This window comes from Glycine soja, chromosome 12 (genome assembly GCF_004193775.1).
Source record: "Glycine soja cultivar W05 chromosome 12, ASM419377v2, whole genome shotgun sequence".
Lineage (NCBI taxonomy): Eukaryota > Viridiplantae > Streptophyta > Magnoliopsida > Fabales > Fabaceae > Glycine > Glycine soja.
The window spans coordinates 5577235-5645035 of NC_041013.1; the positions used below are offsets into that span (position 1 = coordinate 5577235).

Consider the following 67801-nt stretch of genomic DNA (forward strand, 5'->3'; position numbering starts at 1 on the left):
TAAAAATTTATAATGTACCAGAAACTAAAAAAACTAATAAAAATTTAATTTGAAGTGATCGAATTAGTTTCAATGTATCATAGAGTTGTTACTGTCATTGAGATTTAGGACTTTATTCAAATCTCTTCTCATCCAACCATCATAGATAAAAGCAGAAGGGACAGTTGACTTAATTAACCTCAATAATATATATTCCTGTTTTTGCCTTGTTCAAGAATTTTGTTCTTGCGATATTCGGAGTAATTTGTGAATGGTTGGTATTTGAGTGATAGCAGATCACTTATCCTAGGTATCCTTGATGCTTCACATCACGAAGTTGATCAAAGAACTACTTCGCTTTCAATCATTTTATCACTCAGCAGGGAACTACATAAAAAAGGTAAACATCAATCACCAGTTGCAGCCCACTTTTAAGGGGAAAAAATATACACTTGACTGAAAATCTAGAGGGTTATTTGTGGTCACGAATCATCCAGCGTCTACCAACATGCTCTCATCTGTCCATTTCTCAAGCTTATCCTTGTGAGTTGTGACCATGCCCTTTCAACAAGCTACTGTTTTTCTTAGATATGCAAAAGAATTACCCTTGCGCAAGATAGTGGATATATATTATTATTCTATATGTTTTTCGAAACCCAAAAGTGAGTAGATATTTGCCATTATGGTTGTCTGATTTTGCATTTGTCCTCGGCTATAATTCCACAGCCTCAGACATAGAAAACCAAACAGTGTTGTCTTTGAAACAAAAGGAGGGTACACAGCCTGCAGAGATCAACGTGCTTGAGGAGACTAAGATGGTGTCCACGTTCTCTGTTCTTGCTGCTTTTCTTGCTTGACAACCCCCAGACTGTCAATATTACGTTCTGACACCAGAAATTATTGAAGGTAAGACCTAGGTTAAGAAGAGGCATCAAAAGATATATGTCATTGTTTGGCTCCTCAACACTGTAAAATTTTGTTTGTCTCAAATGTTTTAGGAGGACTCCACCAAAGTGAAGAAAAAGGTTGCAGTATAGTGTAGACACTTATAGGAATACGTGCAAAGTGGCATCATGTCCCATGTGAAATTCCCATACACAGGGATGGGAACCCAAACCTTTCCAACAATGATTCAAATTATACCCTTCATCTTTTTATTCCACCTGTCCTCCTCCTGCATTATAAGCCATTTCTAGAAATCAAATTCTCTGTGTTTATATTGTGTGCTAGTTCTTTGAAGAATAAGCAGTGCCACAAGTTCACACACCCCATAGCACCTGCCAATTTCAGAAGAATTCCTGACCCAACCACAGCACAACTAGAGGTACTAATTTCCTAGTCTGGTCGTGTATTATACTGTGGCATATTTCCAATCATACACACACACACACACACATATCTAACATGATTTTTCATGCTGGAATTAAATTCTGAACCTTCCTCACAATTCTCCAACTGTCCTTGTACCATGTCAATTTATATCCTGACAGCTTATAAGTTATTAATCAAATCATGCAATTTAGGAAGTTATATATTCTGATTAGTTTGCTAAATTGATGATGACATGAAATTCTCCAACACTTTTCGCTCACACAGCTTCCATCAATTACTTTCAATCCCAATTAATTTCTTTTCCATCATTACGTGTCCTCTTATCTGGGGATTTCTCTGGCCATTGGGGACACTTGTGTTCTGGCATAATTAGCATATAAAACCCAGACACTGTCTTAGTCTCAGTTTCGAAGCATTATTTGGTGTCCCCCCTATAAGTACCTCTTAAGCAAAAACACTGCATCAACCTCCACCACTCGTTTCAATATCCCACCCTCAAGCAAACAAAAACTAGCCTGAAAATAAATGTGACAGTGCTCACAATTATCCGAAGGAACGAACTTGAAATGACCAAAAAGCCCCACACAACTCATCATTCGCTGTACTAGTCCCACTCTTATCACATGCCCTTGCCATTCAAATTACTAACACTGCACCACCATGATATGATACTCGGACAACATCATATGTTAGTTCTGAAGTACACATCAAACAGTGCAAACTGAATCTCATTTATCATCCCACAACAACATGCAAGAAGATTTTATTATTAATTAGTACTTTAGTGAGCCAAACAGGTTGATACATCTGGTTGAGTTTTCTTCCTCACAATTTCAGCTCTCAAGTCTTTCATTTGTTGGAAGACAATATGTAAATTTTATTTTAAATCCTCACCAAGGTTGGTAGTTTCTTTGTCCTTGTAACTGAATCTCAATTCTCATCCAACAACAAAGTGCAGGGTTTTATTATTATGAGTAAAACTAGTGATTTAGTATTATGAAGTAATTTGCATCATTAATTCCATTTTTTGAGAAATTAATTAATTATCATGTATGTATGAATGGTACAGAGAGTGAGAGGGATGGAGGCGTTTCCAAGAGACCAACGAGGTTCGCTCGAAGTGTTCAACCCTTCTTCTTCTTACTCCACCGAGAAGTCGGTGAACTCGCCTGTGCGTGTTCAATCCACGTGGAAGACGTGGATTGACGAGTTACCGGAACAACAACAACAACAACAATGTGGTGGTACTAACGAGGTGACCGCCACGTCATGGATGGCGCTTAAGGACTCCGCTCCTCCACCGCCGACGCTCGCCGCAGTGCTGGGCGAGTCTCTGTCAGCGGCGGTGGGGGAGGTTGGCAACGCCGCGAAGCGCGCGGCGGAGTGGGGCCTGGTGCTGAAGACGGACACGGAGACCGGGAAGCCGCAGGGAGTGAAGGTTCGGACCTCCGGCGGGGAGGAGCCGAGCGCGAAGGTGACCGGCGGGTCGAGGAGGGACTCGAGCAACTCGGTTCGGAGCTCCGGCGAGTCTTCCGACGACGGGAGGGAGTACCGGGGAGGAATACCGAGGGTTTCGGAGGACCTGAGGGACGCTTTGTCGGCGTTTCAACAGACGTTCGTGGTTTCGGACGCTACCAAACCCGATTACCCGATCATGTATGCCAGTGCCGGGTTTTTCAAGATGACGGGCTATACATCAAAGGAGGTCATAGGGAGAAACTGGTACGTTACCGTTAACTTTTTCATGGTTAAACATATTTTTAGTTTGTGTAAAAATATAAAATAAATTAATTATATTATTGAATAAGGAACCTTAGAAATATATTCTCTAACGAAAAATTATGTGATTAAGACTATTATAATCTTAACTAATCAATACATAATATATGATTGAGTGTTATTAATTTTTTTCATTACATATCACTTTGGTCATAATTATTCACACTAGTAATTTGAAATGGTCTATTAAAGTTTTCTTTTCTACTACATTCCGATCCTCTTAATCCACCTTTTTTCTTGTACGTTAGAATTTATTGTAAAATAGTGAGTGAGTCTAATTAAATGAAATGTGTGATAAATAGAATTTGTAATTATTAATAAAAAAAATGTTAAAAAATAATAATATATTAACAAATGTGTTAATAACATTTGTCTTATTCAGTTATATAGTGTAATATGAGATAAATTTATTGATTGTTACTTTAAAAGTCATTAATAATGATTTTGGTATATTCTAAAAATCTTTATTCTAATAGTGCATAAATAATAAAGTCATACAAAAATGTTTATGTTTAGTCTTCCTTTTAATTATGCCAGTTGTAGTCTCAATTTTTTTTTAAAGAAAAAAATATCTTATTTTAAAATTTTCTTCCATGAAATAGGAGTCACTCACAGCAAATTTCTATAAGCAAGTATTGAGTTTATGTAAATATATAAAAACCATATTTAACTTATGGTATGTCAATTGAGTTATTATTATTATTTCGGTTGTTTATTGGAAATATTTAAGTGATAGAGATTAATGGACCATTAATAAGAATTTTGTTTGGACATAAGTATTTATGGTAGCTAGAATAAAAAGGGAAGAAACATAAAATAAGTTTCTTTATTTCAGAATGTGAAATTAGCAAAATAAGCCTTTTGTAAAATATATTTATCTAAAGATAATTAAGATTTTAATGATTGAACCCACACGAAAAGCAATACGCAAGGGTCTCTTTAACTGTAATAACTGTAAGGAAAACGACAGTGAGTAACAAAATAAAAAACGGGGCGGGTGGGTGGCAGTCGGTTTATGCAGGGGGCAGACACGGATCCGGATGATGTGGCAAAGATAAGGGAAGCTTTACAAAGTGGGTCTACTTACTGTGGAAGGTTACTCAATTACAAGAAGGATGGCACCCCCTTTTGGAACCTTCTCACTATTGCCCCTATCAAGGACGACGATGGAAGAGTCCTCAAATTCATCGGGTATGTTACCTTACTACACACTTTCTTTATGCTCCTCATTCACTTGTTTATGATTTCTTATAATTTTATGATAAAATATTTTTTCTTTTGAGTTTTTTAACGAATAATATTAGTAACATCTTATTCATTATTCAATCCTGTATTCTTCATTTCTCTCTTTTTCCTTTTGTATTGTATTATTGTTGTCTTTAATTATTGTGGCTTATGGCCTGGTTGGGACCTTATAGTGACAACAAATTGACTTTTCATTGGTTTGGTCATTGTTCACAATGTGTCCTTTGCAATTTTTAAGATAAGAAGGGGAGGGGCGAGCTGGATCAATTTCAGTTCACTCTCTACACTGATAATGACCACTCCATATATAATATCGTTTTCATTTAGAAAATGCCAAACAGCGCCCACTGTTATGTCTATTGTTTCCATTCATTATATGAGGATCCGTCTTCTTGATAACTTTAATTAGTACAAAATTTGGGCTATACATGCTATTATATTATTTTTATTTATCTTTATAATTGAATGATCCTGACATATCCGCTAACAGAAAAACTTCCAAATCCCACTAGCTATATAATGTAATGTTTTTTTGGGTCACTATTGTTGGTTGGTCATGGTCTAAATATCTACATTCTAATGGAAAAAATATTCTGTTTATATAATATCTATCATTTTTTTCTTAATTAAATGGAAAAAAAGTATTCTGTTTATCTATTAAGGGTAAACACTATATAGCTTGGATTTATTTTATTATATTTGAGTTTGATCCACTTAAAATATATTTTTGTGTGGAACGATAAACTTTAAATATAACTAAATTGTGGAATAAGAATTAATTCTAGTCAGCTGAAAGATCAAAATATGTAGGAATACCTTATATTCTACTAAAGAACCAAAAATGCATGGTTTAAAAAAATGACAAATGTGTGTTATCTCAAATCTGATGCGTCAGGCCATTCACCTATCTGGGTTCTTTATCAATTTCGTTTACCGTATAAAAATTACTTGGATACAGATAGAATGTAGGAGAGGCCAATTACACCCAGAAAATGTATTCCTTCTTTTTATGAATTTTGTCACCTAATGTTACAATTGTTTGAATCCAAATTTGCCAGAAAACTTATGTGAATGCAGAATGTTGATTAAAATATCGACGAAACATATCTCAATATGACTACATCTATTAACTTTTTTTTTTATTGAAAAATATATGAACTAAGTTGATGTAACATAAAAACGGACAGTCCAATCATAGTAGTTTCTGTTTTTGGTACCTCAACTGAAATAGTTAAAATCAAGAGAAAAGTTCTTCTTGTTTTTTTAGGGTATATAAATGATCCATTTGAATTTAGTTGGGCATGGCATAAATATATACTTATCCCTAGTATTTATGAATCTATCCTTAATGGGTAGACACTAGGCGCTTGCCATAAATGTTTAATTCTAAATCCTTTTTTCTAACAGATAATTTTAAATCTTTTAACACTTACAAATTACTGATGTTAGAGATTGTTTAGCACTTAAAAAGAGGTAAATAGTTGCTTACGCTCACGCCAACCTGATATGTGACTAGAAAAGGAAATATTGCTGGACTTGGTATGAATAAGAATCTCCTTATCGAGATAAGATAATATTTGTTTCCCCAAATATTTTATATTTTAAGCCAGATGGATCTCTTTAAATCCATATCTTTGTTACTGTTTTTCAAACTGAATTATTCATTATTTGGCATTGATTGCATGTGATTGACAAACAGGAGACAGAAAGAGGGCATATTGATTGCACGTGGGTCTCCTTTTTTTAAAAAAAAAAATTCTTTTACAACTTATAATTGCACGTGGGTCTTGATGTAATGGAACGGTAGCATGCATCATTGTCTGATACATGATTTGAGTCTCTCACTTTTAGTAGGAAAAAGAAACAGAATTTCAGAGCTATAACTACTAATTAAAATAAATAATTATTGAAATTTATATAATTTTATTATGTCTTATATATGTGTGTCTATTTGATCATAATTCTAATTATCTATTTTTTTATTAACAATTATATTTTCTTATTTATTTTTAATACTGGTTCCCTTATTTTAGAACAGTTATATTCCAACAAAAAAAAAAATGCTCACACGTATTCTGTTGAACATTTATTGTTGCGTAAATTTTATAAAATTCATGTTAAAATGAAAAGAAATCCATTATTTTAAAAAAATTAATAATAGAAAACGTTATTACTATTTCTTTATGTAGTATTTTTTTTAATTCTTTCTATTATGTATTATTTTGAGCTTATGGGAAGTATTTTCTCTGTATGGAAATGGGATATGGTGGCAGAATGCAAGTGGAGGTTAGCAAGCATACAGAGGGGGCTAAGGAGAAGATGCTACGTCCCAATGGATTGCCCGAATCCTTGATTCGATACGATGGTATGTATTGGAGACATTCTAACCTATTTTTAAGAATTGTACAACCTCAAATTATGTAACATATTTAATGAACAAATACATTATTGAGTTTGCCCAGTTTTTATTTAAATTTTTAATAAAAATAATTAGATTACTTTTAAATAATTAAATTAGGTATATAATTAACAAATTAATCTATAGTTGATCATATTGCATCAAGTGGGCCTATAACATGGTAGTGAAAAAAGAAATTACATCTAGTGTGCCTCCGAGAATTTGTCTGATCAATAAAAGCAGTCATACGAGACATACCTTTGTAGGTGTATTTATGCAAGAAGTTAATTAAGGTGCTCTTTGTATAAATTTCTTAATAAATATTTATAGGAGAAAATAAGAAGATAAAATAAAATTAATTTTTATAAGTTAAAATTAATTTATACATAAATTAATTTGTAAAAGTTTTATCATAGTTTTTCCATAAAATTGATATTAACTTATGCATTATCTAATTTTAATTTATGAAAGAAGTTTAATTTATTTTATCTTCTTATTTTCTTCTATTATTATAATTTATTGAGAAATTTATCTAATTAAAACATAGTGTCTATTTAGATACGCGTTTATATAATTGATTTTGAATGGTCGTATATTTATATATTTAAAGTAAATGTGGGTCCGTTGTAATGCAATTTTTGTCATACAAATTTGTTTGAAAACTTGCCATCAAAATTGATTTTAGGTGTATAATTACCAAAATGAGTTTTAATATCCATATATACATTTTATATTCTATTGCCATTCAAGGGTATGTGTGAAATAAATTTATGGACTCAAGTTAGAGTGGATGCATGCAAAATCTATTAGAAATAGCTTCCAACATAACTTGAGTCTAGACCACCCAAATTACCAAACATGATGGTCAATGAAAATGAAGTTTGATTAACGCAAGACTGAAGGTTCAGCCATGTATACGTGAAACCAAACATATTCCTCATAGAACTATAACAATGTTAATGAAACGAAAAATGAAGTATTGAATTAATATAAATGCTATTTGAGGCTAATAATTTATGTAAGGAGAAAAGTAAGTAGAAGTGTACATAAATATCAAACACCCTTAACACCTTTAATTACTTTTTATATCTCTCTTTCTATCCTATCATATCACAACTATCATAGTTGTATTTGTCTCTGATCTCTCTCTATCTCTCTTTTAGCATTGGGTGTCCATTTATTTTTATCCAAGTAGAAATAGATGAGAGAGAAATGCAGACATGATGGGTGATAGTTTTGATAAAAAGAGAATGATAAAGAAAAATTATGAGTGTTAACGAGGTGTTGAACTCTTGGGGTCTTTCAACAACTAAACTAACAGCTGGTTGCGCATTGGTGATGCAGCTCGTCAGAAAGAGAAGGCAAATAGTACAGTATCTGAGTTGTTGCTGGCTGTGAGGAGGCCTCGTGCACTGAGTGAATCAGCAGGGCGTCCCATGATCAGAAAGTCAGCATCCGGTGATGATGCACAAGACAAACCGCCAGAAAAGTCATCTAGGAGAAAATCTGAGAGTGTCGCTTCTTTTAGACGAAAATCACATGCTGGAGACAGAAGTTCAATGGAGAGAATCACTGAGCTACCTGAAAAGAAACACAAGAGCTCTCGTCGCCGTTCTTTCATGGGGTATATATATATACATATGCATGCTTATTTACTTAAGTTATACATCAAAATCACTAGTTTTTGAACTATTTTTAAATATAGTTTAATTTTGATACATTGTGAGATTTTACATCTGTGAGCCAATCAGAAATCTCTCCCTATGTATTCCTTTTAAAGTAACTATTACAAAAGTCATTAATTTTTATTAGAAATGACAATTCATGGTCAGACAAGTGTAAAAAAAACTTTTACTCTATCAGTATATTCTAATTAAATTCTTTTAAAAATACTAGTTTTCTTTCATGGGGCATGATCATCTCATAAACTAGTTTTTGAGTGATTTCTACAAGTTTTATATATAATATGATATGCAATGTACATTTGGTCCTATATTTCAACTTTGTCTAATTTCTATATATCTATGTTTCAGGTTCATCAGGAAAAGCCAGTCTAACTTTGAAAGCTTCAATGATGAAGCAGTTGTAGAGAACAGCTCTGAGAGTAGTGATGAGGATGATGAGAGGCCTGAAAGTTTTGATGGCAAAGTACAGAAGAAGGAAAAGAGAAAGGGTCTTGATCTTGCTACCACACTTGAACGTATTGAGAAGAACTTTGTCATCACTGATCCAAGGCTGCCGGACAACCCCATTGTAAGATGATCCTTTTTTATACCATTTAATACTACAATGCAACAAAAATGGTGAATTTCTCTATGGGATTAATTCGTGTACTAGAGATGAGCTTAAGACGATTACGTTTTTATTTGGTTTTCCAGATTTTTGCATCTGATAGCTTCCTGGAGCTTACAGAGTATAGTCGTGAAGAAATCTTGGGAAGAAATTGCAGGTGTGATTTAAATATTAATATACAATAACCATGAAAATGAATATCAAAACACAGAAATTGAGTATTGTAAATAGGTGCTTCCAGCTTTACCTCAGGCTTCATTTACCGGATTATGAATGCTTCCATGAAGGATCAACCGAAAAATTCTATAAAAAGGAGTGCAACTGTTGCATACAGAATACATATAAAGCAAATACCGAAAACTTGAGGAAACTAAACTCTAAAATTATTACAAGACAAGTTTACTAATGCCAGATGGACGCTAGAAATACAAATTTAATTTTGTTTGTAAAAGCTTCCGAAGACTGATATACCAGGATATGATCTGGAAGGTGTTGTCGAAAATCAGTGGTATTTATTTATATTCTACTTGGTGATATAGGTTTTTGCAAGGCCCTGAAACTGATCCAGCAACAGTGAGAAAAATTAGAGAGGCCATTGACAATCAAACTGACGTTACCGTGCAGCTTATTAATTATACGAAGAGTGGTAAGCTTATTTAATGCTCTATATATACGTGGACCCAGTTCAATAGGCTAATTTATTTTAGATTGGATTTTGTAGGTGTTACATGAATAATTCGTATAGCAGTATATGATGAAAAAGTTCTCAGAAGAAACAAAAATGTTATTGTCACCGTATCTTTCCATGAATAACCTGTATGAGTAGTAGGACTGTAGGAGATGAAAAACAGTTCAATAATTTCACAAATATCCTTGTTTTTATATCATGAATCCTTTTCATAGTTTTCAAAGGAAAATGACTATTTAACAACTTGAAGCTAAATATGGTTGCTAATATTATTCTGCCCAATTCAGGTAAAAAGTTCTGGAACTTGTTTCATTTGCAGCCTATGCGTGATCAGAAGGTACAGTTTATGATAACAACTTTTGTTTTTTGTAGTTAATCATATCCCATTTACCAAACCTTCTAACAGAAACCATGGTTAACTTGTTTCTCTTTTTCTTTGTTTAACAGGGAGAGGTACAATATTTTATTGGAGTTCAACTTGATGGTAGTCAACATGTGGAGCCACTTCACAACCGCATTGCTGACGATACTGCAAAAGAGGGAGAACAATTGGTTTGTTTTCTATCCAAGTGCTTCATTAGTTGAACATATATTGAAATCTCCAATTTTCTGTTGGTTTTCAACATCACTACATATCCAAATAGAGGCTTTTAATTTGAAGTCTATAATAATAAAAGCCTACAGTTCCTCTATTATGACCAAAGAGAAAATTTTGGATATAATTTGTTGGTATTATCTGTAATAGAAGGAAACTTTGTTCAATTTATTATGCTTTGTATTCCAAGTTATAACAAGTTTATTTGACATTCATCCTCAGGTAAAAGATACTGCGGAAAATGTTGATGATGCACTGAGAGAACTTCCAGATGCTAATATGGTAATGTCTCCTGACTATCAGTTTCCTCTGAAAAGCTTTTGCATTCAATTTTTCTCACAATCTTTTGGCTACCTTCAGAAACCAGAAGATTTATGGATGAATCATTCAAAAGTGGTTCACCCCAAGCCTCATAGGAGGGATGAAGCTGCTTGGAAAGCCATTCAGCAGGTATTACTCAATACTTATGTAGTTGAAATTATGTCATACTTTCCAGTATTTCTCGGTAATGCTATTAACTTATTAAAGATTCAGAAAGTACTAGTACAAAGTATGACCATAAACAACTAACTCGACATATATGGTGAGCATTTCAACATGTCCCATTTGACATTTTTGCTGGCTTCCATTCTTGTCTTGCCTTTACTAGACTATTTTACTTTTTTTTCAACCCCACAATAGATTCGAATATTGTGATTATGTGACTTTCTTTTTCAGATTTCATTTTTTGAAGAATAGAAATATTTTTATCTTTCTATTTTTTTAGATTTTTTTTAATTATGTATTCTATTGAAGATTACTTGAATTGGTAAACATGACATCAAAGATACTTCTCTGTCTATATGGTTGTTATATTTTAAATTTTCATCCCAGTCACTTTTTGAATATCTCCTGTAAGTTACATTTTGCAAACTGATTATGTGACCATGGTTTTGCAGATCCTAAATAGTGGAGAGCAGATAGGCCTGAATCATTTTAGGCCAGTTAAACCCTTGGGATCAGGAGATACTGGCAGGTTTTTTTCCTGATTCTCTTTTCAACTTCCCAACATTTGAAATGTGCATGAACATGTAGCATGAGGCTTAAATTAATTGGTCGCTGAAATAAATTGTAACTAAATGACTGTGATGCGCTGGAAACATATGACGTGGGACCTAAGAATCAAAACCTGAAACTATACTTTCATAATATGTTCAATCCCTTTCAGTATTGTAATTTTCAGCTGCAACAACCACTTATGAACTTAAATTTTTTAAATGATTTCATTGCTCCAAGCATTTGCCCACTTACCAGATAAGTACAACCATCTATGTTTCTTGGTGTAATGAGCGCTTTTAAACTAGTAAGTATAATATTTCTTCAACGAAATTTTGGCATATATTAGAGACTCATAGATGAACTAGTCTGTTGATTAGCTGGATTTTCTTTTTTGAATTTCTAAAACCTTGACAAGAATTTCTTCATTGTGAAGTTTTTCTCTGTTCATTATTTTTTCCAATCAAGCATCTGGGGCAATGTTATTATATCACGTGTACTGTCTTTCAGTGTCTATCTGGTGGAGCTAGGCGAAACTGGTCATTATTTTGCCATGAAGGCAATGGAGAAGGGTGTTATGATCAATCGTAACAAGGTACAGAATATATTTATTTGACATTTTTTTGTTTTTACTTGTCACCTCCTACCATCAATAGTTTTAGAAATGTTTACTTAGAAATTGTTCAAAACTGTATTGGCTTTATTTTCTTTGCCTTTTGGTATTTCCTTTTAATTTTTCAGTTAATTAAAACAATTTTGTCCTAGTGGGTCACTTTTAACAGTAACTGTAACTACAGGTGCATAGAGCTTGCACAGAGAGAGAGATACTCGACATGTTGGACCACCCTTTTCTTCCTGCATTATATGCTTCCTTTCAGGTTTGTAACTCTAGTGCACTTCAAAGTAAGATAGTTATAGAGAATAATGAAATTGGAACTAAAACTATCATTGGTCGCAGATACAAGTACAATATGAGTTCTTGAACTCTAAAAACTGAACTTAACTATCAACTGTCCTTAGGGCTAAAATATAACTACCAACTGAATATAAGAGTAAATAACTTGAATTAGTTAGATTTTACATCTTCTGTCAGTAGTTGTTAATTTCTAGAGACTGGAGAAACATCAGGATCTTTATGATTTCTTGAAGAATGATCACTCACCCTGCCACCACTCTCTTCTAGCCTGTGATTAAAAAGTGCAAATTGTCACAACACACAAGCTCTTTAATATACACCCTTGGTTTCATGGAGGATGGTTTCACACATCATATTCCCTTTCCATTATGCCTTTATTTCCTATTTCATTTAATTCAAAACTTTCTAATTACTAGATAACAAAAGATGCATACATTACTACTTACAATAAAATGAAATTGAAAATTCTTTGAAACTTGATTAATTTGCAGACGAAGACACATGTTTGCTTGATAACTGATTATTGTTCTGGTGGAGAACTATTCCTTCTTCTTGACCGACAGCCAGCTAAGGTTCTCAGGGAAGATGCAGTGAGGTATATTATGCTACTATGCAAAGTATTTATGGATGTTTATTACAACTTTAGTTTGAAGGCAATCAAAATTGATAATAGGGAAGGGGAGGTTAGAAAACAATCCCAACTTTTTCTTTATTTTCATAACTGCTAAATTATCTTCTTGTATACTTATCGGGAAAACGGCAAGCCTCAAGTGTTTCTATGTCAATCACAATAAATTGAGTCCCTCGATATGTATTCCTTTTTTCATAAATCTGTTTTTCTATTCAACCTAAAACTTTCGTCAATCGTTTTACCATCAAACCTTTCCTTAATAAAAATTGATTTAACCTTTATATACATACACATATATGTTTTACTACAACTTTATTAAATAGTTGTATATACCCACTATTAAAGCAGATGATCCTTCTTCAACAGTGTTAGTTACTAGTGTTTCTCTCCTTTCCTTTAGCTGACATAATGTGCTTGATAATAATAGATTTTATGCCGCTGAAGTAGTTGTTGCGTTGGAGTATCTTCATTGTCAAGGTAGGTTCAAATTCATCACCCATACACATGGTAACAATATTTTTTGGACAATGAGTGTGTTACCTTTTAATTTGTGAACTTCTTTTCAACTTTGGAAGTGTTTGATTGACAAAATCTTTCCTCACATCAATACATCAAACGGCAATCATCAGATGTTCACAAATATTTTTCTCCAATTATCAGATGTTATAAATTGACCTAGTAGCAATATATGATCCTTTCTTATTGTGAAATTCTGTCCTAGCAAGAAATCTTGCTACTTAAAATTTATGTTTACATATATTAATTTAAGACATTCAGACAACATCTAATATAATAATATTGTTTGGTGAGAATTCACAGGGATAATATATCGGGATTTGAAGCCAGAAAATGTGTTACTACAAAGCAGTGGACATGTGTCTCTAACAGATTTTGATTTGTCATGTTTAACATCTTGCAAACCACAGGTATCTTAGAGACAAGAACTACAGATGATAAAGTTTTTATTTAGAAGTAATACTTTTTAACTCTACTGAAACAAATTTATGTTATGTCTGCACTCTTTACAGCTTCTAGTTCCAGCTATAAATGAAAAGAAGAAAGCTCAGAAAGGCCCACACGCTCCAATATTTATGGCTGAACCTATGAGAGCATCCAATTCTTTTGTGGGGACTGAAGAGTACATAGCTCCGGTTCGTTGTTTCTGGACATTATTTCTTGAGCAGAAAATCATTTCTAGATTCAAATTCTTATGGAAGCATGCATGATATAGTTAACATGTTTCACTTTATAATTTGAAAGATCAAGTTGAATCTGTTAGAAGTATACGAAGTTCTGTGGTATAGTCTTTATTCTTGATACACTAGAGGAGAAGGTGAGGACTTGCAGTTTGTTTGTACAATCATTCTCGATAAGCTTGCCAATTAGACACGCATCTTCTTATCACAATTAAAGATCCCGTTTTTCAAGGGCTGGTGGTGGGATCCTGGTGGACTTACAAATTATTGCATTCATGTCCTTGAACTTTTTGTTTCTCTCAAATTGTAAATTGTAATTGACAGATCAAATGTTTAATGCTTGTGCAGGAAATTATAACGGGTTCAGGCCATACAAGTGCTGTGGATTGGTGGGCTCTTGGTAATTCTTTAATTCTTACAATAAATAAAGGCTATTAGGCAACATTTTGAAAAACTAAAAAAAAAAATAGAATGCATTGTATATTTATTGTGTAGTGGATATACTAGTATTTATATTAGAAAAAGTTCGGTGTTCTATCAGTGAAAACTATTTTGCCTTAATTGAATCCAACAATATCATTCTACCTGTCTTTTCTACATATGGTATTCTATTATGAGTTGAGGTTAATTCTTTTTCGTTTTCTTAATTCCTTGTTTTTTTCACCCTTTTTTTTATTTGGCATATGCCCATTTTTCCTCAATCGATTAGATTTTATGATATTGAGAGAATGAATTGAAAAAAAAAGTTAATCACAAAGATTTTTGAAATGCTAAAGACAAACATTCATCCTGATTGCATCTTTCTCAATTCTCATGATAAGGATTGTCATTAATTGAATTTAATGGCCGAAACTTAACCTATTGGTCTCTTTCACATAAAAGACACACGGATACACTAAAAAACATACTTTGACTGCATGCCTTACTTTTTTCAGGAATTCTTTTATATGAAATGTTTTATGGGTATACACCATTCAGGGGAAAGACTAGGCAAAGAACATTTACAAATATTCTCCACAAGGACCTTAAATTTCCCAAAAGTAAACAGGTGAGGTTGTTCTCTTGCACAGCCTAATGTGCACACTGGTTGTTTAGTACATATTGTTTCTGTGTGACAATAGTTCTTCAAACTAGATGAAGCAGTAATTAATGCAACTTAATAGTCACGTTTGATGCTTAGAATATATACCCTGGTGTGGCATAGATTCCTTCTGTCACTAGTGTCTGAATATATCTACTCACAGTAGAACTTTTATATTTCTTGGTGGAACTTGTTTTTTTCTAATAACAACAAATATAAAGTGTTAAAGAATGAAAGAGAACGCAGAGGAAACTGAGACCGCAAAGGCTTATATTTATTCAGATATGAAGTAACGTATTTATAAATATAACAATAAAAAAAAACTGCTAACAGAGAGATAAAATCACTAATAGATCATGCCTAAAGAATAGGACTAAACTAAAACAGTTTTATCCTATTCGTCAACATTTTTCCTAAAAAATAGCATAAAAATATGATCTACTATAGTTTGTTAGATAGTTACAACAATTACATCTTCAACACTCCTCCTTGACTTTGGAACTGCAAACTCCAAGCTATTGTCTCAAGTATTCAAATCTGGCTTTTGGAAGTGCCTTGGTCAGAATGTCAACACTTTGATTCTCTATTTTGCGGTGCAGTAACTTCACTTCTCCTTCCCTTTGAACCTCTCTTAGAAGAAAAAACTTTATCTTGAATGCTTAGTTTTGCCATGAAACACCGGATCATTAGTAATTGAGATTGCAGTCTAGTTGTCCACAAAAATCTGTGTGCTTTCTTCTTGTTCCATATGCAAATCTGTCATGATTTTCCTAATCCAAAGAGCCTGATTCACTGCAGCAACAACAACTACATACTTTGCTTCTACAATCGATTGAGCTACAACTTCTTGCTTTTTAGAACACCAAGAAAAACTCCAAAACCAAAAGAAAAACAGTAACCAGAGGTGTTTCTCGTGTGATCAATACAACCTGCCCAGTCACTATCAGAGTATCCATGAAATTTAAAATTATGAGAATGAGAGTACATCACACCATAGTCTAAAGTGCCTTTAATATATCTAACAACTCGTTTGGTAGCTTGAAAATGTACTTCACTAGCACAATGCATGAACCTTGAAAGTATACTTACTGCAAACAAAATGTCAGGTCTAGTAGCAGTAAGATACATTAATCAACCAATCAAGTTTCTGTAATGCATTTCGTCAACTTTATCAGTTCCATCATCCTTGCTAAATTTCTCCTTTTGGTTCATTAGAGATGTAGTGCTTTTGCAGTCCTCCATATGAAACTTTTTGAGTATTTCCCTTGCATATTTCTTTTGGCGAATGAAGATTCCATCATGATCTTGTTTCACCTCCATTCCCAAAAAGAAACTCACTAAGCCAAGGTCTATCTTTTCAAATGCTTTAAGCATTTCAGCTTTAAACTCCTTTATGAGTTTCTCATCACTTCCTGTCACAAACAAATCATAAACATAGACAACAATAATGATTAAATTTGCATCTACCAACTTCACATACAATGCAGCCTTACTTGGACTTTTGACAAATCCAAGATCTTGAAGACGATCATCTATCCTATTGTATCAGGCTTAATACCATATAAGGACTTTTTCAACTTGTAAACTTTCTCCTCCTCTTCTTTGATTTGAAATCCCTCAGGTTGCTCTACATAAATCTTCTCCTACAAGTAACCATTTAGAAAAGCAGATTTTACATTTAAATGATAAACTTTCCACCCTTTATGTGCAATTAAGGCAAGTAGCATTCTAATTGTATTAAGGCGTGCAACTGGAGCAAAGGTTTCTGAAAAATCCACTCCAAACATCTGAGTATAGCCTTTCACCACCAACCTGGCCTTGTATTTATTTATAGAACCGTTTGAATTGAATTTGGTTCTATAAACCCATTTGACCCCTATAGGTTGTTTGTGTTGAGGTCTGTCCACTAGCTCCCACGTGTCATTTTTTCGATCATCTTTAGTCTTCCTTCATAGCATTTATCCACTTGTCATCCTTTTTGTCTTCTTCAAATTCTGCAGGTTCTAAGACAGCTACATTACTCTTTTGATACATCTCAAATAAAGATCTTGTACCTCTGACAGGAATTTCATCTACAACACCATCAAGGAACTGTGGGATTTATGGTAGTTGCTTCCTTATTGGCTCACCCCAATTCCATTGTTGATCTTCCATAAATTTGACATCTTTACTCATAAGAATTTTTCCATTTTGAGGTTGGAAAATTCTGTAAGCTTTGGAAGTGTTGTTGTATCCAATGAAAACTTCAGGTTCTATCTTCTTATCAAGTTTGTCCCTTTTAATCTGTGGAACATAAGAGAAACAAACACAACCAAAGATTTTTAGATTTTATAAATCTGGTTTGTAACCAAACCAACCTTCAAATGAAGTTTTTCTATGCATAACTCTTGTAGGTAGTCTATTAAGCAAAAATATTGTAGTGTTTGCAGTCTCCACCCATAACTTCTTTGGCAACTCCTTTTCATGCATCATACACCTTGTCATCTCCATGATACTTCTATTTTTTCTCTCACTCACACCATTCTATTGTGGGGTGTAAGATACGATGATTTGGTGCTTAATGTCAACTTCTTCATAAAATTTATCAAAAACATCATTTATGTATTCCTTCATGTTGTTAGACCTTATTGTTTGCAACCTGCAACCACTTTGATTCTCCACCAATGCTTTAAATTTCCAAAAAATGTTACCAACCTCAGTCTTGGATTTAAGGAAATAAATCCAACAAAATCTGGTATAATCATCAATAAATGTAATATAGTATTTATTATCATTTAAAGATGATACTCTATGAGGTCCCCCAACATCTGTGTGAACCAATTGCATCTTTTGAGTTGCTCTCCAAGCTTATTGAGGAAATGATTTTCTGACTAGCTTACCAAATTGGCAAGCCACGCAATCAGCCAACTTGTCTTCAAGCATTAACACATCTTTCACCAAGGCATTTGTTTGCATGTATAAAAGTCCAACAAGATGGAAGTGTCTAAGCATTTTGTGCCATAGTTCAACATTGGTGGTCATGCTTGAAAAAACTATTTGCTCCTCCTCCATCAAATTTAGAGCATAGCTTTTAGCCCTCATTTTTACCCTAAATACGTATTTGCCCTTTGCATCTTTGATCAAGCACCAATTGTCTTCAAATATAACTTTGAATCCATTCTCTACAAGCTGGGCAACACTAAGCAAATTTTGATCAATGTCAGACACATATAAGACATCATAGATATATTTCAAACCTGTCAAGCTTTCAATAGCAATAGTCCTTTTTTCCCTTGACTGACATGAAATCACCATTTCCAATTTTTACTTCGAAAACAATGGTTTTGTCAAGCTCTTTAAAGAGCTTCAGGTCGTTGGTCATATGGTTTGTGCAACCGCTGTCTATCAACCATGAATCACTGGAACTATTGCTTGTAGCAAAGCGTGTTGCAACAAAGAGTTGCTCATCTTCTTGTTCCTCCGCAGCCACCTTTGCCTCCTCCGATTTAGACTTGCATATTCACTCTACATGTCCCATATTGCCATAATTTCTACACTTGACATCTGGCTTCCACCAACACTTTCTTTGAGGATGGTTTGTCTTTTTGCAATACGGACAAGGAGGAAAGGTCTCACCTTGCTGCTTGTTGGAGCCTTCTGGTTTTTTGTTCCTCCATTTGTTGTTCTTCTTATCTTTGCCACCTCTTGAATTTTGTGCTTTCGTATGAAAAGCACCTTGTACCACCTCCTCTTGTCTCATCATTCTTCTTTGCTCCTGTGCCTGTAGAGCATTTATCAGTTCTCCCAAGATGATGGTTAACAAGTCTTTTGACTCCTCCAATGCTGATATCTTCAGATCATACTTTTTAGGTACAATGACCAGGATTTTTTGCACTATTCTTTCATTAGAAAAGTCCTTCCCAAGAAGCTTCACTCTATTTGCTATGCCTAACAGCCGGTCAGTGTAGCCTTTGATTGTTCCAGTCTCTTTCATGCTCTACATCTCGATTTCTCTACCCAAGTTGAGTACTTGCATGCCTTTGGTTCTTTCACAGCCTTGATATTTTGATTTGAGATAATCCCAAATCTGTTTGACAGACTTGAAGTTCATAATTCTTGTAAAAATGATTTTTGACACAACAGAGAAAAAACAATTTTTAGCCTTAGCCTTTTTGTCTTCCTTTCTCTGTGATTCTTCATCTGAGCCACCATTGGATTTAAAGGTAGTTCAAGGACATCATAGTTTTCTTCTATTGCCTCCCAAAGATCCAATGCTTCAAGATGAGTGGTCATTCTTTCAGCCCATAATTCGTGTATAATGTTTCTCCCTCCATTACGGTTTCTCTCAATTCATAGATCCCTTAAAGATAAGAGCTCTGATACTAATTTGTTGTTTTTTGTTAATAACAACAGATATAAAGCGTTAAAGAATGAAAGAGAACGTAGGGGAAATTGAGACTACAAAGACTTATATTTATTTAGATATGAAACAACATATTTATAAACATAATAATAAATAAAAAAATAATTGCTAACATAGAGATAAAATCACTAACCGGTCATGTCTAGAGAATAGGACTAAAATAACTTTATCCTATCACTCAACGTGACTTTTATTTTTCCTAAAATATAACATAAAGATCTGATCTACTGAAGTTTGTTAGACCGTTCCTATAGTCACATCTTCAACAGAACTTGAGTCTCCCTATATTCTTGTAGAAAGAAGTCATTTTCTTGGAAGTTCAACGATCAAAATGTAAAAGAAATTGAAATATGAACCATTGATGTCGAATTGGATTTATAGTTAACATGTGGGACTTTGGATTAAAATAAAAACATTCAATTACCTTTTAATCATGCATAGAAAAACTAAGGCTCCTCGCTATATGACCTTTAATCATGCATAACTACAAAATATGCTTTTGACCTACACTGCAAAACAATATAACAATTTGCTTAATTTTAAGAACTCATATTTGGACTTTCACATGAATACTTATGGAAATCTCATCTGATTAGACACTATGCATTATGCTGAATGATTAAACCTCCAAAGTTTAAATCCATCTATATGTAAATGAACAAGATAAAATAATGATGCAGGTAAGTTTCAGTGCAAAGCAGTTAATGTACCGGTTGTTGAACAGAGATCCCAAAAGCAGATTGGGTTCAAGAGAAGGAGCAAATGAAATTAAGAACCATCCGTTCTTTCGGGGTGTCAATTGGGCCCTAGTTCGTTGCACGGTAACATGAGTTAACTATTGCTATACTATGTGTTCCTTCATCCTCTACTCCATATTGTCATTGCATGTTTGATTTGTAAAACATTCCTGTGTTACCAGAAACCTCCTGAGCTTGATGCTCCTCTCCTCGAGACAACTGAAGGAGGAGAAAAGGAAGCCAAATTTGAAAATCAAGTGCAAGAGGACATGAACGTCTTCTAAAAGGTCTCTATATACACATACAGGAGCAGATATATATATATATATATATATATATATTATCTAACTTCTTATTAATTCTATTTTTGTATGAAGTAAATATATAAATAAAAATATGTAACAAAATCAAATTTTTTAATTGAGCTGAAAAGAAAATTTCATATCAAATCCAAGTTTAACTTTGAGTTAAGTCAATTTTTATCATATCTCTCTGATGCTCTCACTACACTCAAAATTTTCGTGACTAGCTAAATTATTATCTACTGTACTGCAGGTTAAAGTATGAAGTTATTTGCGTTCTCGAGTCTGTGGTAGCCAAGTTATGCAATCGAAGTTCACAATATTTGTGCTTGAATCGATTGTAGCCAAGTTAAGGAATCCAAGTTTGATTGTGTTAATGTTCATTGTAAGTTATGAATGGTGTGGTGTTTCTAAGTTACCTAGTGATGATGTTGTAAATCTTTTTTGTCTTAATATATCCTGTGTTTTCCTTGTCGCTTTCGTTCTCTCTGTCTGGTTTATTGCGATGCCGATGGATAGCGGTGCCTTACTATTTCCACAATTCCACCACATGACATACCATACACCAAAAAATAACAAATCGTTTATTGACCTATCTAAACTGTTTTAACCACTTCTAACTAATTTGTGTACGATTAACTCATTTAATCATGACATGACATCTTACCTACCCTTGAAAAGTGATGAGAAGAAAGAGTATTGTTTCTCTGTTTTAAGAAGTAGAATCGTTTCTCCATGCATGAATACTTAACAGATTATGTATTGATGAATTATCTAGAAGCATAATGCATAACAACACTTTATTACTTATTAACAAAAGAATCAAGAGATAAGAAGACAATTTTTTTTTACAAAGGCAAAATAAGGGTTAGCTACAGCTAGCTCTATTCACATCCCAACTTTATTAATACCCTAGTAATTAGCTAACTGAACCAACCAGTCTTAAAATATATTAGAAGATGATAAAAGGTTCATACAAACATGGGAGACAAAGCTAAACCCATGAAAACTAGTAAGATAAGCTCTATCTGAACCTAAAGTTAGGAAGAACATTTCTATCATTTACAAAAGATCTCTATATAGAGCTAGGACAAGTGTCCCACCAAAAAAAATCACCTATGAGAGAAGCGTGAGAGGCTAAGGTGTCTGCACATGTATTTCCCTCACAAAAATTATGCACAATAAAAAATTCCATTGAGCTAGCAAGTCTCGTGCAATTTACCCATCTATTTTTAATTTTCCAAGTAACCAAGTCAGCATTTTTAATTGCATCCACTGCCAACTTTGAATCAGTTCACCGCAAAAGCTTTGCGGAACATTAGCTATGTATAATTTGAGTCCATTGGTTATGAACTATTTTGATATATATGCATTATATTTTATAATTAATTATTTATTTTTTTGTTTGAAATAAATAAATAAATAATACATAAAATAATGATATTTTTAAATCAAATCAAACTAACAACTTAAATCGAATTATTTATGAGTTTGAATTATGTCAAGTATGAGCTAAACAAAAAGATATGTATCAAATTTGTGTCGAGTTTCAATCAATTCTTATAAAGTTAAATGGAGCTGAAATGCTGAACAATACTCGGAATAGAGATTAAAAACATTATAGTATTTAAAAATAATTATGCGATTACGTTTTTGAGGAGGCATGTGCTTTCAACTTTTAAGTTTCAAGTTGCGTTGGCGTTCCCACCCAGTCTTGGAGACATCGTACAAATGCAAACACTTTACAAGTTGGCAGTGACCTCCAAAGTAGGAGTACTAACGATGCAGAGACCTTTTGTAGTACGAACCCACAATAGTCAACGCAACTTACTATTTGTTATTTATAACATAATAACGAGGACGCAATTATGTCGTCGCTTATTCCTATAAACTCGAAAAATAAAAACATAGTATTGAGGAGCAAACAATGGTTTTTTTTTTATAAATATTAATTTTTGTTCTTAAATTTGTTAGATATTGACTGTTAGATTTTAAAAGAAAAAAATTAAAATTTTATTCTTGAATTTGTAAAAGTATAATAAATTAATCATATCATTAATTTGTTATATGTTATTTACGTGACTATTACATGTTAAAAAATATTTTTTTTATTTAATCTATATTTGACACGTGACGATCACCTAGATGATACTTGATAATTATGTGGATGATACATGGTAATCATTGACTATCACATCATCACTGAAAGCGTCACGTAAGCATAATCATTTAAGTTAATGAAAAATTAACGGTAAGATTAATTTGTTACACTTTTTATAAATTTGGAGACAAAATTTTAATGTTTCTTCTTTTAATGATGTAACTGTGCCTAACAAATTCAAAGTCAAAAATGTGTAATTTTTTGTATTACTAGTGGGTCTGTGCCTATCATCATTTTTTTTAATAAAAGAATACGGAAATGAAGAGAAATACAGAACTTAAGAGGAAGGTTGAATAGAAAACACTCGGTAGATTTATGGGATGTTGTTGAACCTTTGTTAGACATTTCAGAAATTTTTTTCTAATTTGCTCTTTAAAGTATGTGTGTGTGGTTGATGAACCAAAGAAATATCTCTCGCCATGACTGGAATATTTGGAAGAGATGCAATAAGAAGTTATGGGAGGCTAAGGAGGAATTGGATAGGAAGGTTCTTGCTACAGCTACAATAGTACTAGGTGAGTTGTTGTCTCACCTTGGTATCAGTAACGAAGAGTAAGGTGTAGTCTATGTTGCTTGGTTTGGTATCCTCTACCAGTAAGATATAACAAGGGCAATATTGACGATGTATTCTTCATCTCACATCATAAGACAAAATTTGGTATGTGTCTACTTGAACAGTTCCAATTTTGCAGGTCCAGAAGGAGGAAGCAGTTGCTTTGCTTCAAGCTAGTTCACTGGATTTTTGGTTTTGGACTAGATAAAGTAATATTTGAGACAAACTATAAGATTGTGATTGACAGAATTCACCAACTAATTTTAAAAGTGTCTAAGTTTAAAGTAATTCCTAATGAATGCAAGAAATTGATATTTTTTAAATACAAACTTTAAATTTGAGTTTATCAAAAGTCAATACAATTACTCACTCTTAATCAAGGCATATGCATTTGTAACTAGCCACCTTGTTTATTTATGTAAAAGAAAAGGACTACTCAAATTAGACATTATATTAGATATTTGTTTAATTTAGATTAAGATTTTAACTTATATGCATTATCAAAGTAAAATTTAATATACAGAAAATTAAAAAAAATTCATTTTATCATTGCATCATATTAATAATTGATAAATAAGAATACGAGGATAAGATGAATTTTAATTAAATGTAAGTTCTATACGACATACAAATTAAATTCAACAAGATAATATTATGCCCGATTACATTATCAAGAAGAATTGAATAAAAACACATGTGAGTTGACACAATTAATTAAAAATCTGATATAACTTTTATTTTTTTTATGGACGTGAATATGAATATCTTTTCACTTTTCAAGTTTGGTGTTGTAATAGTTTAGACTTTTATAGTAATCCTTTAGACAGATTTGTTGCTTCGAAATTAAGTAACTACAATTGAGTAAAACTGTTTATGATTTACCGTAAGTCTTTATTGATAACCCTAACATGTCATTGACACTTTGCTCCATAGTATTAAAAATATCTCCTTGTTCTACCACTCTTTTTAATAAAAAAATTTATGAATAAAAGCAAAACACTAGTATTTTGTAGGTGAACTATGAATGATTTGTGTAATTTGTAACATGAGAATAGTATTAGGTTAGTAAAGTAGAAACTAGAAAGGTAGGGCAGGTAGGTGCACATGCCAGTAATAATGTCCCTCACACAAACAAACACTTGTATTTTTGTTTATTGTTGAGACCACTTCTTGGATTCTCTCTCTCTCCTTCTGTGTAAAGCTTGTAGTAACTCTGAGTGCCGTGTGAGAGAGTTTCTGGCAAAAACTCCATTCCCAATTTCCAATTCTGATTTGTTCAAGTAACTAACTTGGTGTTGGTGTAGTATCAGTGCATCACACAACACAATTCACTCACTAGTCACTACCTTTGGTGAAACAATTCAATGGGTGGAGATAGTCATAGTGCTCTGAAATCCAGAGAAGTATCAGCGATGATAAAGCAGGGTTTCATACCCGACCCAACCCACTCTTTCTCACCTTCCAGAACCTTCTCTCCTCCTCCTTCCTCAACTCGCCCGAGTCAGACTCAGACTCAGACTCAGTCCCATACTCACTCTCACCCTCACACTCAGACTCTCTTCGACATGATGTCGGAGGAGCACAAATTCTCCGACGAGAAGCGCCGCAAAACGCAAGATCGAGTCTCCAGGCTCCTCGACGAGCCCGCCCTGCGCGGCGGCGGCGACGTCAGGCTCACGGTGGTCGCCAGGGACGGTTTCAGGGCCTCGATGGAGGTTCGCAAGACCGTTCTCGCCGACAAGAGCCGCTTCTTCGCCGACAAGCTTCGCTGCGCCGGCGGCGATCTCTCCCACTCCGTCGAGATCAGCGACTGCGACGACATCGAAGTGTACGTTGAGGCCATCGTTTTGATGCACTGCGAGGATCTCAAGCCTAGGTTGCGCTCCATGGCCGAAGGAGTTCCCAAAATTTTGAGCTTGCTCAAGGTACGTTGCGAAACTCACTCATCTTGTTTAATCAACTGAGCTAGACCCTCGATACCACGCTTATTTAGTTGAATGAAGTTGAGTTAGTTGAGGTAAATAATAGTAATTAAGTTCAAGTTTGTATAAACTGTTCCATAAGGAAAAGTAAAATAAGAAGGTATAATGAATTAAGTAGTTCTCTGTTATGCATAATTAAAATTAGCTTGAGTGGATAAGTTTAATGAAATAATTGAAAACTTTGTACATTTGCATAATAGGATTATTTTTTACAAGTTTATCCCATTAGATCCTGATTAATTAGAATTTATCACTTGCAGAAGCTTAATTCAATAAGCTTGAGTAGACAAGTTCAATGAAATAAATAGAAAAGAAATCCATGGATTAGGTGCTGTTTTTATGAGATAAAGTCAACTAATTTCTGTTGCCATATAAGCTCTTCAGAATGCATCCACTTGTTTTGTACAGTGTGGGTTGTAGTTAATTATGTTAGGGAGGGAGTGATTAACTAACGGTATTATTATGTTGTGTTTGGTGTTTGGTTATTTATTCCACTTTCCATGTCATAATTAAGCCACATTAATGCTTAGTCCTTTTGGTGAAGTTATTCACACGCTGGTCCTTTAATGTTGATAATGCATACTTTATCCCTTTGTGCAGCGTGCTTATTGATGAAAATTATACTCAATTGAATCTTATTTTAACTATAACCACGTTAACGCTTGATGTTTATTGCTTTGTCCTTTCTTTTTATTTTTTGTTTTCTTGACTGAGATTGGTTACTTATGTTTATATTTTTTTTCACTTCTTTTGTAGGTTTCAGCAGCTATCATGTTTGACCTTGGAGTTGTGTCATGCCTGGAATATTTGGAATCTATTCCGTGGACTGAGGATGAACAGGAGGAAGTCATATCTCAGCTAGAACATCTTCAGATTGATGACTCTGCAACTGAAGTTCTTCTTAGAGTATCATCTGATCCATCTACTGCTGATAGAGCTGACGACATCTTCTTGAACCTGCTAAGTGGTGTTCTACAAGCAAAAGACGACAAAGCTCGTAGGGAAATGAAAGCTCTGTTATCAAGATTGCTTAAAGAGAATGTGTCTAATGATAGCAGCAGACTTGATGTTTCTAAAGACACACTTTATCATCTTTGCCATAAGTGTATTGGTTCTCTTCTCCTATGCCTGTCCGAAGCAGCCAGCAGCGATGAGAAGCTGGATCGGGGGGCTATAATGAGCGACATAACTCGTGAAGCTGACAATATTCAGTGGATTGTTGACATTCTGATTGGCAAAAAGATAGGTGATGAATTTGTGAAAATATGGGCAGAGCAGAAAGAACTTGTTACACTTCACTCCAAGGTTCCAACAGTTTACCGCCATGAGATCAGCAGAATCACAGCACAACTGTGCATCGGCATTGGAAGGGGACACATACTGGTGCCAAAAGAAATTCGATTTTCCTTGTTGTCAACATGGCTAGAAGCTCTATATGAAGATTTTGGATGGATGAGGAGAGCTTCTAGAGCTGTTGACAGGAAATTGGTTGAGGATGGACTAAGCCAAACTATATTGACACTTCCTTTACTCCAACAACAGTCTGTGTTGCTGAATTGGTTTGATAGATTTCTTAGTAAAGGAGATGACTGCCCTAATATTCAGAAGGCATTTGAGATTTGGTGGAGAAGGGCTTTCATCAGACAGTATTCAGCTGAGCCTGAAAATTCCCAATTGCAAATAACTCTCTCTGATTACCCCAGCTGAAAGGTATGCAAGGGACCTTAAGAGAAAGAGATTGATTGGCAATTGTAAATAAAAAGCGCCATTTTGCATTTTTCACTTCTGCTTTGGCCTGATACGAGCAATTTGGATTTTCATTTTTTCCCATTTCTGTATTCTGTCCCGTAAATAGATGAAAGCCATGTTACCTGGACTCAGGTAAAGCTTTGTGTTGCATATTTACACATTGAAGGATAGGAGAGTTGGGATGGGGGTGGGAGAAGTATTTATTGTTCTTACTAAAGGATTGAATTGAAATGGTGTAAACTTTGCCGTTGTATCCGAGGAATTAATAAAATGATTTGATAATGTGCTATTCAACACAAGAAATCTCAATGAGAAGAGTATGTAATATCTTCGGTGTTGAATAGTCTCATTAGAAAAGAGATACACACGAAGAAGAGCGTTATTTTTTTTTTAATAATTAACTCTTTTTGTGTATCTCTCTCATATTGTCTAGTACCGGAAAGGATACACAGTCCAATGTAAATGTTAACTCATTTATATACTAGAAAAAAAATCAGGTAAGTTAAAAGAAATAGATAAAACTAACCACTTGGCCCATGCAGCACGTCCATTAAAAGAAAAACCTAAACTTGGACAATTTTTGTAATTTTTAGAAAACCAGGGGAAATATAGGCATCAATTAGATTAAGTTTTATTATTTCAAATGGGTTACTTAGGACATTTTTTTAATAATTAAATGGGTTGGTTTGCAAACTTGTCGACCAAACCCATTTAATTCGCAGGCAAAACGAGCTAGGAAATTGTTTTGTGCAGCTACCGTTTATTCTTGTACATCCAACATTTTTCGTTATTTCCAATATTATTCATGGCAAATCTAAATGGGTGCGCAAAGCAATTCCCAACGAGCTATCGTCTATAAGCCTGTATTTAAATGGGCCGACATCAACTGGCTCAGGCCTGTACGAGCAGCAAGTTAAGAGCACTGCTAGGTGCACCCAGTAGTTTTGCTGGTGCACCCAGCAATTATTGGGAAAAGTCCTTTAAGCCCCTGAGTATTTTTTTTTAAAAAAAACAACTCTCTCGCCTCTCTCTCCCATGCCGCGATTCAGCTTCTTCTTCCTCGGAGTTCTGCTTCTTCTTCCTCGGATTCTGCTGCTTCTTCATTCGTCTGCTTCTTCAGTCTTCTTCTGCGCCGCGATTCCATCTTCTTCACTGTTCTTCGCGTTTCTGCTTCTTCATTGTTCTTCGTGTTTCTTCTTCGCATTGTTGTCGTGCCATGATTAGGACTGTGGGTCTGCTTCTTCTTCAAGGTACGTTTCTTCTTCGCGTTTTGCTTTTTCCACCATTGTTGCCAACGATGACGGAAATTGCTATTGGAAAGTTGTTGGGCTGTTTACGAATCACCTGATCCGTAAGCCTCTTACGGATCAACCGTAAGCCTCTTACAGATCAAGTTGATCCGGAAGAGGCTTACGGATCAAGTGATCCGTAAATTGCTTACAGATCAAGTTGTTGTCCAGTACATCACTTTCTTTTCTCCCATTTCACATCTCTTTCATCTCAATAACCACACTTTTCATTATTTTTCATCTCCATTTCTTTGCTTTTCATTCATTTCCTTTCTTCCTACTTTCTTTTCTTTCATCACAATCTAACACAATTTCACTTTCATATACCTGGACAATAATTTTTTTAAAGGTTTGAGATTCAACATAAACAAGTCAAAATCACATTAATATCCAATTTCAGTTGACATCAAGAATAGGTGTACACCCTTGTGGAAGCAAAACTGAATTAAAAAAGGGTAATCTTTTACATATTTCTGCCTCCACATAGATACTTTGTTTTTTCTTCTTTTCTCTTTCCAAAATAAACAATAAATGAATATGTGATTTGTATGGAATTACATTTGAGCAATATGCTATTTACAGAGTTTTTGACTGCTCTAGTTAATTGCTACAAGAGGAACTCTGGAATCTCTTACGGATTGAGCAGCTTCATATGCCCCAATGTATCTAACATCACCATTTGCATGTTTTGGAGATTTTGCATCCCAGAATGATTTTAGTAGTTCCTCAAATGATGGGGTTCTTAGTTCTTCTATGGATGAAACACTGGGTAAATTGAAGGTTCTCTTTCTTGGTGTTGAACAAGATGGTTCATCTACCTGTATTTCACATAGCAGTTTAAACACAAAAAATTATTCCAGCAGCCAGAAATAGCACCTTTTTCCCCAAGAAAAAGGTAAAATAGGCACTTTATGTAAACCACTTCAAGCATGCTGTACGTGTTAAAAATTATTGCTTTTCCCAACTGCTTTGGCTGGATGAGGATTGCTTGTTACCCCAGTCTATTACATGTGTGCATACTAAGGAATTGGTACTTGAAGTCCCTTACCGTGTATTCACTGAGAAGACATTTCCCTGCATTTTCACTTATCTCTACAATTCTGTGGTAATGACCGCCCTTCAATTCTCTCAAGTCACCACAGCATGGGATAATCATAGAGTTCAGATTCCCACAAGCGTAATGATCAAGTTGCAATGAATCTGCAAGCATAAATAATTCGTCAATTGATATCTGTGACATGGTTTACCAATGCATTTATTATTAATATGTATGAGGCCAAGTACTGACGTTCAATGGATGAGTTAATATCCTTGCTTGCGATTTCTGCATCTTCAAGTGTAGTTGACACAGCACTTGAGAATCGGTCTCGTCGGAGATGATTATCTTCCATTCCTCCCCTGATCAAAAGCAATCGAAAGAAAATGAACAAAATATATTGACTGTTTTGATCTCAACAGAGAATGATAGACCTACCGAATAATAGTATCCACAGAAGCAGCATTTCTCTTCTCTAGGCTAAGGATGGATTCTTGAGCATTTCTCCATTGTTGTGCACCTACTTCTGCCTTTTTGCGGCTGTGCAATTGTTTAGTTAAGGTAGGGCTTAGTGAACAGTAGAGAATATAATAGAGACAAAGTACACACAGTACACTCCTATTCCATACCAGCGCTGAATAGCCTCCACAAGGTCATTCTTTCCAGATTCTACTGCAGATGTATCCTCATGATAGTTGGACTCCGTTTTTTCCATGTGAAGTTTCCATTCTGCTTTAACAGAAGAAGTGGAATCTTGCATGGTTAAGGTTTCTTGCCTCAGCCTACTGATTTTAGCGTTTGCACTCTCCCGAAGATCATTAACTGCCATTTGAACCTAACAAGCAAATAAAGAATGCTAAGAACTTACACTCAGGTAGTAACGGAAGCTACTGTAGGTAAGCTTAGCATGTCTAAAAGAAACCGCTACCAGTTTTTTCTTTCTAGAACTAGAGCTAGCAAGCATTTCTGCTACTTTCTCCAGTAGTTGTTTTTCTTCATGGGCAGTACACTCCTACACCCATAAAGAATAAGATGCATCAAAGTTAAAAATGAAAGGAGTATTAATTAAAAAATTTCCAATCATGATTTGTGTAAATTCCGCAAAAAGGCACGCTTCGGTCACCTCAAACTTGTTTTCAAGTTCATACAATTTCTGATCATTGGTAAATTGTGATTCTTCTACAATTTGGATCAAATTGGAAGCATGCATGTGTAATGTCTCAAAGAAGTTCACAGTTATTTTAGATACTGCACGTGTATTCTCCACTGCTCTGGCATGTGCCTACATGCAATAGCATAGAAGTTAGTATCTCTAACACTGAAGTTCACCGAACAAACCAGAAATCACACACCTCTTCCTGTTGTCGTGCATAAGCAGTCAACTTGGCCTCTTGCTTTTGGAGACTACTTTGAAGATCATTTAGTAATGAATCAGATTCTAATGCAATTCCTTTGAAAAGCTGAAGCACAAAAGTTAAATTAAACAAACCAAGAAAGCTCACGTAGAATCAATTTATTAAGTGTAAGAAACAGTCTTACATCCTCCAAGGCAGATGAATGCTTGGCTACTTCAGAATTCAACGCTTCAAAAGTTAACTGATTATTTCCTTTAAACTCCTCAGCTAAATTGTCCAAAGCTTTAATGCCAGAACCATACATGTTTTTAAATTTTCCTACCCGCATTCTTAGATTTTCAATAGCCTAAAAGAGGCATACCAAAACAAATTTATTAATCAGATAATACAAATAAAAAGGCATGATTTCATCCTATGGAAACCCACCTCTGCCTTTGTTGATACAAACGAGTGCATATCACTTTCCATTTCCTTTAGTTGTTGCTCTTGTTGAATTACAGATGCTGCAACCGTCTTGTGCAAATCTTCTAGCTGTTGAGCTAACTGAGACTGGAATTTCTGGACAAGTATTCTATTTCCTTCTTCAATTTTATCCTTCCGCTCTAAGGTTTACAAAAACAATTTTTGTGATGTCAATTTATTCCTTCTAATTGACACCCACAAGAAAAACCGGTTGAAAGAAAATGCTAACCAATTTTAGAAAACAGGTTTGACACATCAGATGCAGCATTCTCTAGATCAGCTCGTAGCTCAATTGCATGCTCCACAAGTGCTTTTTCTGGAAGAAGCAAAAACAGGGAAAAATCACACAACTACTGCATATTACATTGGATGATGAGAGAAATGATTTTGAACAACCAACCCAAAAAAAGTATGGTAAAAGGGTACACCCGAAGGCGCCAAACAGAAAGCTGGCTGATACAGAATAAGAGGTATAATTACACTTCACTAACCAGATTTCAGTAGATTCGATATTAGAAATTCCTTTTCCATAATAGTTGCATTTGCTTGTGTGTGTTTCTCCTCAAGATCAAATAATGACCGCTCAGTTTCTTCAAGACTTTTCTGAGATAGCATATGCCGTAAGTAAATTTAACTCTTGAACCAGGTCAGAAGTTCAAAATAAATAAAAATCAATTAGGTACAGCCACCTATTATGAACTTTTTTACCTCATTTTTTTCAAGTTTATCACTTAACTCGACAGTCAAAAGTTGCTGACATTTGTAGAGTTCTTGAAGTTCCATCAATTGCTGCTCAAAGTTATGGGATGCATTTCAATATACAAGTGATTATACCTATATTGGAATTATTTATGATGGAAAATACCTTATCCTTAGACTCTGCTTCTAGCTCCATGCGTTCTATCTTTTCAACCATGGCCTATTGAACATACAGATTTAGCAATAGTAATGTCTCAAAAGAATAACTGTATTCCCAATTCATGTAAAGAGACTGTTAGAGAAACCTTCTTCTCCCCTTCTTCATGAAGATAACGATCCCGCGGTATATAAATTCCATTTTTCTCTCTTGCAGCATACACCTCTGCAAACCACACATGGAAAGAAATTCAACATTTCAGCACTGAACTGTGAAAGGAAAAATAGTTTATTAGCATGGTGCTATTTTCTTTGTTTAGAGAAAACTGAAAGAGGGAAAATGCGAAGTGACTAACAGAAACTATTTTACAAATATGTAAACAGTGAACAACCTTGCTTCAGTCTTTCAATTTCAGAATACAGATCCTTAATGAGTGCAGATTTCACCATCTTTTGATTGATCTAACAAAGTATTGAACTCCAAACTATTAGATATGTTGCATTGCGGATCTGTGATAAGAAAAAAAGCATGGTAAGGTTGACAAAAAAAGTAGGAACTATGAGAGTCACCTCTGGTTTGTTCTTGATATTTTTGGCACGGTGTGCATAATCCAAGGTACTTAGAGTTTCTTCCAGACAGTGAATAGAAGGTGATATCGTAGCAACGATGCATGTCTTGGTTTTACCGCCCAAGGAATCCCTTAACAGTCTTGTTAATTTGCTATCCCTGACATAACGGGACATCTTAATAATACAAAAGCATTTTTCTCTAGGTTTGAAAGTAGAATCAAAAGTTACCATAACCAGGAGAACGGTAGCCATTCATACCTATATGGCACATGACCTGAATGATCAACTAAAGCATTAATCACTCGACCAAGTGTAAGCAAGCTTTTATTTATCTCCCCAGCTTCCCTTGCTCTACCCTGCGAGCATTTTCTTACAAATGAAGCTCAAAAAAGCTATAACATTTTAGTCTTTTCAGACAAATACTGAAGAATAATCAGAGTGAGATAAAGATAATGCCAGAACTGAAGATGACTAAATAGACAAGGGGTAATTTGAATTTTATAATGTAGTCCAGGGGCATATTTTTTTCAATATCAATCAATAATGTCACAAAACAAACAGGCTGTCATAGTGTTCCAAATAATGTCATTTGAATGTACACTACCCAAAATAAACACCAAAATCATTTGATACCTCTCTTGCACCGGAACGTGAAATATTCTCAGAACCTGCAAGGTCCACAAGATTTAGCTTCCCACATTTAATCATTTCTTCACCCTCTGGAGTACACTCCTTAATGTGAATAGTGATAGAAAATATGGAGTGGGAACGACTGCTTTGTTTGTTAAGAAGAGTCTCAGCCGTTCGCCTTTTCGCAGAACCCTTTTCCAATATCTTATAAATTTCATTTGCAGTGCAAACAACCTCTTCCTCTAAACCTCTGACAAAAACACCCCCCTTTCCATCCTCCATAAGAGCTATAGGTTTCTTAGATTTGTCATCCACAAATTTTAAAGTCTCCTCAGGGGCCAAAAGATCTGTTATCTCCTCATTGTAAAGCTCTAGAAACGTTACTTTCATGCTATACTCGGCATTCTGAGCTTCTAATATGTCAAAAATCTGTTTCACGGCTCTTGGTATGACACCAGCATCACTAGGAAACTCTCCATTCTACATAAACAAAAACACACAGAAAGGAACAGATTCAGCACAAAGCAACAAGAAATACTATAAATAGCAATGCTGGCCAAAAGTAATAACCTTCTTCCTTGCACCTCCTTCCATTGTGTATGTCTTCCCTGTCCCTGTTTGACCATACGCAAAGATGGTGCAGTTATATCCTTCAAGCACTTCATTCACAATAGGAGACATTGCCTGTTCAAAAAGTTCTTTCTGCTTGGAATTAGGACCAAAAACCTATTCAATAACAAACACAAATCCCGATGAATGCACCATTGCAAGTGCAGAATTCACAAAAAAAATAACAGAAAAACGAGTAATAGTTTGCTCCTATGGTCATGTTTGATACAGATTACAGAACGACGCAAGTGAGTTACTCGATCATTTCACATTCAGCTTAAGAATATTAATATTATCATCTGAATGCAGAATTCATAAATTCCACAAAGTAATTCACACTTCAAATAATAAAAATAACAATTCCTCAAATTTTACAATGCCAAAAAAGACGATCATATAAGAAAGCGAAACGCGAAAAAACCTTGTCAAATGCGAAGGTTCTGTCGATCTGTTTGTTGGCAATATTCTGCACAGCCGAAACCTCTCTTCTACCTTCGTTACAGGAAATCACGATCGGTGTGTTCAACCTCGCTTCGTCTTCACTCAACGGCCTAAACAAAAACAAAAAACGCGATCAGCGAATTTCACCGAGTCCCGAACAACCCGAACTCAATGAAGTGAAACTCGGAGTTAGTTCGACTCAGTGACCTGCAACGAACAAGGACTTGCACATTGACGCCTTTGTCCTTATCGAACTTGCTGTGACCACTCGAATTGGAATCCGCAGATCGCAGATCTCGCGCCGGCGACAGCGGCACCAATCCTCCTCTTCTCTGCTGAGCCTCCATTGCACATCGAAATTGAAATCGGAACCAATGACAGTGAAGTGTGTGAATGAAATTGAAATTCGAAACAAGAATCGTTATCTGACTCAAAGTGTGGTTCGTTATTAGTTATAGTGGTTTATACAGATGGAATTTTGCGGTGTCAAAAACTTCACTTCACAAAGATTATTTATTTATTTATTTAATGGTTAATTAATTAATAATATAATATGTGTGAGTGAGAGAGTGTGGTGTGAGAGAAGGAGAAAAAGGAGAAGGAGTAGTGTCTCTGTTATGGAAGCTGGAAGAAAAAGGTAAGACAAAGAGAGTGAGAAAGGAAAAAAATGGAAATTGAAGAAGGGCGTTACCGTTATGGTTTATGAGTTGAGAGACGTTTGAAAACAGTGGGACGGCGATTGCAAAATAATGGGGGCCGGGATAACGGCGTCCAACCTGGGACGTTTCTGGGATCACGCGACCGTTATAAACAACACAACACATTAACACACGTAATTAAAAGATTTTTTGAAGAAAAAAATAAAAAGCGGAACTGGAACACTCAGCACAGTAACACTAATATGCTCTCTGTTTCCTTTGTTACTTTTTACGGTTAGTTGAACAACAGGAATTAGAATGGGTTTGGATCTAAGGCTAGAAGTGTTTTTAAGAGTTTATTTACTAAAAAATAGTTTATATTTTTAATAGAAAAGATGTCAAAAAGTAATTATGATTTATATCCAAACAGATGTTTATTTATTTATTGTTACTTGCAGAGAGTATGTGTATTCACCCACTTGAAAAAGAGAAGAGTAAGATATATTAGAAAGTTTAATTCAGTTGCTTTAACAGAATAATTATTATAATTTTTTTAAAATTATATTCAAGTTATACAGATAAAAAAAAGTAAGGCACGTGTCCTTTGGATTTTGTAATTCCTATTCTTGATTCATTTTTTTTTGTTTTTTTATTATTTCTGAATGTGTCATTTCTGAATTCTGGTTTTGATGCATCACAGTTTATTATCAACTTTTTTTTTCTCTGAGAGGGACATACCCTCAATACTACCAATGACATGTTAGAATTACTAACAAAAACACGTTAAAGTATTATTATACAGGCTCAAAAGCATGTCTAATTGTACAAGTTTCAACCACAGATAGTTTTACTAATTATAACTGCTAAACTACCTTTAGTCTTTAGGCACCAAGATCTCTATTTGCTTCTTTGGAGAGAATTGTCTATCAAACAAGAAAAATTGTGTCTTGAAAACTCAACCCGCACCTAAGAAAAAAAAATGAAAGTTCATAATAAATTTTTAACTGCTAGTACAGACCTGCATTGACACAACGTGTTATTTCTATGACTTAAAAATTTAATTAGAATCTCCTCAAAAAAAAAATTAATTAGAATGTTCATGGGAGTGTTTACATGTACATGTCATCCGCGAATTCAAATTAATCTAAACCGATCCAAATAATTTGAGTTGAGTCATTTATATATTTGGATCAAAATCAAAGAGAACCGATCAAAATCGTTCATTTATAGATTGAGTCATAAGTTTAGATTTATAAATTAAATCAAAATCAAACCCATCAAAACTCATCAAAATTTTTAGAATTGTTTAGTTTGACTTTAAATACAGTTAATATTGAGACTTCAAGTATTTGTTGTACTACTGACATTATTATTATTTGTTTCACCTTATTTTTCATATTTATTTCTTATGTAATTTTTATAATATTAATGAATTATATTTTGTTCATTTGTTTTAACAAATCTAGTTGCAGGAAAACTTATTTCAAGGAATTAGTTTGTAAAAAATAGTTGTGATTCAGACTATTGTAGTAAATCTAGTTTAATAATATTTTTATTTTAATTTGTATTAGTCTATTTTAGAATATTATGTTGATGGTATTAAATGAATCAATTTCACTATTTTCTGATATTTTATAATATTGTGTTAATTGTATTGAATATTTGGATGAATTATGATATAAAATAGTAGTTCTAAAAAAAATTAAATTTAAATGGGTAACCCGTTAATCTAAACCGAACCAAACCGTCTATGAATGAGGTGGGTTGAACTGAATTTCAAAAAAAAAATTATAAAAACCGAATCAAACCAAACCATCAAATTTGATTAGATTGAGTCCTAAATTTGGTCAAAATTGACCTGAACCGGCCCATGAATACTCTTAAACATCCATAGTAAAAAATATGTTTTATAATATTATTTAATGATAGGTTGTATATATTAAGATTCTTGATTTTTGTAATAACTATTTTAATAATTATATTTAAAGTATTTTTATTTAATTAATGATATAAAGATATTTACATTAATAATATATGAAAATCTAACTAGTGTTTTAAACTTTACATCATATCAGTTTTATAAGGAAAAAAAAGCTATAAAATAATTTTACACTATCATTCAATTATAATTTATCATATATGATAAAGTTATTTATTTTTATAAAAATTATCCTAAAAATCATATCAAATATGATTTATGATTAGATGACATTATAAAATTGATTTATATTGTCAAATTATTAAACTCATTTTATAATTCTATTCATTTTTTAGAATTTACTATAATATGATATATAATTATTAAGAAAATAGTTAATATATATTTTAATTAATTTTTATTTCTCTTGGTATGATTTCTTTCTTGTTTAATTTTTATATGCAAGAATAGAAGATAAATACCATAACATTTATAACAATTGGCACACTATATTTGACCAATTAAATTATATTTTCTTTCTTCTTGGTTCAAATGTTATAATTAAGTAATTATTTTTAACTGTGAAAATTATTAAAGGTAGGTTTAAAAATAAGATGAAAGATAAATTCTAACTAAATGTTTGATTTACATTGAGAAAAAGATTATTAAAGAGTTTAATACAAACTTTATTGTTTATGAATTTTATAATGTGAAAAAAATGACGTGAACGACTTGAATAGACGTTGTAATTATTATTATTATTATTATTATTATTAGGGGAGAGAGGCACTCCTCTTTACATGTTTTTAAATAAAAAGAAAAAAAAGCAAAAGTTAAAAAAAGTAACTAACAACATTAAAGTAGTGGGTAATTATTAAGAAAGAAAAACTTATTATGGGTAAAATGATATAGTAAAATGTGTATATATATCAAAATGAAGATATTTCTTTTATTATAAATAAGTATAGATTATAATTAATATTATTTTTTTTCTTTTTCTTAACATCCTTTATCTATCATTTTCTTTAATCTCAAACTCCATATGAATTTTGTAAGACAACAAGTGAACCATATAGTTAAAACATGCAACAACTTTAAGATTTTATGCTCGCATCCACTTTTTAAATTATATTTTCAATTGCATCATTATTTAATTATCAACGAGAAGTCATAACCTTGTGTTTTGTTAAAAAAGAGAAACCCTATATCTCTAATCAAAACATGATTGATTTGCTTTTACATGTACTACAAACCTTTAATATACCTTGCTTTCTCTTGGCATTTTATTCCCTTATTATGTTTTTCTAATTCTAATACTATTTTAATGCAAATATCTGAGTTGTCTTTAACAAAGATATTTGAACTCTATTAATTGGTTGATCACAAGGTGACGTTTTCGGAGAGTAGAGATTGGTATTCGGGTCCAGATTCGTGGACCAAGTTGTTTAGTCCGCAAATATCAGACCTTTTATTTTATAAAAAAAATATGGATAATCATATTAAATTTATGAGTCCTATCCCTTAAGTCTATGAATCTATTGAATTTTATTTGTTGACTGGTGACTATCCCTCTAATCCGTGGAAGTTTCAAGTATGACTATTGTTAATTTTTTATGTTAAGAATTTGATTTTTAATTTAGATGGTTATTATTAATTTGTTATGTTTAAAATATTGACATGTTTTATGTAATAGATTTTAATTTAAAAAATAAAGTCAAATTTTTTCTTTTAATTTTATACTTTTTTCACTTTTTAAAAAATACCTTTTGTAACTTTTTTTATATTACTATTTGTGTATATGAATCAGATTTATCCGTAGGTTTTTTGGGTCAAACATAAATCTTAAAAAAATCATTTATTTCTTGAACCATACTTATCTCGTTTATATAAATGCGGGTTAAATCTTAAACCAACCAGATTAAATCGATTCGTATGTCCACCCCTATCTGGAGGAAGAAAAAAAACTGGAAATTTAATTAAAGATTATGGAAATGTTCTTTTAAGTTATACAAACTACAAGCTGTCAAAAAAAAAGTTATACATATGACAAAGCATGTTTTAACTTGTTAAGATCAAGCATCCGTTTCTTGCCCCAATTTCTGCCAAAGATGGTAACCTTCCGCTTCAAGTACACTTTAACAAGGAAATGGCAATATATTGCTAGTTTTCTTTTCTTTTTTTTAAATATTGGTCGTGGTTTTCAAGAATATCTCTGTACGTTTGGTTGAAAAATTAATCAAATAAATTTTAATAAATATTGATGTTCCTGATATTTGTACGTGATAATGAATAAAATTTGAGTTCAATAAACTAGGAATTTTTTTTTTATTTAATTATATTCGTAAACCTCCCTTTTGTTTTGTCTGTCACAAAGTTACACTTGTCATTGACCCAAAGCTGAACTTCAACTTCCTTGGTCAAGGGTGAAGTTCACCTTAAGATTGGGTAGCATCATTCCTTTTATTTTTTATTTTTGGTCCCACGGGCAGCATCATTCTTAACTCTGTTTTTTTGTTATTGTTGGTCTACAATTCTTAACTCTTACGTTTGCTGAATAGAGAGAGAGTAAGAAACTGTTGGGCTGGGAAAGGAGAACACAACGATTGGACTGGGTTGTGTTTTAACTTTTAAGACACAAAGGTTGCCCCATTTTGTTCATTTTATATTTGATATTCGGATATGACACTGCTTTACCACTGTCAGACTTTAATTTTGGTACATTCTCAATCTCAAGTAACTTCATTGCCCAGAAAAAAAGGATTTCTTGTTGAATGAAAGAGGTATCAACTGAGGATTGAGACACTTTGCCTTCCAAGATAATTTTAGCTTAAGGATTGCCGTGCACTCCCGACCAAACCAAAATTAACAGGTCCTCTATTTTTGTAACTTCGGTCTTAGGCCATTGTACTGTTTTTATCCTACATCTTTTCTTTTGCCTTTGGTAGATAGTATATCTTTATCCGTCAACACCTACCTACTTCTCTTAATTATTTTTTTTTTTTATAAAAAAGCATCTTCACTTAATTCCCTCAAATTTAGTTTTTTTTTTCAAAAATTATAAACAACTTAATATATGTATAGAGATATAGATAATGTATGATATGAAAATAACTATCTTATGTGAGAATGTGAGAATGAAAATGATTAATTTCAACCGTTAGATTAAAATATAAGGTCAAATTTAAAATATTTTAAATTCAAATTAAATAATCATTTAATCATAAAATATGTATAATATTTATCAAACAAAAAATTAAATATCTTACCCATTTAATTTACGTGGAGATCCTTACTATAATCACCACCATTGTTGTCATCAACATAATTGTTATTGCTGCCACTGTCACCACCGCCGACAGTGGTAGCAGCAACGACAATGACTATGGTCATGATGATGATCATGGTGGTGGTTATGGTGGCAGTCATGACAGTTATGACGGAAACAGTCATAAGAGTGATAGTGGTCATGGTAATGATGTGTTTGAAATATTTTGTAATATCATAATTTAATTTTTAAGATATTTGATTTTCTATTTAGTAAATTTTATAAAGATTTTATGATTAAAACAAATTTAAAATTGAATTTAAAATATTTTAATATTCTTTTTCATTTTAATTTAATGGATGATATTGGTCATTCTCATTCTCATATGATACATCATATATATATATTCTTTTTTTAGAGATTGAACTACCCATACATGCATGATCACCCTCTCTAGTATTAGGCCTTAAGCAACTAAGCAAAAAAATAATACAACAAAAATATGATTATGTACTATTCAATTTTAGTTTTGAAAAAATTCACAACGAAAGTGAAATTTCGTTGTATTATTCATGAAATAACACAACAGAATCATACTTTCATTGTGTTGTTTTCAAAACACCACAATGAAAATATGATTCTATTGTGTTACTTCATGAATAACACAACTTAATCATATATTTGTTGTGTTAATTTATTTTGTTTTAAAATTATTTAATTTATTGTTCAGTTAATATTTCGTTGTTTTTTTTCAGATGGCTCACACAATGCGTATTGTCTTTGTCTTAGATCCGTGTGACTACATCATCACCTCGTGATGGAAAGTTGGCTCGACAAAATTAGCCACAACCTGAGCCATAGTCAAAGCCATAACCACCAATGATATTGCCGGTTGACCATATCATTGGACCCCTATATGAAGAAGGCCCTATGGATTTGACTTTGCTTTGGTTTTATATAGACCACGTAGCTAGCCATGTATGGATCGATCAATCCAAAGCGAAGCTGAAGTTGGTTAGGCATGGTGGAAAGGTTACAGACTACCCTACCCAAGTGACGATGAAGGGGTACGTTGATAGGTTAGGGTTGAAGGCTCTGTATGATGCATGGTACATGACCACGAATAAATGCACAATCAATGCCTTTATCAAGAGATAGCATGGTGAGACCTTCGCTTCCCACCAGCATGGTTTCGTTGCACAATTAGGGGTGAGATCAAATAATACAACGAAAATATGGTTTCATTGTGTTACCTCCATCACACAATGAAATCATGTTTTCATTGTGCAATTGGGGGTGGGATTAATTAACACACCGGAAACACAATTTCATTGAGCAGGTAACACAACGGGATCGTATTGTTGTGCAATTGGGTGGTGAAAAAAAAAACGGAAGCACAATTTCATTGTGCACTTGTACAATGAAAACGCCATTCCAATTCTTCAGGGAGCACGATTCCATTCTGTAATTTTTTAGGATACGATTTTGGGATATGGTTAAAGTGCACCCACGTGGATAGTGCCATTAGCAAAACTACAGGTGCCAATAACAACTCCCTAAACATTTTGAATGAGTTTGACTCTCTACACAAGGGAGTTGTTATTCCCACTACCAGAACTGCTATTGTCACCACCAAGCATTAGCCATTCTATCCTTCTGAGGTTTTCCTATACCCCCAACCATTCTTCCTTCCTCTCTCAACCCTTTTCCCTTTATAATTCATTTTCTCCTTTCTCTTAGCTAGACCAGTCTAAGACAAGGTAAGTTTTTTTTATTTTTCTATCAAACGAAATCACTATTTCATTATATCTTTGACATAGTGGAAAAAACACAACAGAGTCGGGATTCTATTTTTTTAAAAAAATATTCAAAACCTATAAAAAAATCATGATTTTGTTATGTAAACATGGAGTGCATACAAAATCTGTCCATTTTGAATTTTATATGCAGAAACGCGCTTCTTTTATAGATTTTGTAGTAGAATTTTTTTTTCATTTTTTTAATTTTTGAAACTCATAACAGAAATATGTTTCTATTACACGTACAAAATCTAAAACAAAAATATGTTTTTGTTGTAAATTTTGTATGCAAAAATATGATTGCATTTTAGATTTTGTACGGGAATTCTACACAATGGAAATTACATTTCCACTGTGGACTAACAACTATGATAAAAAAATCTACAATAGAAACATATTTATGTTGCACAACTTGGGGGTGCATACAAAATATAAAATAGAAACATATACAAATAATAGATACTTGTTTTCATTTTATTTTATATGATCCCTTCTGTTACAATAATGAAAATATGTTTCCATTTGATATGTGATTAGACAGCAATATTATTCTTTTATTAAAAGGAAAGTTTGGAAAATAACAAAAAGTTATGTAGATGGGTAGTGTGTATAACAATTTTGGTAGTGTTAATAACAATCTCCTTTTCGATCTTTCAGTAAGTTTTTAATTGAATTTAACCTCTCTTTTGTATGAATAAACGAGGTGAACGCCAACAACTAAAGGCTAAAAAACCAGAAACACCTGCTACATCAACATGCGCAAGTTACAAACAAAAGCAGGAGGATCCTTAAAAACAAGCAATGATCGATTACAAGATAAAGCTTCCTTAGGCAAACACATCTGCCACAACATTATTTTTCTTTTGCTAGTATTATTCAAGGAGAAACCTACTGGGACAACAATCAGGGTCCTAATATACTTCACAAGCTGAAACTGAGCTTTAGAATCTAAGTTGAAAAGCATACTTACAACTTGAAATGCATCAGATTCTAGCATAATATGATTAAACCCTCGATCCAAAGCAAACTCGAGGCCATAAAAAATCACCCAAAGTTCTGTTGGGACAATAGAACGTCTTCCAAGGCTATGCATGAAATCATAGATGAATTTGCCATGATGGTTCCTAATCAACCTCCACACGCATGTTAATCTGAGAGTCTCAACTTAAATTCTAATAATCACAATTTAATTGTTAATTTTTTTTCAATTGTCATATTATTTTTAATCAAATGTTTTCTATCTCAAATTCGTGTTGCTCTTTCTCTCTCAATCATTATAAATAAAACCCGTTAAAAGGATTAAAATCTTTCTATTATAATAATTTAAAAGATAAATTGATAAAGTTATTTATTATAATAATTTAAAGTTGAAGGATTGATTTGAATAGAAATGATTAGAATTAAGGTAAAATATGTTTTTCCCCTCAAAGTATTTCAAAAATGTTAGTTTTAATTTACATAAAATCACCAAAAAAAAATCTACAATTTAATAGAAAGTAGAAAGACATCTTTTTAGTTTTAATGAGAGACTCAATAAACATAAGAAGTAAAAATCTATTAAAATTTTATAAGTTGTAAACTATATACTCAATATAAGGAGTATTAAAATCTTGAGATTGAAAACATATTAGACCCAAAAATAGAAATCACATATTCAATATAATAGATAGACAAAAATGTAAGTTTGTTTACTTTAAAAAACATTTTATTTTTGTTACCTACTTTTATTTTTAATCACAAAATTATTATCTTATTTTCAAATATTTGTATAGTAAAAAGAGAAGAATTTTTTTTATCATTTTCACTTTTTAATTTGAAAATCCTTAAAGAAGTAAGAAACTATTTTATAATTAAAATTGAAAATAAAACATCATATTTATTCAAAGGGCCTAATTAATAACGATTGAATTACATTTGATCGTCTCTATGGGTTTTATTTGGCGTGTTTCCATCTAACTTATGTTAGTAGTAAATGATCATTATTACAACTCACTAACAATCTGTATACTTGTAACCTCTTTTGTAGCAAAAACAATTTAATGTATATGTTCTCGAACATTAATACATAGTGGAAATTGGAAAATCAATTTTAATAACAAGATCATTGGAAGTTTGTAACAATGAGGAACATCATCCACTTAGCAATTTTCATTATGCTATTATTTTTATTGATGGATTCATGCATATGTAGCGATCCAACATTGTCTCTATTCAACACTAAGAGGCAATAAAACATCTTACTTAGATGTTTAGGCCAAAAGAGTTACTTTGTAGAATGAGTTATTCCTCCTCTAAATGTAATAGAGATACCTTTGCCTCCTTGAGATCAAAATATTTGGCTACTAATTATTTGTCATTGACATGTCAACAAATCCTTTTACTATACAAGGAACACATCTTGTACTTATCTTCATCACGGGACAAAACAAAGAGATGCGAGGAATCTTGTTTCTTCATAATATCTGACGACCTTTCATTCTACTGTTGGGATCAACAAAATAGAACATGGGATTTTGTCCCACCTCAAATATGGTTTAACTAGTAATTTTACTCTGAAACTTAATTTTGTAATTGAGAAAAATCAAACCTGGATGCCTCAAATGCAAACATGCATTCTTATCACCAAACCAACGTATTTATGTGTTAAATCAGTGTCAAAATTTATATATATATATATATATATATATATATATATATATATATATATATATATATAATATAGATTGGTTCATGCAGGTCAACTATTATCCCACTAGTTCAACAAGCAACCATTGAGTCAATACGTTGGTTGGATGAATGATTGATCCAAGTTTTAAAACAATACTTTCATGGAAAATGAGTGGATATCTGATCAATATACTCCACAATAAAACACAGATATTAAAGAAAATTAGTAATTAATAAATTTGAAAGTGATCCTTTGTTTCTTTAACTAAAACAAAAAATACTCCTTTGTATCTTATATAAATGACTTAAGTTACAATTCTTTAAGTCCCTTTGGTACATTTTATTAATTTTTGAATTTGTTTAAGAAGGGGATACACTTAATGAGCAGTCCTAAAGTCATTTAAGAACGTAAGAAACCTCATCAAATCATGATACAATGTTACCTAGCATGATTGATGAGGAATCACACTTATTAATGGAGTGTGTCTTCTAACGACCTTATAACATTTATTTCATTTTCCAAGTGATGGCATGCATGACACTTTCTCACTTACTGGTTGCTAGAGGGTGGTGCTTAATGCACCTTAATCATGTGTGGAAAAAGCTTAAAACATCTTTGATTTGATTCATGGGTCAAAAGCACATAAACCTTTGACAAATTAGTAGGTATTTTTGAGTCACATTGTGTATGTATCAATCAATTTTTACGTGATACTTTCAATTTTTTTTTAATTTATGAGAAAAAAAATCAATAACACTTAATTATATGTTATATAAAGATCAATGAGAAATCATGATAATTCTTAACCACCTAATTGTTTCTCCTCTTTAACCCATGCATAATAGTTGTTGTGTAATGCAATATTGTAATGGTCGATTTATATGGTTGGTTGATCAACAGGTACGGTTTAGTTTGAGTATTGTATTTGTTGAATACTCACTCGCCTGCATCCTTCAAATTAGGTGCACTATAAAAGACCTACTTACTTTATTAGAATGCCTAACCTTTATCTCAATCATTTTAACTGAACTATCCACATCTTCTCTTCTCAAACACTAAACATAAAACGCCTTGTTACGTTGCTTGTTATTCTAATCCGGACAGTCTAAAACTAAAATTTTATCTCGAAATTTACATAATAAAAATGATGTACACAAAGTTTCACTTCTAATTAATTGTCTTAAGTTTTGTCCTTATTATCAATGGTACTTGTAAATCGTGAGACACGAATAGGAGCGTTGTTTGTCACAATGACAGCACTACAAACTTACCAAGCACATACACGTTGCACGCAGCGATCCGTAGCAGCAACAGCAACAAACAAAATGTGCTATTGTGAATCGTGATTTTAGCAAATCCGTGTCAGCCAAGGTCCTTTTTGACTCAACATTCCACAACGGTGTCGTATGAGTGGTTAACTAGTGCCTACCTGTCTTGTTGAGAAGATTGAGTTGACCCTCCCCTCATATTACAATGCCACACTTATTAATTAATTCCCTGATTTCATTAGCCAAAAAGCCTATTAATTTGGGGAGGTTCTGGTTTGTTTCGATGAACATTGTGCACTTACACATGAATACGACGTAATGCTTGTCAATCCGTTGCTATCATTTATCGCACTTGCGCACACACACCTTTTCTTCATTTTGTAATCATGTGTCGACCGTCCACCCAATATTAGAGAATATGGGGTGTAGCAATTCCCACTTAATCATTGCTTCCCATGAAAAATGATCATTAACGTCGTGGCATATTTTTGGTCCAATTTGATATATATATATCAACATAGATGATAAAAAATAAATAATAATCACTTGTGTTTTTTAATCCAAGTGATAAATGATTCAAATCTTAGTCTTGAAAATAAAATAAATAATGTTAGAAGAAAAATACTTACTTTGTGTATCCTTAGAATTTCCGACGCCATCGTAAAAAAAATATCAAAGATTGATATATTTAAATCAACTTGTAACTAATATTAAGACACAATACTACTTTGTGCCCGGCTTGCCAAATGCAAATTGTATGTCGACACCCACATGGAGATTAGTTTATGCTACAACTAATGCTGCCAAGATAACTGATTGAAGTTACTCATATGTGGCAAGAGATGAAGTGATGGCTGCAAATCCGTTTCCACTTTTTCTTCTTTTCATCACTTCCTATCTCACTTTGCCCTCTCTTTTCTTATCATAATAGCTAGTCTGTATTATTAGTTGAAATTTAGGTAAAATTCTAACTTTTTATTGGTCTCACTAATAACCATTGCTCATGATTTTATTGTAATTTTTAAATAAATTTTAATAAAATAATTGTGAATTTGTTGAAAAATGTGTGAAAATAGTGTAATAGTAACACTCCTATCTCATAATAATTGGAATAGACATTGAAGCGAACCTCTTAATAGTGACTAAGGTATCTTTCTATCTTACTATGTTACGTGATAGCGCATTATCCTACTACAAGGACTTGGCATAGAGCCCCCAGTTTTACATACGCAAATCTTTCTCTAAAGAATTTGGCGTACTGAAATGATGTTACTCTTTGATGGGTATCTAATTGATGTTACTGTTTTTCGTTCAATTACAACATTTTCATGTATGCATAATGCATAATGCATTTACTTTAAAATTTCTATAGCCAGCTAATTGAAAGTTGAAACAATAGGGGGTATTTTTTTACCTCTATCAGTGTGTCTGTGTGCCCCATTAGTTAATGGAGAGAGAGAGCAACAAAAGTAATTCCTCTGTACTAACGAAGCGACGAAGTTGGGAATTGGGATCCATCACTAGCCTTTTTTATCCCCCACTTTTTCCTCCAAAGCTTATTCTTTTCGGTGACACGTTTAAAAATATAAGAACCCAGAGATTGAGAATAATGAAGAAGTTTTATTAACAATGATGCACCAGCACCATGCATGTGCACAGTACACGCCATTCTACAATGTTAAATTTGCCATTTCATTCAAATCAAAGATTTTCATAATATTACTATCTTTTTTCATATCTTTTAATGTTTAAGATTATTACATATAAATTAAGAAATATTTAATGAAACTAAAAATATTAAATTTAGACTAAAATGACCTTATTTGATATTATATTGATATTTAATACTTACATCTATTGGATATTTAATAAGGATATATTTGAAAAATATATATTAATTAGACTTTGAAATTCTAAAAATCAAATATTTTGAAAAAATATTTAGAAAGCTAAAATATTAAAGGGTATTGCTAATTAATGTCTTAAAGACATTGGTTAAGAAATTAATAAAAAGAAAGTTTTTTTTTTAAATCATAAGAAGAGTGCAAAAAAAAATTGAGAAGCGCAATTTTTCGGATACGAATCCTCTCCTATAGTAGCACCACCTGGAGATCCAGTTAAAAAGTCTGAACCGTTGGATTATACAGCTGATTCTGATCTTGCCACGTGTACCATTTCAAACAATAAATTACACTTATCTCTCTCGACACTTGAATGTTTCGTGCTCTTGGCTCTTGGACGTTGCATCCTTGTGCAATATTTTCTCTCACGGATCATCGTTGAACTTGTCATTGCTTGCTTGATTCTCATCATCACTGAACAAATATTTTGATTTCTGTATTTGGGTTGGTTGTGCATTAATCGAGGTGTTTACAAAGGGTGACACAGTGACACTGATAAAGAATGAGCACACATGGTATTTGAGAAAATGCAAGAAAAAAATTTAGTTAGTTTTGGACTTTAATGATTAGTGGATTTGCACGTACAACTGGGTTAGCTAGGCATGAGAGCTTGGAGCTGGAAAATGGCATCCAAGGAAACAGGACCCACTTTTGTTTGTTAACAAAATTAGGAAAAGCAAAAGTCCTTGAAAAGAACTTCAATTTTGTTTGTTTGGATGCAATTTTGTTTAATGAAACTGTGAGTTTTTGTTGAATAGATCTGGATCGTTATTTTTTATCTACAGTGTATATTTATTTAATTTAACTCCAGACTCTCCAATTTTTAACCATTGAAGAGGATTTGGATCCCAATTTTTTTTCTAATTTCTTAATTAGTATCCTTCCAATACTAATTCACATTTCCCAATATTATAAAATATATGAGGAGATAGTATTAATTAGCTATTGGTATTTCTATTAAACAATAGTTATTAACCAAATAGAAAATCTCTTCAGCAACATATGTAACAGCCCAAGCTACTAGACTTTCACAGATTACGCTACAATTTCAGCCCAATACTCTTTGGGTTACATCTATAAAATAAGGAGTTGGAGTTCACAATTTCTTCAAGGCATATTTGCCAAGTACACTGTTAAATATTAATTAGGTATTAAACAGAAAACTACTTTGGGACATAACTAATTATATTATAATATTTTAATTTTATTATCAACTATCAAATATATATTATATACAATATACAATGTATTTAATAAGATCGAATAAAGAAGTCTTGGTAAAATTGTACATTAAAACGACAAAAGTAAAAAAGAAAAATCAATTAATTTATATTATTTATCCATTAAAATAGTTTCATGAGAATAAATAATAGAAATGAATATTTAAATTTAACTAAACTATCTAAAATTGCAATAATGCCACATCAAAATATGTGTCAAATAATATGTTAGTTATTACATTAACAAAATCCATAAATTAATTAATATCTAATGATAGTACTTAGAACTGGAATGATCATAATTGAATAATGACACTTGAATGACCAAAAATGAATTAAAGCAATATATATATATATATATATATATATATATATAACAAGCTGAATTCTTCCGTGTAAGATTTTTTTTATTAATTATTAAAAAGTAAGAAAGAGGAGAGAGACTACCCATTTTAATAGAAAGACACGTGTTATAAACCTAAGTAAGCACTTATTATAATATTTATATCTCATCTCATAAAATTAAACGAAAGCCACACATGTAAAGTACTTTAATTCATACCAGCTTGATCAATCCTATTAAAATATATACATTTTAAGGTTAACAAGAACAAGGTCAAACAAGATGTGTTTGAGCTATTGGTTCAGTGCGTGTGTGGCTAATTTTTGAAAGAGAATCATTTTAGAATTCTATCAATAAACTAACAAAGAATACTATTTGTTCATAATTAATTTACTTAAACACGCACTTATTATATACTTTCCTTAATTGTATATAAGCATTTTAGTCAAGTGGGTATTGAATGTTAAAAGTTTAGGACCAATTTTAACATAATTTCTTAGCATGTTGTTTGAAGCAGCACAGCACACGACCAATAATATATTTACTAGTTTTTCTATATTCTAATAATGACCTACGATGCTGAAAATCCCAAATATTTACCACATCATCCGGGCATCCCAAGAATGCTTAGTCTCAATGTAATGATAATTGTTAAAGAATGAAACTTATTATTCGGCTCAATTAAGTTACTATGTATACTTATTTTCTCACATGATTATGATTTGATGTGTAATACTCGTAATTGTTGACTCATAGTAGATCTCACACTATATATGACCGATTAATAGTTTAATTTTTTTAAAATATGAGTTTATAGAAATTAAGCTTAAAAAACAAAATGATATCTAATTACAAGAAGAGGATGTACTGTTTTATATGCATGTCGCATACAGAGTTCACGAGGCTCAAATTTATGTGCGCGAGTCCCATGCTTCTATTGACCACTTTGAAAGCCTTAAACATGAATTAATATATAAACAATAAAAACAAAGTATAGTTAGCAATATGAGACTCTTGTCTTTTTTAAATACAACATTACCTCGACGAAAGATATCTATTTGTTTATACCAAAAATGAGTGTATCTAATTTGGTAATCATTTTCCAAAATATATTTTAATGTTTTTTATGCTGCCAATATAAAGGATAATGTTTGTCTTAAAAAATAAGTATAAGAAAAATAACTTAATCTGATGGAAATAATTGAATGAGTTATTGTGAAAATAAATTTAAACACACAAGAAAGGATACAATAATTTTATTGTTAAGAAACAACAATTCTGCTGGTTTATTCTTCATGTTCGTCCTTCGTTGTCTTGATTTAATAGGGTGAGTACTTCAACAATAATAACAATTAAAAAAAAAAACACTCTGACATTTGGATTAATGGATGGAGTGTGGATTCTTTTCAGTACTAGAAATTTTCAATAGGAAAAAAAATACACTCAAAGAAATTAAGTGATATAAATTTTTTCATATACTTATATTCTGTTTGAGTTTATTTCTCTCCTACAAAATTTTAGTAAAAGAGAAGATACACACTAATGAATGAGTTAAGAATATAATTCAAGGATGGATAGGTATTATGCACCTCTTGATGTGTTATTTGTGCCACATTTGCTTATATAAAAGTGTCTTGGACTCGTAAAAAGAAATAAAATGAAGGGAAAGGAGTATAAAGTTTTTTTTTATTTTTTGGTTATTTGGTAGGAGAAAAATAAAAAGAAAGACTTTTTTTGTGTAAAAATTGAAAAGAAAGAAAGAAAGAATGTGTATAAAATAACATAAATAAAGAAGGATAACGATAAATAATACGAAAAATATTCACACAAAAATTGACAAATGAATTGTAACTTTATGGTTATTTCTTCATTTCAAATATTTAGATAGTATTTATTTGCTTTGAAAATTTACAATAATCACCTCCCACCTCTATTGATCATATTAATTCCTACATTAGTTTTCTTTTTTTTTTTTCCGGTGAGTCCTACATTAGTTATTTAGTATAAAAAATGTAGTAGATAATAAATTAGATTAAATTATAATTTTGATCTTTTTAAAAAAAATTATAATTATAATTTTCATATTTTAGAAGATTCACAATTTGGTCTAATATTTAATTTTGTATAGGTTTTATTTTTTATATTTTGATCTAATTTAACCATGTATCTAATATATTCATTCAAGGTATCACCATTAAATAAATTATTTAATTAAAATATTAAAAAAAACATGTGAAATCGAAGATTAAACCAAAGTTATTGGTTTGTAAAATGTGGAGACTAAAAAACCATAGAAAAAATATGGGAAACAAAATCCAGATCAATATATATATATATATATATATATATATATATATATATATATATTTTGCTTACAAACACCAACTTATATTAAGGAGAATCAAAAGAAAGATGCACAAATGGGAGGGACGGCCAAAACTCAATGACAAAATTAGGAGAACCTATAATTAGGTAAGGAATTCGTCCCTAACAAAAACTGAAACAAAGTTCCACAAAAAAGAAAGGCATCCGAGAACCGATTCCAAAGTTAGCTTGATTATCCGCGCAAGAGTCACTCTCATGGCATATGTGTGAAAAATTATTGGATTAAAAATTAAGAAGAGACTAAAATTATAATTTAGCTAATAAACCATTAGATAATTTTAGATCATCAATTATTCATACTCTCAACCAATCTACATATAACAAGTATTGGAGTTTTTCAATCTACATATCACTTAATTATATGTTATGTGAAAAATAGTTGCAACCATAATAATCTAATTGCAATAAAAAATATATTACTAACATTCCTCTTCTTTTTTCTTTTTCAAATTAATAGCTAGTCCGAACTGATTTCAAGTATCAACAACTGTACACACAGAAAGAAAAAAAAGTCATTAGTGACGGTTAATCATTGTATTTGAAAACATAATGTTTTTCATAATAAACAACATTTTTTTACTGAAACATTTTTCCTAATATATTGGTTAATTCCATTCCAAATAAATCTTTAACTCTTTACATTTAAATTAGTGAATGATGACTTGAAATTCTCACCGGGGGTGGGGACTGGGGAGCATAAAATGTCTTACCGATAAATGATAACAACTAATTATAGCTTAGAAATCACACTCATTATATATATAAAAGCAATGATCACCGACTGATATACTGATAAAAATACTAAATGAGCAACTGATATGAGATTAAATCTATGTTTCCCATGATCCGCACTATCTTGATTTGGCCTCCATGCATGTCCTACTCCATTAAATCATTTCAGGCACAAAATAAACTGCACCCATTAGATAAATAGTCAGTTATTGCTATATAGTTAAACTGTACCCATTAGTTAAATTGCGAAGACACTAAAAAGGTTGCTGCATATAATTGGTTGAATAATAAATTAAAGAATAAAAAAAGGGAAAGATTTACAAGAATCATGCCAAAAAGAAATTGATATATATGTTTCATGCACTTCCTTTCGTAACAGTTATTATTTCTCAATCACTAACCAAATGATAACTTGACAACTTCTCCAATTAAAATTCGAATCTTTTGTAAAATAATACTTTTTGAAATTAGTTTTGTAAACATTAGGCGTTGAGTAATAAATAGGGAAAAACTTTATTTAAAATGAAAATATATATTATATTTTATTTTTCAATAAAATAACTATTTTTCAATAAGAATTTTTTTTAAATTTTTTACCGTGTTATAAATGTGAACTATATAACGGCTTTGTTTGACTGACCATAGTATTATCTAATATATAATATATAAAATATAAAATGTACATATAGTTAATTATTAATCCCTCCGTTCTAGCACTATAGATGTTTAAGCATTTTAGTTTTGCTTTAAAATTATACTTTTGTCCGTCCCTAATCATAAAAACATTTTAACTAATTCATATCTCTTAAAAAATAGTAAATATAATTAATTATATTAAATTTATCAATTATTTATATTATTATTTCAAAATTATTTTTTTATCCATTTATTACTTAATTGTTTTTGATAAATATTCGAAGAAAGAATAATTGAGTAAACATATGAAGGAAAAAAAATAAAACATCTAAAAATTAGAAAAGGATTTTATAATAAGAGATAAATAAATTTCTAAAAATAATCTTATAATTTAGATCTTTTACAAATTCAAGACTAAATTTATAACTTTTTTTTTCTATTATATCTTTGAATGCATTAAATATTTTTGTTATTGATAAACACCAATAACTAACCACTCATCAATTAGAATTAGTATTGTCTCTAGACTATTCACTTTCAAATATTTATGATTAATAATGATTCCAACAACATAATTAAATAGAAATGTTTTAGTCTAAAATTTTATCAATTAATATTTATTAATAGGTGTACACTTTTTATTCTCATGAGATATTAAAGAGGAAGTACCAATTTTAGTCTTGCTTAAGAATGATTAAAGTAATTAATATATTCAAATTTATAAACATGGACCCACTGGAACTGAGTTAAGGAGACACTTTTTTACCATTGATACAACTTTCTTAATCACTAATTATCCGTAATAGTTGGACTTGGACCACCGAGATTTTTACATATCAAGAAACTGATATAGTTATAGCTAGTACAATAGCCAAATTTAGTTTTAATGATGATTTTTGTTAGGCCAGGTAATCATGATCTTATTTGACTTCAGCCACCCATAATTAAGTTGGTGGTTGCTTCCAACATCTAAGGTTCGACCAAATAGGAAGGTCGGCCAACCCAAAAATGCCAAAATACTACATTTTTCATATTTAAAAAACAACAGTGATTAATCCCGCAAAGGACATAGCCATGTCACTACTTGTCATTAGATCCATTGCATTTCTTCTTTGTTTTTTTATTGAATCACTTGCTAGGAAAATTTCAAAAGAATAAAATCTTCATAGAATCCTTGGAAGTTGGACGTCTAATACTGTCAAAGAATATGAAGCATTAGCACATACAATAGAATCCAAATACCATGTTTGTAACTTTATCTTTCGTGATTGAATATAAGTAACTTTGTGCCTTTCAAAAAAAAAAAATTATAACTTTTGAATCATTCCACCCCTTAAAGAATTTATAATTGACCAGATGAGATGGATCTGTCATCCCATAACCTTGGCTGTTAGAAATAAGACTTCAAAATCAATACTCTAGAACAGACTCACACTTTGAGGGAGAGATTATTAGATTATAAATATAGGATAAAATCTCGTGTTTACTCCTCTCAAATTTCTCAACACTATTTTCAATTGCAACAACAAGCATATAAAGAACACATTATATTCCATCGCCTTGCTGTAATAGGCATACTATATTGGTGTTATGTAAATTTATTGTTAATTAATTTGATCCTTATATGAAGAAAAAAAAATCAAACCCATTCCTATATGTAAAATCATTCTCAATTAAAGATAAAAAGAAAATCTATATTGACTTTTTTTTTTTTTTAGAGATGATGGTAACGAAATGATATGTACTCATCCAACATGAATAAGGAAAAATTATGGAATAATAACCTGTATGATTAAATTATAATTTTGATACATAATGTTGATTTTCAACTAGCTATACATGGTGATAATTTTCAATTTGATCCAAGTTTTTAAAAAGTTTCAATTGTCCCTATACGAAAAAGTTGATGTGTGGCTTATAAGATGTAGGAGGAGGCTAGGTTAGTTTTGGATCAGGAAACCTGGCACCTATTATGCATGTCTACCATGTCCTTTTTATGAAAAAGGTGGTGGATGATGAAGATATCACAACTCACGAGTGTTGCGAAAGATTATCTAGATAGTAAAGGAATGAGACCTAACTTGCACACATAATTGTCTTATCCTTTGAATTTGAAAGGATTTTAAGCATACTCATATAAGGACGGATTATAAGGCCTAAATCTTAAAAATGTTAAGGCTTAAAAAGGTGTTAAAGTAAGTTAAGCCAACTTATTTTGTTAGGTTCACTGAGATTACTCAAAAAGAGAGTTAATTCAATTAAACTTACTTTTTTCCTCATAAAAAAAAGAGCTAAACTTACTTTTTTAGTACGTAAAAAATAAAAAATTATTTAACATTGTGATTTTTTGGTGACTCAACTTCAAAAAATATATAGAATTCGACTCAATGCATCATGGATGGTGCATAGACACAAGTTGACACGTGATTTAAAAATATATAAAAATACTAAAAAGTACAAGAAAAATGCACAAAATTACAAAAGCATAAATATATAAGATCGTCCGTAAAAAAATATAAAAGAGCGAACAATACATTAATTCATAATTAATAGTAAACACAAAGATAAGTAAATGAAATAAAAATACAAATTTCAAGGACATTCATAACCTAAAAATAAAATAAGTACATGTAACAAAATTGGATTGATTCACCAAACACTGTAGATTATATAAGTGAGTTGAGTATAGATAACCCGTTAAAACTTAAAAGTAATTCACTTTATAACGCGTCAACTAAAACAAGTCGTTGAAGTAAGATTGATGTTAGTTGAGTAATGTTAAACCCAAGTTAGTTCACATTTAACCTTACTTTTTGTATCTTTGGTTGCATATCACAATCTTTTTGTATATAAATTAAAATAGAAATTAGCATTGTCTAGAAAATAAATAAACAAAATGTAAAAAAAAGTGATGTATAAAGATTAAAATTGTAATTTAACTATTTAAATTACTATCTCATCATTTTTTTGCTATAGATAAATAATAGGGGGCTTATGGGTAATTTTATAAGAAGTTTTTACTAGTTTCCCGTTAAAATTAGAGTTTCACATAATTTGCGCAATTAAGATTAATATTTAAAGTGAATGCTAATTTTTTTTAGGATAAATCCTATTTTGAATTAGAGAATAATTCTAAAACTACCTAAAATTCTACAGTTTAATTTTGTTCGTATAAATTGGAATATCAAGTTGTTCTTGTTAGAGATCTTATACGGAGCATTGATAATGATAAACCAAAATGGGTGTATATAAGTAAAAAATAATCCATTTTTAGCTAGTTAAGTTAAATTCAAATTCTAAAATATATTAGTTTTTTTTCCAACCATATTAGAATCTATTATAGTAGTTGTTGGACCTATTATTAAGTGTAATTGAATCACCTCCGAATATTTAATCCTATAAATTTTATACTTGAGATATTTAATCCTAAAAGAAAGAGGTATGTAACAGAAATCTCCCATTAACTTGAAATAAATCAAAAGTCAAATTCTAAGAGTTATCACATCTACAAAATAGAGGTAATTAATGTATAAATTGGTCAAGAGCTTAATTTAAGTTGAACACCATCTGTATGTGTTATAGTAAACTCTCTTTAGTTCAATCTTAAGTGTGTTTTTAAGAGTCAATCTAAATATTAGGTGTTTAGTTAAAACAACTCTTATATTATACTTTTTCCAAATTTAAATATAAGTAACAATTTGAACCTAAATATAAATAAATACTAACTAATTTTTATTTCATTTAATAATAATATTCTTATTATATCCTTCATTTTGATAAAATTTTGTTTGTCATAAATTATTTATTTATATTCTATAAGTATTACTATGAAAAGTATTTTAGGAAGATTTTTTTGAATTAAATATTATTAATTAAATTTTTTAATCCATATATTTAATAATTATATTTGCTTATATTTAGATATAGAGGACAGACTACTTAACACAAGCTTAATTAAAACTCTAAAAATTGTAATGATTTTTGAAGAATTTTGGAAAGGAACAAGTCAACTCTTTTCTCAAGCTGGTGACATCATCTCCACGTACGTCTCACCCTTACACTGTCTCAAGAGAAAGAACAAGAGAGTTTCAATATCTGTTGGCTTTTTCTGTTTTGTTTTGTTCCGCATCTCCCCACACTGAAAAAATATTAAATACTAACCCCTCCCTCACTTCATTTTTCATTCACTCTTCACAACTTCTACTAAACTTAGTAGCAAGAAGTGAAGAACCCCTACCTTCCCTCATCACTCACTTACTTCTTCCCCATCCCACGCGCCATGTACACACACCGCAACGCCTCACTCTCACGCGCCGCCGACTCCCTCGGCCATTTCCTCTCTCCCCCGGACGCATCCGCGGCGTCACCAATGCAGTACTCTCCCGCCGCCGCCGCCGCCGCCGCCGCTCCTCCTCCCCTTCACCACCACCACCACGGCGAGTTCGACTCGCTGCTCGAACTCAATTACTCGGAGATGAGTTCGAACAACACGTACAACAGCTGCAGCAGCGGGTGCACGAGCTACATGGGGTCGCCGAGTTCGCTGGCGAGTAATTACGAGAGTCGACGAGTAGTGCAGAGGAGCGTTAGCAGCCACTCGCTGCAAAAGAACGGTGGGACCCACCACCATCCCTTTTCTGAGTTCTCTCCTCTTTTCGCTGAGTTCATTGACTCGGAAAACGGTCCCGTACGGAGAGCTTGCAGTACCGGTGACCTTCAGGTTCCTTCCTATTACTATTACTATTACTACCCCCGTAATCATAAATACACTCTACGTACGTCTCACTTCTGGTTTTAAACTGCTGTTGTGTGAGCCAAAATGCTTCTATTACAGACAATTGTGGAAGAATAAGATTCACGTGACTCCAATTATGGTTGTGTTACGGTTGCGGACCACTGTTTAAAACCCATGGTCTCACTGTAAGATACTACACACCCATGATATTACACCACATGTTATTAGATAATTTTTTATTATTTATATTAGATTCTTCGTGATTAAAAAAAAATATATGTTATTAGACAATCTTTTTCTTCAAGAAAATGGTCAAAGGTTCCATCCGAAACTCATGTATACAAAAAAAGAAAAAATATCTGTGTTGAAAAAGTCGACTCCTTATATGAATTTTAATATCCTGAATTCACAACAACAAAAGTTGTATAAAATCCACACTTTTTTTTTTCTTATGTTTCGTGAGACCTAAATAACCATGATCACCTGCTTCACACCCCATGGTGTTCTTCACGTACCTGTTTCCTGTTTGGTTCACTTTTTTCTGAGACCTAAACAACCATGATCACCTGCTTAGCATCTCATGGGCCATGGTGTTCTTTATGTACTTTCAGGAACCTTTAAAGTTTAACCTGTTCCTTGTTGGTTCACTATTTTTATTTAATCTAATCTATTTCTAATTAAGCAATAAAAATGGAAGAAGGTATCGGTTGGTTTTACAAATGCGCATAAATTAAAAATCGAACTCTATTTTTGTTGGAGTTGATGGAATTATTAGAGAAAAGTGAAACTAGCCATGGATGATATAAATCGTGAAATGAATGGACGCAATTGCACGCATTAAAAAATGACATGTGTAACATAATATTATTGTTTTGTACTTCATGCAATTTCATGTAAATTGATTCTTGAATCATGCTTTTTTTGTACAGAGATTCAATGGAATGCAACATTTTCAGCATTCTGATAGCTCATTGTCAAGTGAAAGTAGTTTGATCATAGAAGAAATGAGCAGAACCAGTCCTTATAGCCCAGAGGAGAAGAAGGTGAGGATTGAGAGATATAGGAACAAGAGAAACCAGAGGAACTACTGCAAGAAAATTAAGGTTTAGTCTTTTTCTTTTTTTAATTAAGATATAGTTTTATAATAAACTACACAGCTTTCTATATATTAATTTTTTTAATAAAATATGCGTTGGGCCAATTAAACTTTTATAGATTTAAAATTTGGGATATATAGTTTTTAGTCTAAATTGCAGTTGCAGTTTTATCTGCAATATTTATTGCAGGAAAGTGTGCGTGAATGCGACCAATGTGGCAACAAGTAGGGTTATGATGAATTAAAAAATCTTGATTTGATGTTGCATTCAAAATCAGGGCTACGAACTGTTTTTTTAAACCTTGTATATTCCATCAAAATATGCTAATATTTTTGGTTCGAATTAAAAAAAGAGTGAAAGTGAGACTTGGACGAATTCGAAAGAAACAGGAACATAATGGACAAATGAAGCTGTAAATCACTGCTGAAAAACCATGCTGCTCTTTAGAAGGATGCATCATATCATGCTAAAATCATATCGAGGGTTGAAAGTTAAGGGAAATAGTAAAAAAATTTGACAAAAATCCTGATACATAGAAGTAGTGATTCTTTCAACACAAGGATTCGTTCATGATCTTTGCACGATAGAGACCTGTTGGCCGCACAAGAGATATTAATTAATAGACTATATATAATTGTGATATCATGTGTATGCTAGGGTTAGACTGTTGGTGTATTGCAAGTTGCAACCGGTCCTGAAATGTGTGATTTGTGAAGCAAGAAAAATCCTTCTCACATATTTGTCTCATTCTATAGGGTTAACTAGCTAGACAGTAGCCTCGTTACTGTAAGGTCTAGGAGAGGAAAGAAACAAATAAAACATGTAATACTTCTCTCCAACACAGTGTACTGTATATAGCTCTATTGGTCCATCACAGCACTGTTTACCGTTTAGTTTTTAGTCATGATGCAATCACAACACAAATATTAACTTGTTTTCTTCTGGGAATCAGTATGCTTGCAGAAAGACATTGGCAGATAGCAGGCCACGTATCAGAGGGCGATTTGCAAGGAATGGCGAAATTGCAATTAACCCTCCAGCTCAGTGGAGTCACATGGGAAATGGAGAGGAAGAGGAAGAAGAGGAAGAGAATTGGGCTAATTTCTTTGATTCCTTAGTTCCTCCAAATCTTGCTCAGGAGCCTCAAGGCAGTAGTTCCTCCTTTGGTGTGTTCTATTAAATAATTGCATGCGTAAATCAGCATGGCTAGATAATTAAGTTGTTTGTTTTCCCATTTTTTTAAGTTTTGTAGTTGGTAATTAATGTAAATATAATATATATATATATATATATATATATATATATATCCTTATTTGAATCATGGATGTGACCATGTGCAGTTTTAGACTTCAATCTGGGTTGAAGTTTGTAGTGCCCTTTTATGGTTTTATAGACTAGGCCTCAGTAGCAGCAGCATTGAATTGATTGGATAAAAAACTTTTGCAAGTTGTACTTGGGGTTTATTTCCTATATGATGTATTTATAAAATTATATATTTTATACCATGGACTTCTTTTATTGATACGATTGTGTGAGGGGAAAAAAAGGTAAATTCAAAGTGGATGCCCTGAAAAGGGTAAGAAAGGTGAAGTGGTAAAAAATTGATGGTGAATGGTAACCATCACTTTCGCTATGGGGGTGATGTACCTATCACTTCTTCACATTGAAATTTTGGACAAAAATGGAGTGCTCTGAATTTGTCCTCAAGCCCAACCTAAAAGCCATTTTTTTCCACTTTACAAAAGCACATCACTCTTAGATTTTAGCAGGGTGAAAACAGAGCAAAAGGGTAAGCAATTTACTTCTTTGACCATTGTTACATTTGCATATATTGCCATATTGGTATTGAAGAGTGAAGAGTGGTCTCTTTGCTTCACCATGAACCTTTTGTTTCTTTTTGCGGGGAGCTTTGTGAATTGTGATGGTCTCAAAAGTGACAAAAATAGTGAAAAGGCATGGAAGTAGCTATGGGGCACAAGCCAAATCCTGAGCAGTTGAGCTTAGAATGAAGCAATCAAAGCCTAGAGTCAAATCAAGTCTTGTCCTGATGAAATGCTTCGTTTTGTTTGAGGTCAATGACGGCAGATACCGATCACAAATACAAGAACTTCAGTGGGATTATACTAAAACGGCGAGCAGCAATCACAAGAAGTCACAAGAAGATAAACATTATGTGAAGCTATATCTCAGCTACGTACCGAAAGTCCAAGGCCATTATTAGCTTATCAAGCTGAACTTCAAAGGTTCAATCATGTCTTGGGACCACAAAGCAGATTCTCAAAAACATTTGTAAAAAAAATTATATATTATACAGATCAAGATTTCCTGCAGTCGGATGATAAGAACCATGGGATGAAGATATCATGGTTCATAAATCATTTCGGTAAACTCAATTTAAAAATACTTTTAAATTAAATACCGATCGTATAACGAAATCTAACTGTTCATATTTCCGACTACATGACAACATGGAATCCAAATCCATATTATACGGAGCCATTATATCACGATGGAAAAGTATTCATTCAATATGTCATTAGACACATATAGAGATAAAAGAAAAAAATTTAAAATTATAGGTAACGTTACACAATCAACCAGCATTGGATATTCTGCTTAAAGGGAGGGGGCTACTTGACATGAACGTATCAATATTTAACTCCTACAAGTTTACTGTGCCAAATTGAGCATTGTATATTTTATGTTGACATTCTGGTACAGAAATGATCGTAAAAAAATCAATAAATAATTAAATTGATTTTTGAGTTAAATGTTTTTGTAATGATTTTTCTGTTCTTATTTTTACTATGCATGAATATTGTTTTGTTAATGAACGAGTATTAATGAATGTCGAATTTAACATTAACAATGCAGATAAATACTTCTAAACCTACAATGTGTGTGACACAAGTATCTGATAACTTAGATTTTTAAGTATATAAGAGGGATTCAATTTCTATTATGCGAACAGAGCAATACTTTTGTGGAGATGAATTATCCCTTAACAGAGCCACTGTTATTTTGAGAAGAATTATATGACAATCCTTTTAGAGGATGATATTTATTTTGTTAATAACTCATATACTTTTATATATAATTATTATTACTTATTATTTGTATACTTATAATAAAGAGGATGAAAACATTTCTCCACAGTCCTTTACAAAGTCTTTCTCATTCTTGTTGCCCTAGTTTATAAAAGTGGTTGCATGTATCTCAATGCAAACAGACGCTTAGTTAAATATTTTTAGCTTTGCTTTTAATTAAAATTAAAAATTTATTGTAACATGTGTAATACAGTTTGATATGTAAAATTAACTGTAATTAAAAATAACATCAAAAGTACTTAAAATTGCATTTCACTTTGTCTATTTTTTTAACGTAAAACCATTACCCAAACATGTTAACAATTTCAAGCTTCCGAAAATATTTGAAATCAGTTACTTTACCTGCTCTAAAGTGTTTAAATTAAGAATGCAGAGTCAGCTATACTTTCTACTTTTAGCTGATCATTAATTAGGGACTCGTACACATTAGCTTAACAAGTTGTAATAATTGTGGTTTAATACGGGATTGTATTATATAGTACTCTCAAGTTTAGTTGAATCCATGTAACCATGTTCCTCTCAAATTAAGCTAAAGGCTATAGTTTCTAGGGTAACGTTCAAAGGTGGGAAAGAAGACAGACCCATCAACCATCATCTTTGTCAACCCGCGGCGGTGTGTTAGCCACTAGCTAGGTTTATGGACGGCGTTTTAATATCCAAAAATGCAAACAATGATAAAAGTGAAATCCAATAGTCTTTTGTTTGATTAGTGATTAGTTGGTGTGGGAGATATTTGGAAGAAATTTTTACATATGGTTGTCATGGTGTACAGAAAACTAAAAAAAGAATATTTTTTTAAAATTTATAATTAAAAAACTTAATCGGTAATTTTGATCTTGTTAAATTCGAATAGGATTGACTATGATAGTCGTTACAATTACAAATTTACATATAGCAGAAGATCACCCCGCATAAAGTTAAGATGATCGTTTCGAAAAGTACTTTCCTTCTCCTTGTGTGATTGGTGCTCAGTGATGGTGGGATTAGGGGAACCCACCCCACAACTAAAAAGAATAAATAAATACTACGTAGTGTATGGATATTGGATGCCATAATATTGAGCTATACGAGCTATGAATGCAACACCTACACCTACGATGATGGAACTTGGAAAAGGTATTTCTTAATCATGATGATTCAAGTTGTTAACGCGAAAAAGAACCATGGAAAGAGGGGGCCGCATCCAAAAGCATTACTATAACTATTATATAGCAATGTTATGTTAAGCACATGTTGCCTAAGAAAGAAGCATGAAATATTTTTATTTTTTGTGTGAATAGTAATAGCAACAAAACAAAAAAAAAAAGCACAAGTATCACGAATCAGATGGTGCAATATACACTCACACTAGATATGGAAATAAACCTTGGTACCTTTCTTTTTTATCTTTCAGAGAGATGTTTTTATTTGGGTGCTAAAGTAGCACAATCCGGCCCAACACCAAAACTATTTTCTTTAAGGTTGTTGTGTTTTAGGCTTTTACTTCTGGTACCTCTTTTTCGCTTCCTTCACCTCCAAAAAGACTCTAAGGGACAAAAATACAATCATCTTATTCTGGAAAGGTCATTCTAGAACAACAGTATCCAATTTTGGAATACCCTAAGGTGAACAGAAGCTTTCTTCTCGGAGAAAGCTTTTTTTCTTTCTTTGTTGACTTCACCTAGCAAGCCTCGAATCCAAATCCTTTCTATTTTCTTTCTTCTCTTATGCTATTTCATCTTTCTATAGAATACGAAGAGAGGACCTGCAATATGAAAGTTATATTCCCAAATAGATAGTCCCTAATATATTTCTGAATTACTTATTCTTATTCCCGAAAATATATTTCAATTTGTTGTGTTTTTAATTAATTTCATGTATAACATGTAAACAATAATCTTAATAATCTTACTACATGAAAATATTGGTAATAATTATAATAAACATAATCTTAGTTTATATATTTTTGTACATTTTACGGTGTTTTACATTTTTAGGTACTAAGATTGATACTTTGTGCATAATCTTAGATTACATTTTTCGTAAATAATCTTAGTTTATATTTTTTCAATACAATTTATATTGTTTTACATTTTTCTGTACAAAGATTAAATTTTCCGGTACAAATAAAATTGTTCGAGCTAAGGCAAGGAACAAGTGAATGAGGAAAATAGTGAACGTCTGAACGAGTGAACGTTGAGGTATCGATATCAATGAAAAAATAAATATGTCAAGTTTGCACTACCTCTATCAGAAGAGAACATAAACGAAGCAAAGAATTTGGTATATCAAGTGGACTATCAAAATGCAAAAAATGGTACACTAAAGATATTGTGTATAGGGCAGAGCATCATAACCTTTTAGAGAACTAACTATTTGACCCTCCTCTTTTCTTTTTTCCGACGATATTTTTTCTTATCATTTCTCTCACCCCAATATAAATGCATTATGATTGTGTATTATGAAAATAAATATATATTTCAATTTATTGTGTTTTTTTTATAATTTTAGATATAAAATGCAAACAATAATGTTAATAATCTGACTAAAAAAATGTCAGTAATAATATTAATAAACATAATCTTAATTTATGTATTTGTTGTACATTTTACAAGATGTTTTTAGTTGTGCTTACAACTTTTTGGATGTATTTAGATACACGTTGAATCCACATAGAACTAGAAAATCACACTTTCCAAAACAAACATCCCAAAACAACTATTTTGTTGTAGGTTTTGATTTAGATTTGAGTGGTTGCGAATTTTTTTTATTTTTGATTTTCAAATCAATTTTCAAAACAACAGGTGTTCAACAAAAGATGAAATTGAAATAATTTTTAATTCAATTTTAAAAGAGTTTTATATTCAATTTTAAAATTATGAAAAAAATATATATATTTGATTTTTAATTTTAAAAAATACACTACCATTATGAGGAACAGAGGAATGTGTAGAGCATTGAGGGGTGGCCTTGGCTCCCCCTGACTTTTTTAATTTTACATTGTAAATGAGTAATTCATTTGATAAATAATTATAAATCAATTAAGTAATTGAAAAACATAATGGTGTGTGGCTCCCCCAGACATTTTTTAATTTTACATTGTAAATTAGTAGTTCATTTTGATAAATAATTATAAATCACTATTAAGTAATTGAAAAACATAACGGTGTGTGCATGTGCAATAAAAACAACATAACTTAGAAATTAGAATAGATTGTTAATGTTAATTATTTGATAATTTTAATATAATATTTTTTTTCCACAGAATATTACATTGGTATAAAATATCCATTCATTTTATTGATGATTAATCTACTAGGAAAACTACTGGTCATCTTTAATTGGATATCCCCTCTCAATTATACAACTATTTGTTAGTTTTTAATACTATTTAATTATTCACAAATGATTTATAATTTTTCAATTTAGTCATATTTATGGACCTAACTTTTTAAAAATAATTTGTCTATGTATGTTTCATCTCATGCGGCACACCCTTATTTGAAAAGTACATAGAGAGTTACACAGCTTTCAAATCACAATCCCTTTTCCTTTCTTGTTATTTCTCTTTGGGTAAACTATGCGTATATGCAGAATTTGGTAATATGATAATCCTTTTTTTCCTTATTTTTTTATATTCAAACTCTACACTAGAAACTAAGTACGGTAACTAATAAATCTCTATTTCCCATTATTTAATCACACATTCACGCCTATGACCAGAATTTCTTTTAAGCAATTTACTGTATCCGTCAGTATTGTACCAAACCAATGGGTCATGGAAAAATAACTTTATAATATTTATAACAATTTTATTATATTTCAGTTAAAGAAGTATTATAATTGATTTAAAGGTCGGATTTGATGCAGAAAAATTCAAAGGGGCCAGCAACTGCGAGTGAGATGTAATTATAAACCTTTAGACTATTAAACCATAAATGAAATTATTTTCTAATTTATATAAGTATTAAAACTTTAAGAGTGATGTTTATATAAAATTGTTCTGTGATCCCCCCCCTCCCCCATAAATTCAAAGACTGCGAGTGAAATGTAATTATAAACCTTTAGACTATTAAACCATAAATGCAATTATTTTCTAATTTATATAAGTACTGAAACTTTGAGAGTCATGTTTATATAAGAATTGAAACATAGAGTTACACAAGCTCTCAAATCACAATCCCATTTTCCTTTCTTATTATTTCTCTTTGGGTAAACTATGCGTCTGTGCAGGAACTTGAGATTTTGGTAATATCATAATCCTCTTTTTCCTTATTTTTTTATTCAAACTCTACATTGGAAACTAATCACCATAACTAATAAATCTCTCTTTCCCATTATTTAATCACACATTCACGCCTATGAGCTGAATTTCTTTTAAGCAATTTACTGTATCCTTCAGAAATGTACCAAACCTATATAGGTCATGGAAAAATAACTTTATAATATTTTATAACAATTTTATTATATTTCAGTTAAATAAGTATTATAATTTATTTAAAAGTTGGATGTGATGCAGAAAAATCTAAGGGACTGTCAACTGCGAGTGAAACGTAATTATAAATCTTTAGACTATTAAACCATAAATGCAGTTATTCTTTTAATTTATACAAGTATGAAATTCCGAGAGTCATGTTTATATAAAATTATTTTGTGATTTCTCCCCCTCCCCTATGTTTGATTATGTATTGATAATTCTATCACCACCATCATCATTCAACTATTGTCAAGACTATCTTGTTGTTGTCGCTCCTACAATAATCATATTGTCATTGTCGTTAATTCTGCCCCCATCACCTTTCAACTCTCACCACTGTTACTGCTATCATTCTGCCACTGTTACAATTATTTCTCTCACTATCACTATCATTATTTTCACAGTGTAACGAGATAAGATATAACTTTTAACTTGCTTTATCTATCTTCAACTTGTAATATTTTTAAAACTAAAAACAAAAATAAATTGAATCTAAAAAATTCAAAACTTAAACTGCTTTTAAATTTTAAAAGTTTCAAAGCTAAAAATAGAAAACCACCTCGAATGGAATCTTAGCTTTCGATAGTGTTTGATTTAAGGAGAAGAAAGAAACTGAAAACACTTTCGGCTAAAAATAAGTGAAAGTGGAAAGCTAAGGATGTTCGGTGGTTGTGAAAGGTAGTTAAAATATTGGAAACAATGTGGAGACCTATGCTATTTAACTTTCATCTCAAAAAGAGATGAAAGGGAGTGAAACTTATGTTTGGGGTGTGTGTGTACAATGCCAACATTGATCACTTGCCCAAATTAACCCTCCCTCAACCTTATGACCCTAGCAGTGCTTTGTTTGTTTATTTTTTTCTCTTTGTTGCGTCTTCCCTTTTGCTTGCAACATAATCTATTATGTTTTTAGCATAGTCAATTAAGTGGTCACAAGTTCAGAATTTGCTTTCGAGTAAGTGTACATAATGGATTATGCAATTTACATAATCTCCTATACAAGCATTAAATTTGTTTCATCAAACCTGTAAGGAAAACGTGCTTTCTTAATGGGATAAAATAGACATTTGTTCAATCTCCATTTATTTTTACTTTTTTATTTGATTATTTATCTACTAATTTAATGCAAATCTTTCATTTCATTTATACTTTTTTCATCTTAATTAAACACCTTTACTTCCATCTCTCTTTTCACTTTCTTTTTATTCCTCGTACTTTCATTTATTTTTATTTCTTTCTAATAGACGCACCCAACCCCATAAAGTGTGTTTTTTAAACTCTCACTTAGAAAACAACATTTCACCAATGGCATTAAGTAGGGGTGGCCAAAGTT

At 32.0% G+C, this 67801-nt stretch overlaps 4 protein-coding genes across 7 annotated transcripts; 3 read left to right on the top strand and 1 right to left on the bottom strand.

Moving 5' to 3' along the window:
• Positions 1–638: 638 nt before the first annotated feature.
• Positions 639–21085, top strand: LOC114379860 (phototropin-1-like). Of its 4 annotated transcripts, none has more exons than XM_028338647.1 (25): positions 639–885; positions 978–1303; positions 2381–3033; positions 4099–4281; positions 6609–6700; positions 8078–8357; positions 8767–8986; positions 9112–9182; positions 9565–9671; positions 10001–10050; positions 10161–10265; positions 10531–10590; positions 10669–10758; positions 11247–11323; positions 11854–11938; positions 12141–12221; positions 12751–12854; positions 13318–13367; positions 13710–13816; positions 13919–14041; positions 14435–14486; positions 15022–15134; positions 20250–20390; positions 20489–20593; positions 20862–21085. In XM_028338647.1, exons 3-24 carry the CDS (start codon positions 2393–2395, stop codon positions 20588–20590), a joined length of 2934 nt encoding a protein of 977 aa, XP_028194448.1. In that variant the 5' UTR covers positions 639–885; positions 978–1303; positions 2381–2392; the 3' UTR covers positions 20591–20593; positions 20862–21085. The 4 variants fall into 4 exon arrangements, with proteins under 4 accessions (XP_028194448.1, XP_028194449.1, XP_028194450.1 ...); XM_028338648.1 differs by having other exon boundaries at positions 1210–1303; positions 20862–21063; XM_028338649.1 differs by lacking the exon at positions 978–1303 and having other exon boundaries at positions 20862–21063.
• A 3353-nt stretch (positions 21086–24438) lies between these two features.
• On the top strand, positions 24439–27349 carry LOC114378012 (BTB/POZ domain-containing protein At5g60050-like). Its single transcript, XM_028336518.1, has 2 exons — positions 24439–25247; positions 26061–27349. The coding sequence occupies exons 1-2, from the start codon at positions 24687–24689 to the stop codon at positions 27009–27011; spliced, it is 1512 nt and encodes a 503-aa protein (XP_028192319.1). The 5' UTR covers positions 24439–24686; the 3' UTR covers positions 27012–27349.
• A 1350-nt stretch (positions 27350–28699) lies between these two features.
• Positions 28700–35003, bottom strand: LOC114380542 (kinesin-like protein KIN-5D). The gene is made up of 22 exons (XM_028339651.1): positions 34508–35003; positions 34281–34410; positions 33821–33976; positions 33254–33730; positions 32879–32976; positions 32621–32777; positions 32443–32512; positions 32200–32276; positions 32061–32114; positions 31904–31984; positions 31687–31798; positions 31425–31511; positions 31160–31335; positions 30918–31079; positions 30731–30838; positions 30502–30660; positions 30307–30390; positions 30008–30213; positions 29817–29918; positions 29631–29740; positions 29391–29542; positions 28700–29160 (listed from the first exon to the last, which is right to left on the bottom strand). The coding sequence occupies exons 1-22, from the start codon at positions 34645–34647 to the stop codon at positions 28939–28941; spliced, it is 3120 nt and encodes a 1039-aa protein (XP_028195452.1). The 5' UTR covers positions 34648–35003; the 3' UTR covers positions 28700–28938.
• Positions 35004–57240: 22237 nt separating this feature from the next.
• LOC114379421 (two-component response regulator-like APRR9) lies at positions 57241–60427 on the top strand. The gene is made up of 3 exons (XM_028338071.1): positions 57241–57793; positions 58738–58911; positions 59858–60427. Exons 1-3 carry the CDS (start codon positions 57353–57355, stop codon positions 60083–60085), a joined length of 843 nt encoding a protein of 280 aa, XP_028193872.1. The 5' UTR covers positions 57241–57352; the 3' UTR covers positions 60086–60427.
• Positions 60428–67801: the final 7374 nt, after the last annotated feature.

What these genes read in the sequence shown, in the direction of transcription:
- LOC114379860 (XM_028338647.1), top strand. Translation starts at nt 2,393, where the DNA reads ATGGAGGCGTTTCCAAGAGACCAACGAGGTTCGCTCGAAGTGTTCAAC. An exon ending in CATTATATGCTTCCTTTCAG is followed by an intron (nt 12,222 to 12,750) that starts GTTTGTAACTCT and finishes ATTAATTTGCAG; the next exon opens with ACGAAGACACATGTTTGCTT. An exon ending in CTCAGGGAAGATGCAGTGAG is followed by an intron (nt 12,855 to 13,317) that starts GTATATTATGCT and finishes TGATAATAATAG; the next exon opens with ATTTTATGCCGCTGAAGTAG.
- LOC114379421 (XM_028338071.1), top strand. Translation starts at nt 57,353, where the DNA reads ATGTACACACACCGCAACGCCTCACTCTCACGCGCCGCCGACTCCCTC. An exon ending in GCAGTACCGGTGACCTTCAG is followed by an intron (nt 57,794 to 58,737) that starts GTTCCTTCCTAT and finishes TTTTTTGTACAG; the next exon opens with AGATTCAATGGAATGCAACA. An exon ending in ACTACTGCAAGAAAATTAAG is followed by an intron (nt 58,912 to 59,857) that starts GTTTAGTCTTTT and finishes TCTGGGAATCAG; the next exon opens with TATGCTTGCAGAAAGACATT.
- LOC114378012 (XM_028336518.1), top strand. Translation starts at nt 24,687, where the DNA reads ATGGGTGGAGATAGTCATAGTGCTCTGAAATCCAGAGAAGTATCAGCG. An exon ending in AAATTTTGAGCTTGCTCAAG is followed by an intron (nt 25,248 to 26,060) that starts GTACGTTGCGAA and finishes CTTCTTTTGTAG; the next exon opens with GTTTCAGCAGCTATCATGTT.
- LOC114380542 (XM_028339651.1), bottom strand. Translation starts at nt 34,647, where the DNA reads ATGGAGGCTCAGCAGAGAAGAGGAGGATTGGTGCCGCTGTCGCCGGCG. An exon ending in ATCGAATCTACTGAAATCTG is followed by an intron (nt 31,512 to 31,686) that starts GTTAGTGAAGTG and finishes TGCTTCTTCCAG; the next exon opens with AAAAAGCACTTGTGGAGCAT. An exon ending in TCTGTGGATACTATTATTCG is followed by an intron (nt 29,741 to 29,816) that starts GTAGGTCTATCA and finishes GCTTTTGATCAG; the next exon opens with GGGAGGAATGGAAGATAATC.